The sequence below is a fragment of the Delphinapterus leucas genome, chromosome 11 (genome assembly GCF_059928025.1).
Source record: "Delphinapterus leucas isolate spDelLeu-1000000601 "Yukka" chromosome 11, BTC_Dleu_Yukka2, whole genome shotgun sequence".
Lineage (NCBI taxonomy): Eukaryota > Metazoa > Chordata > Mammalia > Artiodactyla > Monodontidae > Delphinapterus > Delphinapterus leucas.
The window spans coordinates 56,735,684-56,807,772 of record NC_143139.1 but is presented as its reverse complement, the minus strand read 5'-3'; the positions used below and the strand labels follow the sequence as shown (position 1 = coordinate 56,807,772).

The 72,089-nt window shown below is 38.7% G+C and overlaps 1 protein-coding gene across 1 annotated transcript; it reads left to right on the top strand.

Moving 5' to 3' along the window:
• Nucleotides 1–23,390: 23,390 nt before the first annotated feature.
• Nucleotides 23,391–47,368, top strand: TSPAN8 (tetraspanin 8). Its single transcript, XM_089921585.1, is given in 8 exon segments — nt 23,391–23,518; nt 26,832–26,970; nt 32,760–32,897; nt 34,346–34,420; nt 34,520–34,621; nt 38,528–38,662; nt 41,998–42,081; nt 46,635–47,368. Coding segments are annotated over 8 exon segments (855 nt in total). The 3' UTR covers nt 46,689–47,368.
• Nucleotides 47,369–72,089: the final 24,721 nt, after the last annotated feature.

The window sequence follows — 72,089 nt, the reverse complement described above, 5'->3', positions numbered from 1 at the left end:
CTTTTAATGTTAGAGTGTCCCAACATTCTTATCTTGTCTTTTGACTTTTCTGCCTACCTGGGGTCATTTAATTCCCTCTCATGGTTTCACCTACCTCCTTACGATGAGAGATTCATGAATCTCTATCACTGCTTAGACTTTTCCCCTGAGCTCTAGTCCTTGGTATACAACTTTCTTCTGGATGTTTTTAACCTCGACTTCAAACTATTCATAACTAAGTTCATCTTTCCTCCAAATCTGTCTTTTCTTACCTTCCTTCTACCTCAATGGATGATTTAATATCTCCCCAGTAATTTAAAATAGAAACTTTGTTATAAGTTGCCTTAAAATCATTGGCCTCTAATAGCCCTATATCTAAGTTACATCAACTCTATTTCCTTTACATTGTGTGTGTGTGTGTGTGTGTGTGTGTGTGTGTGTGTATGTGTATGCATTCCTCCTTTACTTCTCCAGTATTACTGCCTTAGTTTAGGTCTTTATCATCTTTTGTTTGCTCTATTCCCATAGTTTCTTAATGATTATCCCAGTCTCGAATCCATTTTCCATATTGCCATCAAAAGAATAAAGAGCATAGTTCTTTCTAAAAGGCATAACGGATCATGACTTTCCCCAGCTTTAAACTCTTTGTCAGTCCTCCATTCACCATAGATAAAGTTAAACAGGTTTAGTTTGGCCTAAGAGGCTCTTCATGATCTGATCTCTTCCTAGCAATACATATATCGGTATGTTGGTTCATGTGGCTCTCTTTCTTTCTGGAAAGAACCTGTCTATAATCTATAGATGCACCCCAGTCATCTTTCAAAATTCAGCCCAGCTCTCTCTCCAGTGTTCTACCTGTATCCCTTACCCAAGGTAGAATTAAGTGCTCTGATCTTTGTGGATTGTGTAGAATAGAGATTGGAGTATGGGCTCTGGAACCCTGCTTAGGTCTATATTCTGATTCTACCACTTGTGATCTGTCACATTTTGGATACATGTCTTTTATTCCTCTGTGCCTCAGTTTCTTCATCTGTAAAATGGGGATAGTAATTGTATCTATCACATGACACTATGAGGCTTGAAAGGAAACACTAATGTAAAAGCACTTAGAACAATTCCAGGCACTTACTGAAGTTTACTCATTATTTCTGTCCCCATAGTGTTCTGTATAAACCTTTATTATAACCCCTGTGGCACTTTTTTGCCCTCAATTGTTTACACATATGTCTCTCCCTGTGATATTTGAAGGTATTTGAGGACAAGGACTATGTATAATTCACCTCTGGGTCTGCAGAGATTAGCACTCTGTCTGGCATATAGGAATATTTCCATATACATTTGGGGTTGAATGAGTATAGGAATGACAGACAGTGGAAAGCATATGTACCATTTACACTGTAGGGAAAAATTTGTGCTTCAGTGGAAATCTCTGCTTTGTTTAGAACATTTCTTTCTGGGTTATCCAGTTCTGATTTTATGAAAGCACCGGGCCTTTTATTGCCTTTGAGTTATTTTACAATTCTGTAAATTATAGATAATTGATAGCAATGAATAATAGTTCTTGTTTTAGGCATGCAAATAAATTCAGCACAGTAGGGACTCAGTTGATTCCTGTCCCTCACTATGAAAGCAGCTAACTTTTCCTCCATTTGCACATTCATTTCAATACTCTTGACCTACATATTGTCTTTGGAGTCTTCTTTAAGCTGATTGTAACCTCTTATCAACTCCTTCATTAATGACTAATTAAATACAATCTTCAACACATGCTTATTTGATATCTACATGAGCACCATGACTTTATCTTTTTTTAAAAAAAATCCTTTAACAGTACCCAAAAGTTGTCTTGGATGATTGTCTTATCTAATGATTATCTTGGATATTTTAAAATATTTTATGAGATGGTTTGAATAAAACACACCCTAGAGATGATCTGAAACCATCCTTCCTATAGGACATCAAGATTATCATTCAACACATTAGTCATTTAGGGCCAAGTTTAAAACTTTTTGTCTAATGAGAGGCCTGACATCAGGATCTTGGTGCTAAAACTTGCAAAACTTTTCTAACAATTCATCTCCTCCCGTGAGGCTGAGAACAAAGACAATTTTTTAAAAAGTATGTAGAGTATCATATGGGGCCCTTATGAGGCTCTGGACATATGGAATTAGAGATGTGGGAATAGTCTTGAGGATTATAGAAAGGAATAGTTGGCAGAATAATAAAGGAAGGAAAATTACATCTTGAACACCCTTTCAAGCTTTATCAAATTATAATTATTATAAAAATCATTTAACCATAAAAGAGTACACCTTAATTGGATCCACTAACTTCTGGAAAATGGCAAAGTATGAATTGTAAAAATCTACTAAAGGAAAGCAAGTCAATTTAGGACTGGTCACACAGAGAACTCTAATTTGGACTAAGTGAAGAAAAGAATCTGTCTCAGTTAGTGGTATACCTTATTTATGGCAAACTTTGACAAGAAATATAAGTTTATGAAGGTCAAGTGTTACAGAGTAAGATCTTAACGTGTCTTGCTTTCATGAAAAAATCCATCATTTGTAATCAACACATTAATTGTATGCAAATGTATGTGGTTAAAAATGTTCAGAAACAACAGGTTTCCTTAATTAAATGAAACATTCTGCCTCCTTCCATTTTGATTACATTATTCATTTGCTTCACAGAACAAATGTAAAATCCCTAATTATCAGCATGTGAATTAGTGAGGTTTTGTCATAATACAGGAATCCAGAGAATGACTAATCAAGGAAAGAAGAGAGAAAGGATACTGAATTTCTCATGAGATTTTCTCTATTAAAATGTTCTATATATTTCCCTCTTATCTAAATGTGTAACTGCTGATGCTTATTATTTGAGTGTCCATTAGGGTTTAGAAGATTACTCAGTGTTCTGTAGGCTTTTATAGACTGGCTACCAAGAATATAAGGTCAACAGTCATAGCAATTACAAGAATGAACACTTGCTGAGAATTTACAAAAAGCAGTCTTGTGCCAAACACTGTATACGTAACCATCTTGTGAAAGAAGTAAAACACCTTTCCTCTTTCTGAATAATTTCCCCCCCGCACTCTTAGTATGACTGGCTCCTTATTTTTCACATCAACTAAAATATTACCTCCCAAGAGGTACCTTCAAAGTATCAATAGGTTCTTACTATCATTGACATTCTCCACACCTTGTCCTTTTCCTTCATGGCACTCATCATAATTTTTAAGTTAAAATTGATTTGTTTATTTGCATTGTAACTATGCCCTGCTAGATTGTAAACTCTACCAGGGCTGAGACTATATTTGCTCTAGTGACTATCATATACCCAGAATCTAGCACCTTATAGGCACTTAGAATATTTGTTGAATAGACAAAAGAACAAAGTTCTCTGAGTTGGTAAGAAGCAGATTCTCACTTTCCAAACTCAGGACTCCATGAAGGCAAAGCCCATGCTTTTGCCAACAGCAAGTGGTTTGCACCTCCTTCTCTTCGGATGGCTGTGGTCTCCCTTTTTTTGCCCCTTTACCTCACAGTCTCTCTGATGGAGCCTTCTTATCTTCCCTGCAAGCTGGGCTGCCTTGGACATTCCTGTTTCTGGGAAAAAAAGTTGTGAACTTTTCATTCTTGAAAACATTGTGTTATTCTGATGTCAATGGACACTGTTTTCAACCTGCTGTCTGTTAGCCTAGTTGGAACCTGCCTTCCTCTTGGGAGGGCTGGGCTGTGCAAGTTGACTTCATGATGAGTAGTGCTAGCATGAAAGCACTCAAGGTGTGTCAGGTAGCTAGGAAAGTTGGAGGGGATTTTAGTTAAGAGACTAAAAGGAATAAAAAGAGAAAGTCAAAGTGCAGTTTTTGACTTTGCTTTGTTACTCTCACATTAGGTTAAAGTATTGGGTTGGCCAGAAAACACGAACGAAATTTTTGGCCAACCCAAATATTACAGCAGATTGAATAAAGAGAAGCAGTGAGTTTTGTGACAAAACCACCAGGAAGTCTAAAAAGTATCTCTAATTATGGTGATGGTGAGAAAAAGTTGGTGACTTGGGAAACAGTTGTTTCATTGACAAAAGGTGGTAGTTTTTCAAAATCGTATCCTCTTACAGAAATTACTTAGGGAGAAACAGTAATCACAATATTTATTTATTCATTCATACATTCAATATTCACTAGATATCAGTCATAGAATGAGAGACACAAAGTTGAAGAATATAGACCCTGTTGCTTGCACTCTAGTAGAAAGAAAATACAAATAGATGACTAACTTTAATAGAGAATGCTTAAATTGAGTTATGGGGGAAATGCTGTAAGAGATGAGAAGGAAGAGATCTATTTAAAAAACATGTCGTGAGAGGTATCTTTTGAGTTAAGAGTTGAACAGATCTGATTGTATTGGTGATTGTTGTTATGGGGAGAACATTTGAGACAGGAAGAATGGAGGGAATAAAAGGGTAGATAGAGCTGGTAAAGGCAAAAAAGTCAATATTGGTTGGCATGGATGGTACACGTTGCCACGTTTTAGGAACTAATATTAAAAGGGGAGATTGGGAGAGTGGTGTTGAAGGGCCTTGAATGCTCTGCTAAGGAATTTATATTTTGTTTAGGAAATGGAGAACTATTAAAGGTATTTTTGTTACACATAAGGAGTTTTTAATTGAATCCTTATTCTGAGTGTCCACCGTGAACTGGAGAGATGGAAGACTATCGGGGGGCAAATTCTCCATGGGTCACTCACACTTCTGCATATCTTCTGAGCAGACATTGAAAGCTTTCATTTCAGATAACTTTTCAAGAATATCCTTGGAAGCTACTGTATTTCCCTTGTGGCAGAGGGAAGGTTTTAAAGGGGAAGGAGGCCCTTTAACAAATCGGAGCTTCCTAACCTCAGAGTTTCTCAGTGTGATACAAACTTACTGTGTGTTCAGCATCTACCTGGGTTGCTGGGCATCTCTCCTTTGGTACTTGGGGAACAAAAAGAACCAATACAAATGAGGTTCATAGAGCTTGCTGTGCTGTGGGTTATAAAGACGCTCATCTCTGACCCAGGAGTTTCATGTCTTCCGACAAGAGCCATTAAACTGCAGCAAGCTAACTTGTTAGTTTGGAAGTAGGGTATAATCTCAGAGCTTTCACAGCTCTTGACAGGCTGAAATCTTGAAGTCCTAGGAGACTGTTAATGTAGTAACGTAATAACATATGATAAGGTATTGGCAGTGGACATGAGGCTGGAAATTTTCAGAGATGCAATTAACAAAATGTGCCTGTAAACTGGAAAAAGAATTGGTCAAGAATAATGGATTTTGAGTCTCAGTTTCCTATGGAATGATGCTTGTCTCATTAGAAAACAAATGGGATTAAGAGAATGAAAAGACAAGCCACAGAATGGGAGAAAATATTTGCAAAACACATTATCTGATAAAAGACTGTTTCCAAAAACTTAGGAACAAGAAAACAAACAACCCAATTAAGAATTGGGCAAAAGATCTGAAAAACACCTCACAGAAGAAGATATACAGATGGTAAATAAGAGAATGAAAAAAGACTCAAATCATATGTTATTAAAGAATTGCACGTTAAAACACAGTGAGGTACCACTGCACACTTATTAGAATGGCCAAAATCCAGAATACTGACAACATCCAATGCTGTCAAGGATGTGGAGAATCAGCAACTCTCAGTCATTGTTGGTGAGAACATAAAATGGTAGAGCCACTTTGGAGGACAGTTGACAGTTTCTTTCAAAACTGAACATACTCTTACCATATGATCCAGCAATCGTGCTCCCTGGTATTTAACTAATTGAGTTGAAAACTTCTGTCGATATAAAAACTTGTACATGCACGTTTATAGCAGCTCTATTCATGCTGCCAAAATTTGGAAGCGATCAAAATGTCCTTCAGTAGGTGAGTGGGTAAAAATAAACTGGTACATCCATAAATGGAATATTATTTAGTATTAAAAAGAAATGAGTTATTGAGCCATGAAAAGTCGTGGAGGAAATTTAAATGCACATCCATAAGTGAAAGAGGCCATTCTGAAAAGGGTGCTTTGAACTGCTTTTACTCACAGCACTTCTGATCCCAAATACGTGTTTTTTCGCCCCCATATCAACCAGTTCTCCAACTTTCCAGACACCAACTAGATGTCCTACAATTCAGTTCAGCCCTGACCCTAACTACTCACAGTTAGCACACACCCCAGGGGTTAAGGGCTCAGTCCCACAATGTTTCCCCCTCCCCACTCCAAATGCTGGTCACTTCCGAGGGACTGGCTCTAAATTCAGGGGTTCCCACACTCCCCCTTCAGGCTCTGTAATTAGCTAGAGTGACTCACAGAACTTAGGAAGGCACTTAACTTAAAATTACTGCTTTGTTATAAAGGATACAACTCAAGAACAGCCAAATGGAAGCGATACATAGGAGAAGGTACGGGGGGTTGCTGTGCACAGAGCTTCCATGCCCGCTCTGGCTGTGCCACCCTCCCAGCACCTCGATGTGTTCGCCAACTCAGAAGCTCTCTGAATACCATCATTTAGGGGTTTTATGGAGGTTTCATAAGATAGGCATGACCGATTAAATCCTTAGCTATTGATGATTTATTCGACGCCCAGCCTCTCTTCCCTCCCAGAGGTAGAGGGGTGCGGCTGAAAGTTGCAATCATGCCTTGGTCTTCCTGGCAATCAGCTACCATCCTGAAGTTATTTAGGGCTCCCCAGCCGCCAGTCTTTTCATTAGCATACAAAAGACACTGTTATCCTCTGGAAGTTCTAACGGTTTTAGAAGTCTGCTAGGAACTGGGGACAAAGGCTAAATATATATTTCTTATTATGCCACAGATACAAACTGTATAGTTCCAACTCTGCAGCACTTTAAAAAAGGCAAAACTGTAGATACTTTAAAAAAGAAAAAAGACTCAGTGGTTGTCAGCAGTTGAAGGGGGTGAAGGAAAGGGATGGGTCAGTGGAGCACAGGAGATTTTAGGGCAATGAAACTATTTTGCATGATACTTTAATGGTGGATATATGTCACTATCCATTGGCCAATACCCATCAAATGTACAACACAAAGAGTGGACCTTAATGTGAACTATGGACTTTAGTTATTAATAATGTATTAATATTAACACATCAATTGTAATAAATGTACCAAACTAAAGCAAGGTGCTGTTAATAGGGGAAAGTGTCACGGGGTCAGGGGTTTTCTCCATTTTCTCCATCTTGGTGGCATCACTATCCACCACGTTGTTCACATTAAGATCTGAGTGGCATCCATAACCCTCTCTTTCTCTCCCTCTCAACATTGATTTCACCTCTAGAGCGTACCTTGAATCCAGTTGCTTCTCTTCCTCTATACTCTCATCCTAGACCAGCCACCATCACCTTCTGCCTGGATCACTGCATCCTGTCACTTTAACTGCTTAAAACCTGCTATATTAATTTGCTAGGGTTACCATACCGAAGTACCACAGACTGCGTGATTTAACAGAAATTAATCTTCTTACAATTCTGGAGGTTAGAAGTCCAAGCTCAAGGTGTCGGTGGGGTTGATTTCTTCTGAGCCCTCTCTTCTTGGCTGGTAGGTGGTATTCTCTTTGTCTTCACATGGTCTTTCCTCTGTGTGTCTGTATCCTAATTTTCTCTTCCTATTAGGACATTAATCATATTGGATTAGGGCCCACCTTAATGACCTCATTTTACCTTAACTACCTCTTTAAAGAGGTATGACCAAATATAGCCACATTCTTCTTTTTTTCCCTTCTTTCTTTCCCTTCCTTCCTCCCTCCCTCCCTCCCTCTCTCTCTCTCTCTCTCTCTCTCTCTTTCTTTCTGTTTTATTGTGGTAAGAACACTTAACCTGAGATCTATTCTCTTAATGAAATTTAAGTGTATAATACCTTATTATTGAATGAATGTACAATATTGTAAAGCAAATCTCTATAGCTTATTTATCTTTACTGAAACTTTATGCCTGTTGATATATAACTCCCCATCCCCTCCTCCCCCCTCCCCCGCCCCAGTTCCTGGTTTTGATTTTATGAATGTGACTGTTTTAGGTACCTCATGTAAGTGGAGTCATGCAGTACTTGTCTTCCTTTGTCTAGCTTACTTCACTTAGCAAAATGTCCTCAAAGTTCATCCATGTTGTCCCATATTGCACAATTTCTTTCTTTTTTTAAGACTAGTATTTCATTTTATGTTTATACCACATTTTCTTTATTTATTCATCTGGTGATCAAAATTTAGGTTGTTTGTACATCCTAGCTATTGTGAATTGTGCTCCAATGAGCATAGGCGTGAAGATATCTCAGTGAAATCTTGATTTCAGTCCACTTGGATATGCACCTAGAAGTGGGATTGCTGGTTATATGGTAGTTCTATCTTTAATTTTTTGAGGAACCCAATACCATTTTCCATAGTGGCCGTACCATTCTCCATACCTATTTACAGTGTGCAAGGGTTCCAATTTCTCCACATCCTCACCAACACCTGTTGTTTTTTTTGTTTGTTTGTTTTTGTTTTTTGCGGTACGCAGGCCTCTCACTATTGTGGCCTCTCCTGCTGCGGAGCACAGGCTCAGCAGCCATGGCTCACGGGCCCAGCTGCTCCGCAGCATGTGGGATCCTCCCAGACAGGGGCACGAGCCCGTGTCCCCTGCATCGGCAGGTGGACTCTCAACCACTGCGCCACCAGGGAAGCCCCTGGGTTTTTTTGATAATAGCCATCCGTACAAGTGTAAGGTGATAGCTCATTGTGGTTTTGATGTGCATTTCCCTATCTTAGTGACCATAAGCATTTTTTTGTATGCTTGTTGGCAATTTGTATGTCTTCTTCTATTCATACCTTAGCCCATTTTTAAATTAGGTTATTAGTTTTTTTGTTATTAAGTTGTATAATTCCAAGTCAGGCAGGGCAGAGGTCAGTCCCCAGGGGAGCCCCCTCAGAAAAGTAGGGGTGCTGTACACATGGCTGTACTCTTTCCCTCCCTGGCGGAAGCTGAAGGCGGGGCTTTTTTATCCACACACTCTGTGCTGAGCAGGAGGTAGGGCTATGATGTGTCTGTGATCCCACGCTGCTGTTTCCATTTTCCTTCAGGCTGTTAGGCTATGGTGGACCCATCTAGCCTCCAAGACTGACAGGACTGAGGTCAAACTTCTGGGGAGGAGCACAGGATAGGCAGACAAACCCCTCGCCTCCCCTGGTAGAAGGGGAGAAGTCAGGAGCCAGGAGGTCTCTTTCTGACCATATGACACTGCACCAGGGGAAGGGACTCCGGGAAGAGGATATCCTGAATTCCTTTACTGGTTTCAATAAATCTGTTTTCATGGTCACCCAGTGTTTAGGAGCCTTTCACTTAGTTTCTAGATGCCTCATAAAAGGAATTTGTGAATGTTGCTTATTTGGTGTGTTTGTGGGCAGAAGGATGGTCCAGGGCCCCCTACTCTGACATCTTGCTGATGTCACTAACATAGTCACATTCTGAGGCAATGAGGGTAGGGGTTTTACCACATGCATTTGGGGGGGGTATGATTCAGCCCATAAAACTTGCCTACACTTACAATAACACGCAAATACATTACATTCTTTTTCTCCTGGCTTACAGCTCTCTGCAGCGTCTGACCTGAAGAACTGCCTCTGATCTCATCTCAAACCCTGCTCCCCATAACTTTTGATGCTACCTACACACAAGACTTTTTTCTCCAACATGCCAAGTTTGTGCTCACCTTAGGGCCTTTGTACGCTCTGTTACCTTTGTCTGGCATTCTCTTACCCTAGCTCCTAGCATGACTTGTGTCTTCTTATCATGCAAGACTCAGCTTATTTGTTTGTTTACAGTATATTAATTTTTAATAGTAATAGATACTGCTTGAGAGCTTACTTTGCATGAGGCATTATGCTGATATACTCTATTTTATAGAAGCAACATGGTTGAAGACACCTAGTTGGGAGCTAGACTGCCTGGGTTCACATCCAGTCTTTATCACATATTATGGGACCTTGGGAAACTTATTTAACTTTTCTGTGCCTCAGTTTTTCCCCCCACAGAGGCTGTTTATTTTTATTCTAAAAAATTTCAAACCTGCAGAAAAGTTACAAGAACAATATCAAGAATCTCTATATATCCTTGCTCAGAGACCCCATTCACATTCACTAATTTGGTCAGTAGCATCTTTTATATAGCAAAGGATCCAATTCAGGGTCATACATTTCACCAAGTTGCCATGTCTCTTTAGCTTCTCTTTTTTTTCTTTCTTTTTTTTTTTTTTTTGCAGTACGCGGGCCTCTCACTGCCATGGCCTCTCCCGTTGCGGAGCACAGGCTCCGGACGCGTAGGCTCAGCGGCCATGGCTCATGGGCCTAGCCGCTCTGCAGCATGTGGGATCTTCCCGGACCGGGGCATGAACCCGCGTCCCCTGCATCAGCAGGTGGACTCTCAACCACTGCGCCACCAGGGAAGCCCTAGCCTCTCTTGAATAGGGGTTAATTCCTTAGTCTCTCCCTAACTTTCATGATCTTAACATTTTAATTGATTTAGGCCAGTTATTTTGTAGAATGCCCTTGATTTGGGCTTGTTCAGTGTTTCTTCACGATTTGACCCAGGTGCAGGACCCAGTTTAAATGTCACCTCCTTAAGCATTCCATCTCCTGTGAAATAAGTAGTTCCCTTGGTCACTCTGTAGCACAGGATCCTGCCATTTTTCTCTCGCTGGTGTTTTCTTGCATATTTATTTGTGTATTTGTTTGTTTGGTGGAATATAAGGTCCATACAAGCAGCCTCATTTTTCTTTTGCAGTGCTGTATCCCAGCACATATGGAGATTATAATTGGCCAGTCACTGTGCTAGGCAGTGAGAATGTAATGGTGAACACAACAGATGCTCTTTGTTATTATTAAAAAATAAATTAGTGTATTCAGATAACTTGCTGTTTAGTCATTCATTCAATAAATATTTACCGAACACCTACTACATTCTGAGCCCCAGGGATAAGTAATGAACAATACAGAAATTGTTCCTGATCTCCTGAAGTTTACACTCCAAAAGGAAACTGACAGTAAGACAAACAGACAAATGAACATGTAATACAGTGAGTGGAGAGGATGAGCTGTCTCCTCTGTGGATGAAGCCATCTGCAGATGAAGAGAATTCCACAGGGGAGAGAGGAGATGGAAAGACCCCTGAGCTGGGAGTACACTTGGCAAGTCCAAGGGCCAGCATGGAGTCCACTGTGGCTGGAGCAGCATGAGTGAGGGAGAAAGTAGTTGGAAATGAGGTCAGTGAGGCAGCCAAGGACCCATCTTGTGTGGCTTTGGATTTCATTTTAATTGTGATGGGAATCCATTAGAGGGTTCAAAGCCTGGGAAATCTCTGAAATATCTATTAAAGAGATATCTATTAAAGAGAGATTAAAGTGATATCTATTACTATTATTTAAATTTAAAGTAAATCTCTTACTGCATGGAGAATTGCTTTATGAACTATTTCCTTCTCAGAAAGCTCTTCAGGGGATTGGCTGAGACTCACTGATTCTCGAGAAACTCGATATTTCTGGCTGGTACTTCTTATACTTCAGGCCCTGTACTGGTAGCTAGAAATCCTGGAATGTGTTCCCAGATTTGCACATTCCTTTTTGGGGAACTTGGCTAGGCCATTATTTTTGGCTTAACAATACCTCTTCACACTCATGTATTCAAGAAAGCATGAAGAGTGAAGAGGAAAGAGAGCAGAGCACTTACAGGAATTCTCTGGCTCAATGAAGCTTCAATATGAACTTGTATAAATATATTAGCATGCAGAAAAGGTTTGGATTCTTTCCACAATTTAAAAAAAATCAGTATGTTTTCCCTTGAAATATTTCCTGAAGGTTTAATGATTAGTGTAGGCAAAATTAGAGGTCAATATGACTCCATGTAAAGAAAAACAATCCCTTGGTTTTGTTTTACCCATAGGCACTTGATGACCCCAAGAATAGCTTATTTAAAAATGTTCTGACCTCCTCACATGGTTGGTCTATGGCTGAAGCATTTTCTGAATCAATCACATTGTTAATAAATAAGAGAATTACTTGGAAGTTCAGGGAAGGATACATTAATGCCTGAGTATAAATGAAGAAAGGAGCTAGAGGAGATTTCTAGGAGAAATGGTGTATTCCATGCCCGGTTTCTAGAAAAATTCCATTTGGATATTGTATCTTTAAAGATTGCATTTGGAGAGTGTACTTTCATTTCATATGGATTGAAATTAGGGTGATGCATTCATATGGGTTGACAGTGAGGGAGATGCAGCCAGACCCTCTTGTTTCAGGAATGATGGTCCAAGTGTTAGACCACAGGCTTCCTGGGATATCTGCTTCTTTTGCCTTCTCGCATTAAGAGAGACCTTCCAAGTGCTCAGGGAAGATCTAAATAGGACTCTCTGTGCTTAAAAAAAATTCAAACCAGAGTCTGAGTTCTTTTCTACCTGAGCTTATTTGGGGTACATTTTGTCGCTTCTTATAAAGGTATAAAATGGAAGTTTGGGATTTCCTGATAAATGACCTTTTATAGTGACTTCCTGTTATTTTATTTTCTCCTGGGAACCAGAATAGCCATGCAATTCATTCCCACTCTGTGAGGTTGAATAAACCTTTATAATTTGGAATTAATCACCTGTGAGATCCTAATTAGCATTATGAGTAAAATGTCTATGTTTTTCCTGACCAGTCATGGGAGAAGCCTGTGTTAGATTCTGTGTCACATTTTCTTGGCTCCTTTAGTATGAGAATCTGGTGTCTGATACAAGCATTAAATATCCCCACCCTATTCTATTTTTTTTTTCTTTTTAAATTCTGTGTTGGTGGCCTCCACTTACTTCCCTACCTCTTAATCACTGTTACCCCAGAGCCTAATCATGCTGGCAGCCAATGTGTACCTTGTGAGCTGACCAAACAAAGTCTGATTCAGAAAGAACTCACGGGAAAACAGGTTGGCATTTAAACTTTACATTTAAAAGCAAACAACCAGGCCAATATTCAGCACAAAAATGGAGAATCCAGTGATTCTGGGCTGGTGATTACAAAGCTCTGTTTTGTATCCTTCATTCTCTTGTTGAATATCATTGTCTGTACAAGGGCACACATCCCAATTTGGAGAGAAGGACAATAAGATTGACCTCCAAGAAATCAACTAGTAAAATCTATAGGAATGGATCAAGACAGCAGTCATGTTTAAGTGAAGTATTTTGGAAATATTTAAAATGCAATGAAAAGGCAATCTTGGAAGCAGGACTGAACTGTAATTACAGTTTGGTAAATGAATACCTAGTGAATTTTGATGTCCTCTTATCTAGGGTTAGACTGTGATCACAAGAGGGGGCATGGACTGAAGAGAGTACAGGGAAAGCAACCTGGGGGAGAAAGAATAAGGTGGTGTGTCACAGCCATATTGAGGGAGAAGAGCATCTTTTGGAGGGTTTAGCTTTTGGATTCCTGGGATGGTTCTGTACTCACCAGCAGCCTATCAACTCTTGGCAATGTATCTACTACCTCCTTTACTGAATTTACCATCCACTCCCTCCACCAAGAAACCATCTCTGTATGCTCTGCTTCCGTGCTGTTTTCTTATTGGAAGAGGATTTTCTCTCTTTTTATTATTATTTTTTAAACTTTTTAAATTGAGGTATAGTTGATGTACAATATAATACGTTTCAGGTGATTCACAATTTTTAAAAGTCATATTCCATTTATAGCTATTATAAACTATTGGCTATATTCCCTGTGCTGTACAATATATCCTTGTAGCTTATTTATTTTATGTATAGTAGTTTGTACTTCTTAATCCCTTACCCCTCTACTGCCTCTCCCCCTTCCCCCTACCCACTGATAAGCACTAGTTTGTTCTCTATATCTATGAGTCTGTTTTCTTTATGGTAGAGGATTTTCTGATCTGCTTTTATATTACGCTGGGTGGCTTGATGTGTGCATTTCTCATGATAAACTAAGAAATTGACATTCTGGCTCCTGTGAGATACTTGAGGAAAGGCTGGCAAAGCTGAGCTTAGAGGGCTGGCAAGCCAAGGACCAGACCCTGGACCCCACCCAGAAGCTGGCCACTTTTTCATTTTGCTGTAATTGTTGCAAATATAAAAGGAGTATAAACATGGCAGTGAGGCTAATAAGAATTCATGAGCATCTCTAATCCATCATGGTCAGAATACACATTTTTAATTACTGCACCATTTTGCCTCAATCTTTACTTATAAACACTTAACAATAGATTTTGGTGATCCAGAGTCTATTTTCTTATACATACTTTCATGTTTTTCTTTGTATGACCTTTATTGGTTATTAACTTTATGTCCAGGTAAAAATCGTGTATATTTTAGAATAAAAGTATCTATAAAAAGAGGAAGAATATCGGTACCCATTCTTTATAAACACCGTATTGCTGTTTCACAATGACAATTCCAAGCACGTTCTTTTCTGAGCTGGAATTAATACTGCAAGTAGATATGGTGGTTTCAAAATGTCCTGCAAAGCAGGAGATGGATCATTCTCATACCAGATGCTTCCCATTCCCAGTGGGAATATGCAGAAGGTTTTTATGAGCCAGGCTCCATAAGCACACAGGATAGGAAGCACAGAGCATTGTGTTCAAATGAAAGCATAAGAGGAATGTTGGTCTCAGGAATGCTGGAATCGGACTGGAGGACAAACGCCAAGCTTCTGCTCCTGTAAAAGGGATCATAAAATCCACAAATGAGCAACCTCAATTTTCCTAAAATAAGAAAAAAGATTTTTGAAATTGAGAAATGCTAAAGAGTACCATAACTTTCTCTTCACTCTGCTTAGAATGCATGATGTCATGACCTCATGCACCCACACCCCCACACCTAAGCACAGTCATAGGGAAGAGAAACTTCAGCATCATTTTTCTTGCTCCTGCTACCAGCCTTTGAGAAAATGAATTGAATATTCACAATGCCATAAAAAAGCCCCTTTAGTATAGAGTGATGGTGATAATGGGAGAATATATAAGATGAAAGAGAATGTAATCTTTTCTCTAAAACACATGGTTTGGTTTTTCAGTACACACTCCACTGACAAATATATTGGGTAACTAGATTTTCGAAGCAAAAATACAAAGAGGAAGTTATCTTCCTTTCTGGAATGTAAAATTCAAGAGATCAGGAGTATTTCTGTGTTGCTGTTTACTGCCATATCCCCAGGGCCCAGAATATAGTAGGTAATCAATAAATATTTGCTGAAAGAATGACTAAATAACAAGTGATCTGAATATGCTAATTTATTTTTAAATAATAACAAAGGACATCTGTTTTTGTTCACATTATAATGAGAAGATAACTTCCTTTCTATACTTTTGTTTCCAAAATCTAGTTACCTAATATATGTGTGTGTGTATATATATATATATATATATATATATATATATATAAATCCTCCGTGAAGGCAGGGGTTTTTATCTTATTTTGTTAACTGCAGTATTACCAGTTCCTAGTATCATGCACGGGACATAGAAGGCATTCAAAACATTTGTTGAATGAATTATTGGGCATATCTTGTAGAGGGAAACATGATATAGTGATAAAAATATGAACCTCCTATCAATGCCTGTTTTCTGGTTCAGGCCCCAAATGTGGGCCTGATTTGCTTGATGACCTAGAGAAAATGCCATATTTTACATAGGGTATCTGACGGTTCTATTCATGCCCTTTCCTCTACTCTCTGTCTTTCTTCTGTGCCAGGGTCCCCCATACTGCTATCAAAACCCAGTTTAATATGACTGCCTCGTGGAGAGTTTTCGTGATTAATCAGATTTGAATCCTCATCCTGCTCTACCCTGTGCATTCACTGTGTGTGATAATAATTGACATGATGGCAGCGTTAGCAAAACTTTATCTAAAATTATTGAGACTTACCTTCTGCGCTTTCCTTCAGTTATTGTTTCTTGTGATATCCCACTCTTCATTGCCTCTCCTTCCAGACCTGGCCTTTTTTACTGGGCCTAAGAGTTATTGCTTACACTCTCTAGCCCTGCCCTACCCCCTTCCCTTCACCATTAACTATGTTATATGACAATTTCTCATGATCTAAGGTGGTCACTGACTCATCTTACAATCACACTACGTAACCCAAGAGATAGTTGATGCAAGTGGACAGAATACCGATCTGATCATCATGAGACCTCATTTTTAGAAAGAGCTCTGCCACTAACCAGCTTTGTGAGCTTGGGCTACTCAGTCTCTCTGGGATACCCTTTTCTCATGTATAAAATGTGTGGGCTTGTCTAGATCAGTGTTTCTATAAGTAAGTGCTATAGCACTGATCCATGTAGATGTCTTTCAGAAATATGTTCTCGGGTCACATGCATTTGGGAATTGCTATGTACTTTGTCACCTTCTTAAACATTTGCAAGTTAAGGTGCTGACAAGTCCCGAAATAAAGGAAATATTTTTCTTTACCCAATAACTGACTTTTATTGTGAGGAGAGGAAACACGTTGGTAGTTGCTTGGGAATCCATGAGGGAATCTCAGTTGAACTTTCTAGAAATCTTGGCTGTAATCACACGTCTCTTTACCTTCAATGCCAGCTGCTGTGGGTATAGAGATAAGTAAGTCAGGATCTTGGCCTTTCATGTATTAAAAAATCAGAGGGTGGACACAAAAATCAGTGTTGTAAAGGATGGCAATTTTAGACTAAAGCTTTGTTCAAATTGTAATGGGCATAAGGATTGAGAAGCAAGGAGGTCTGCCCAGAGTAGGGGCAGTGGATAAAGAAGGGGACGCTTCCACAGGTGAGATGCCATTTGAGCTGAGCACCAAGGGGTGGTTGCAATAATTCACTAAGTAGAGAACGTGGGAAAGGATAGTCCAGGAAGAAGGAACAACAGGCACAGAGGCATAAAAGCCCCAGGTATATTCTAGGCCTGTGAAATAATTTTGTGGTTATGGAATCTAAGAGTGGAAGAGTGGGAGAGAGGAACAGGAGAAAGTTCTGGGAGATGAGTAGAGGCCTGTTTGCCATGTGCTTTAAGTGCCATTCTATGGAGTCTGAATTTATCCTTTAGGTAATAGGAAACCATCCTTAGATTGGTTTTTAATCAGGGGAATTACATGATCAATAAGTATTTTATAAAGGGAATTACAGAAAGAAAAGAGAAAATTCTGGAGTGCTAAGACGGATAGGAGGAGGAAAATGTTGGCAAGAAAACTAATTATGATTCTATTGAAATGGCTCAAGTAAGAGATGATAAAAAGCTGAAAAGCAAAAGGATGAGATGGAAGAAACAGGTTTGAAGGAAATGTAGGAGCTCAGCACACTCCGGGAAGTGATTGGACATAAGGCAACAAAGAAAGAGGAATACAAAATGACCCTGCAGCATTTAGCTTGGGCGAATGTTGTGTGATTATAAAATTTACTGAGATAGGAACTTAGAGGAGTGAACTGTTTCATATAGATTTGAATTGGGCTGGGTGTTCTATTACACAGAGTAATTTTGCTGTAAAAGCACATCCATCGATTTTTACGTTTTAGGGTTCAATGACGATTTAGCTAAAGACTGTATTCTTCTTAAGGAGATTCAGCATCTACAAAAAATCTATTCCAAACTGGAATTTGCTAGGTACTCAATATATTCTTGTCAACAAAACAGCATTGTAATCTATATATTTCTTTTGACTTTATCTCTAAAGTATAAATAATCACTTCTAGGTCTATAAATCCATTTGTTTTTTCGTTTAAGCATTTCGTTTCTTTCAGCCATGGATAATCCTATGTACATGAATGTCTCAGAAGAAGTTCGTGAAATTATTTCCATTTTCTAGGAGGAAACAGCATAGAGCATCAATCTCTCTTTAGTGATTATTTAAATATTAAGCCATTATTTTGAACTAATCCTAAATTTGGTCTTAACACTAGATATTATTGTCACTATTACATTAAAAATATATTATGTTTAATAGTCAGGTAATGGGATTGTTTCAAAGACACCTTTGTCAGTGAAAATTAGAAAAATATTCTTTTAACTAATCAAATTTTTAAGAAGTCCATGCTTGCTTATTGTATAGAGCTTCACAAAGATTTTAAAGAATTATTTTCCCCAACAATTTTTGAAGTATACGTTTCTTTTATTTTAGAGGCAGGATGTGGAAAGTAGCATGACCCAAACTGTTTACAGAAAAGCAGTCTACACCTCCCTGATTAGGTCAGGGAATTTTGCCTTTACCTGTGCCAGCTGCCTTCTATTAGCACGAAAAACAAATTGTACAATCTATGGTCACTGAACTATGACCACCTTCTCATTCTGAATTTTTTGTCCAAGAGGACCAGGGAATCCAGAAACTGAGTTAGTGGAGAGGAGTGTTGTTAGATACAATTTGTCAGAGGAAGAGTAGAGGGCCCACCTTAAAAACAAACTGAGCTCTCAGAATGGCTACATGTTAGAAAATGAACACAATAGGGACAGTCAGAGAGTAACTCCTGAGAATTTTTTCCCTTTTACATCATAAAGAAATAAAGATAAAAACTAAATGGTCTTGTGATGGAGAGGGCAACCTTTCCCTCCCCGCTTCCCCCAGCTGCACTGCCTTGAAGGCAGCTCCATGGAACTGTTTTGAAATAAATTTAGAAGCTTTGAAAGGCAGGTCCATAGTTGTTCCCACCATTCTGGGGTTAAGGATGAAAGGTTGCTCTGTCTTAAGCCTTCAGACTTTGCAGATTTCTAAATGCATTTTGTTGTATGTAGAAGAAATTTTGCACTCTTGAGAAAAGACAGTGCAAAAATGAGTTGAGACACAATGTCCCTTTATCTCAGGGCAAAACAATCTTGTTTCCCTGTAGTTGAAATAGAGGCAGGGGAAGTCGGGTTGTGGTATCTGAAATCAACAGCCTGTATGGCTGTGCCATTCTCTCCCTGCTCTAGCACCACTCTCTTAACTTGGTATCTGTTTACTTTACAGAAGGCAGTTTTGGAGAAAGGATCATAAATATTCTGGCCCAGTACCCTAGGGGCCACGACAAGCAAAAGAACACACCTGCCTAGAGATAGACCTTGTGATATTTAACTGTGTGTGTTACTTTTTTAATCCACTTTAATAACTGGATTATCCACCCTCCACCCCCCAGCCCCAACTTCTTTGCTTTCTATTTCTGCTCTGAGGCCGTGAACACAGAAATCTCTGCAGGCAAATTACTCCAGAGCCATTGCAGAACAATCCTAGAAGGAACGGTTAAACTCACAGCATCTGGATTCCTGATCCTTTTCCGACATGGCAGGTGTGAGTGTCTGTATAAAATATTCTATGTTTATCTTCAACTTCGTGTCCTGGGTGAGTGTTTTTCTTGTAATGATCAATTTTATGCAAGAAAGGGGATCTTGATATCATAAATATCATAAATGAGAACAGACTCTGCACTAGAGAAACAGAAGAGGAGGAGAGTGTATTTTCCATTTACTTGTTTGGATGTGTTTGTTCTTTCTTTGGTTATTTCAGTAATTGAAAATGAGCCAATGACTCAAAAAAGTGCACTTCGGGTTCTGTGGGGGTAAACATTTCATAAATGTTTTGATATTGTTACAAAACAATCACAGAGGGAAAAAAATACCCCTTAACTAAAAGACAGTTCTTAGTTGTATATCATTCAGGCCTCCCTAGTTTAAGGACCCTGTGGGAAAAATCTGATTTGATTCCATTTGGAGCCTAACTCCTAAATTCTAACCTTTACATCTGGGTTTGAAACAGGTGAATGGTGGGGTGTGATGAGAAAGACGTGAGAAGAGGATCATTTTCAGAGACCCAAAGAAGAAACAATGGTCATGCTAAACTTTAAAGAGAAACAGTAAAATTACTTAATCATGGAAAGATTAAACTAAGGCACTAGTTTTGTATCAGAAATTTAAAGTTAGTATTTTGATGTGTCATTGCCCCATCTTTTAATCAACAGGGTTTGTGTTTTAGCCAGCTCTTATGTTTCTCTTGAAAGTCTGTAGACATAAGAAATAACAAATAAATTGATAAGCAAAATCTAACATTGGAAAGTTGAAAAATGAAATATGGAAAGGCAAAGTGGTTAAGGGATGTTGGGATGTTGGAAAATTGATGTTATCGTTTGTAATATAAATGATGCAATTAAAGATTGTTCAAAAGTAAGTCAATAGAAATAGCCCAAAATACTTACATGAAAAAATTATTTTGTGTACTGGATTAAAAAATGGCTTATGCAGTATAAGGAGGAGAAAGTTCTGGTTTTGTTTTTTACCTGGTTATCTTTAGTAAACAGGCAGCTGGTATCTACATGTTGGTAAATTTCTGTCCTGTTAAAATAATGATGTACCGAGCTAAACTTTAGTAGATGAATATAGTCTTATTGTCTAGAATGACTTTCCATTCAATGTCAGTAGCCCTAGTGAGTACAAGTGATACATATTGGTAAAGTAAGTAAGTAAGTGAGACTATAAATGAGTAAAATAAGAAAGGTTTGTTCTTCGTACTTCCTCTTTTCCTTAGAAAAATGGGCTGCTTTTGCAAATACTAAATGAAGCTCATGAATATATGCCAGATTTTAAAAGTTTGTTCTGATAAATTTCTTCCCTTGAAATATTTAAAATTGGTTAAACATTGAGATTAGAATATAAACAAAGAGATTCCTATGTACTTTGGTTGGTTTTGCTTTTAACTTTTTATTGTGGAGAACCTCAAACATTCACAAAATAGAAAAGGATAATCAACCCCGTCATGCAGCCCCAAAAGCCATGAAACCATGGCCAATCTTTCCCGGTCCATATTCTCATCTACTTTCCCCACCCCATATTATTTTGAAGCAAATCCTGGATATACTATTTCATCTGTAAATACTTTAGTGTATATTTCTAAAAGACAAATAATTCTTTTTTTGAAAAAATGTACCCACAATGTCATCACACTAAAAACTTAATAAGAATTTTAAAACTGATTATCAAGTGTCTATCCAGGGTTCAAATTTCCAATTGCCTCACAAATGTTCCTCTTTGAATCCGAATACAAACAAGGTCCACGACTGCGATTGATTGGTTGATATATCTTTTATGTCAACTTTCATCATTAGGTTCTCCATCCATCTTCATCTTTCCCCCACCCTGGAAGTTTCATGTACTTGTGTGCTTGGTTTGTCCTATTGCATTTTCTGTGATCTGGATTTTGCTATTTGCATACCCACGGTATAGTTTAACATGTTCCCTTGTCTTCTGTGTTATCTCTAACTTAGTAGTTGCACTTGGCAGTTTGATAAGATTCAGGATATTATTTCGGGGGATGGGGCACAACTAGCTTATAAGTGATATTTTGTTCTTTCATCAAGAGGTGTATACTGTCTGACCATCTCACTTTTTGTGATGTTAGTAGCTATTGATGCTTAAGAACCTCAACCCATCAGTTCACTGAGTTTCAAACTGGTGACATACTATTTCTATCATTTTCTTCCTTTACTAGCTGGAATACTTTCAATAAGGAGAGATTTAGCATTTACTAATTGGTTACCATTAGTGCCCAGTTTTTATTTTTTAAGAAAGGCAGCATAAATGTTTCTTACTCTTTTTTTTTTTTTTTTTTTTTTTTGTGGTACTCAGGCCTCTCACTCTTGGGGCCTCTCCCGTTGCGGAGCACAGGCTCCGGACGCGCAGGCTCAGCGGCCATGGCTCACGGGCCCAGCCGCTCCACGGCATGTGGGATCTTCCCGGACCGGGGCACGAACCCGTGTCCCCTGCATTGGCAGGCGGACTCTCAACCACTGCGCCACCAGGGAAGCCCTGTTTCTTACTCTTTACTCAACAGATTTCAAAATGATGAGTTTATTTTCTGGTATCATACAACGGTGATAAGCAAGTATTTCTTTAAATATCCTTATGAAATAATAGATTTAAATACCATCACAGTTCTTATCCTCGTTGATGTGCAATTTATTCCATTTTTGGCCAGTGGGAGAGTCTTCAAGTTGGCTCCTGAGTCCTTTTGACATGACCCTAATAACTTTGATAACTTCTTCACTATTTGGGATGATAAGATGTTCCAGGCTCACTTCCCTATTTCCTGCCCCAGACCTGGAATCAGCATTTCTCCAAGAAGTCTTGATATCTGTTTCTAAAAAGCTGCAGCCATTGTCTCTTTACGATGCAGAATATATATGGGCCATTTAAACAAACTGAAATATAAATATGCTAATAAATGCATGGCTTCTACTTTAATAACGTCTCAAAGTCTTCAAACTAGTAGCAATCCTCAAATTATGAAATAGTCAAAATATATCCATGTTGTATAAAAACAGCATACAAAGTGTTGATGGCTGTTTTAAATACATCAGAGGTCAGTATTTCATTAAAAGCTAATGAATAGCTATTCAGTAGCTAATAGGAATTTGAAACAGATCTGAATTTTAAACTGAAATGAAAAAGACAGTCTAGGAAAGGGGTATGTTATAGGTTCAGGATTATAGATTTGATATAAGAGTACAAGGTGAGTTGTAGACATCTGTACAATACTGTACCCAGTCATTGTTACTGCTTTCCTGGAGAGCTCTGATTATTTTACGGTTACCATTATCTCTGTTTTTCTGATAATGAAGTCTTTCTGATGCTACGGATTTCAGTTAGATATTTCCGACTTCCCTTAAAAGGCCTTGTTCTTCCCATCAGCATAGTGATGGGAAGGGACCTATAATCTTTATATGAGACATCTTGAGTAAGAACAACAGTTGTAAAGACCAATGATAACTTCTCAGCCAACAGGTGACATCCATATTTTCATTCAAAAGTTAGAGCAGGAGTCTGTGAGGTCAGGGAACCATTCCTATTTCTACTCTCCCCTCTGCTCCCAGTCCAGAGTTCTCAGCTGGAATTTTATAATCCTTCATAGGAAATTAGCAATTTGTCACATTTCTAATGTTTACTTAAGCAAATATTTTACGGTCCCACTGATGTGGTTTTCTTGTAGACATCCATGGCCTTATGTTTTCAAATGAATTCTTTCTGGTGTAACTTTAGAGAAACTAAGCCTTTGTAAAGTAGGGCCAGATGTTGGAATATCTCTAAAGTATGCATACGGTTATTTAAGCTAAACATACCAGTTTCTTTTGTGAGAGAACTTGAGATATGCCACATAAATACACAGTGATTTCTATTTGTTAGAATTAGTAATTGAAGAAAAACGTGAGAAAGCAAAAATCATTCCTAATCACTCATGCTAGAGTTTGATGCAAATTAGAGTGAATTAGAGGTGCAAATAGAGTGAATTAGGTAAATCATAGGTGCAAAACCTATTTCTCTGAGTCTTGTGTCAAAACAGATAAACTGTCCACATTTTCTTATGCTCCTCTTAGATAAGTCAGGCATGGGAGTGTTGTGGGTGCTTGGAGCATCTTAGGGGTCTGGGTAAGCATGGAACACAGGGCCTTTAGCCCACAGATTCAGTGGAACCATTGCCAGAGGCAGAGAGCTGTGGAAAGGCTGGCTCTTTATGAAGGAAAGCAGAGTGACGTAACATTACCAAACCCAAATGGGGGAAGGTGAGAAGGAGACAAGCTGTAAAGCCAAAGGTGTTAGCAACTGAAGGAAGCCAACCATGAAGAGTTTTGAAGAGAGCAGAAGGAAGTCAGGCATTGAGAGAGTTCAAGAACCAGCATTTCAATGTCATCGTTGTATTTTATATGGTACCTGGGACGCTAGATTGGCTGTGCCGAGCGCAATGAAGAGAGTTGAAGCAGAGCAGACATAACTATGAGACGGGATAACTGAAAAATAAGGTGCAGTTATATTTCATTCTGATTGATGAAATCCCCCAAGATAGACTTGACTATGGATGAAATGTGTGAATTTTGTAAATACAATGGTTGCCTGCCACTATGCAGTCAGCTTGGAACTTAAACAGTGACAAAGACACTGGAGCCCAGAGGCTAAGAGCTGAACCTCAGCTCCTTCACCACCAGCTGTGTGGCCCTGGGGAAATTGGTTAACCTCTCTGTGCTTTATAGTTCCTTATCTGTAAAATTGGGATAGTAGTAATATCTACTTCATGGGTTGTTGTGAAGTTCAGATGGTTTAATACATATAAAGAACTCAGAATAATGCTAAATAAATGTTTAAGAAACAGACATTTCAGCCATCATTGTACAGGCTTTTTTATGAGTCAGGAGTATGAAACCACTCTGCAGTGATGAATAAATTCCAATTTGGATTTTGAAACAGAGGAAGAAATAAAATGGCAAGAATTATGATAAGACAGAAATTCTTCTGTCATAAATTAGAAGAATGGAAAGTTGATTTTGAAGAAACAGGCAGACTGAGATTCAAATCCTGAATCTACATTTCTTTGTGGCCTGGAACATGTTCCTTGATTTTTCTTTGCCTCAGTCTCTGCACTTGTTAAACGAGGATGGTAATTTTACGCAACAGGGTCAATGGTGAAGATTAACTAAGATACTTTATGAAAGCCTGTGACCAAGGACTGACACACAATAATAGTTCAATTAATGCTGTTTTCCCAATTCCAACAATCATATTGATTTTTAATTTAAAAATATTGGAATCTGGTGTGATAGTATTTTAGTCCTACTCTTATCTTCCTCTGGCCTCGTGGGGCAAGGAATCTGTGGGGCTGGAGGGAGATGCTCACCCTGAGTCTGGCCTCCACTTTGGGTACTTATCTCAAAATACAGCCACATTGGGGATTAGGGTTTCATCATATGAATTTAGGGGCACATAATTCAGTCCATAGTATATTCATAAGCAAACATCAATTACGTAATTTCTTAGAATGCTGGCTCAGACCAACTGCATCCTAATTTCATAAAAAGAAGGATGTCCCATGAGAGCTGAGTGGCAACAACAGTGACTTTCTTCAAAGAGAAACCAGAAAGGGCTAGTGGGGAGTAGGCCTAGTAAGTTCTGCAGTGTCCACTGATGGCTAACCTGGGGGCCTAACTTATCAGCTAATTTCCTTTTACAACCTTATCAACAGAAAGAAGGACATACCTAGATGCTTATTTCTTAATTCATACTCCAAATTATTTAAAACATTATAAAAAAATCAGGGGCAAACCCTTAAAGCCAAACTGGAGAAAGGACTCAAAGAACAATTATGATGATCAATCTTATAACAATTGGGATAAAACAGGTTAGTATCAATCATGGCTCTAGACTGTTCTTGATAGAAAACCAATTACTTTTAATTAATTTAATTAGAAAATTATGATACATTTCTTAAAATATTCTCATCGATAGTTTTATAAAAACATCAGATTAAGATGATAATCATAATAGCTATTCAGATAATGTTATTTTCATTTAAAGCTGAAAGCCAGAGTGACTATTAAGACAAACAATGTAAATCTACCTGTGAAAGGAGAAAAATACCAGTGAACAAGGAAAAACAAAAAATCCAACTGTTATAAAATTACTGAAAATCACAGAGGGTCTCGTTATTATTTGATATAAATTCTTGCAGGTTTATTTATTAACAAAGAACCACTAAAATGAGCATTTATCTCCATCTGCAAATGAAATTAGGATTTAGTGGAAAAGAGGAAAAGAAATAAGGAGAGTTTTCAGGCTCTAAAGTTGTTTATTCAAAGATTTGCAGTTTATATTGTATGCGTGTGCACACCTATAAGATAATTAAGTTGTATAGGTGATTTGGTGATTTGGCAAAGAACTCTTTGGTAAAAAGCTTTGGTTTTCCATTGCATTTGTTGTTTTGCAGGAGTTGAAGCATGTAGTAAGGGTGGGGCTAGATTAGGGGTGCTGCTGGATTTTCACCATGTGACCGTTGTTATCATTTGGGATTCCAGTTTCTTTAATCTGAAATAAAGGGCTTGAACCTAGATGAATTTTGAGGTCTTTTAGGGAGCATAGGTTCAGCTGCTGTTTGCACTCCCTATTCCTTTCACAAAAGCCCCGACTCTACTCCCAAAGCAAACGTAATGAGAAGCCGTTAAGTGAAACTGCTGTTTGGGGGTTTTGGGCATATGGCCGAACCATACATGAAAGCAGTGATACTACAAAGTCATGGGGTTTGGAGGACTCAGGCATTTCTCTGTCAGAGAACCCTAAGGCCAGAATAGTCTAGAAACTCCTCCAAAGTCTACTGCTGTGTCTGGTATGTTACCAAGCTTGTTCTCAACATCTCTATCTAATAATAGATCTTTGATTTTTTTTTTTTGAGGCCACAACATCTATACCTTAAAAAACAAAACAAAACAAAAACAAAGCTGAAAGACAAGGTTTTTTTCTTACATTAAAGTAAAATGTGCTTCACATTTTATGTGTTGGTCTTGGTCCAAATTAAATAATCTGGTAAAGTCATTAAAGGAATTTAAGACTTTAAATACTGTTCCTCATTGTTCCTCTTCTCTAGGTAAGCTTTACTACCTAAAAGAGCTTATTTTTAAAAGAGCTTATTTGGGTACAAAAAGTGTCGTAAACCCTTGTTGCTTAACTGCAAATGTTGTCAAATGTTCTGCTGTTGCCTCCACATCCTGACTTCTTGAATCTTGAAGGAACGTTTGGTGATTGATCAGTTATTCCCTTCCTTTATGGTCTAAGACAGCTTCTCAAAGACAAGCCCAGAGGCCCAATAAGGATATTTTGTCTTTAAACTGTTATTACTTATCTTTTATATGTTAAAATCTAGCAGAAACGCAGTTAAGAGTTGAAACATGGAAAACCATTTTTCCCCTCCCCTGTAGTGGATGGAAAACAGATTATTCTTATCAAACTTTCCAATTACAACAGAACATCTTAGCAATTATCTACACATAAATATGCCTCATTTATGTCTTTTAGGTTGTAATGGTAGAATTAATGATAAACCATTGTTACCAGATGGCTAGAGGTGTGTGGAATTAGAGGTGTAGTTTATCTTGGGCGTACTCTTAACATTTTTTTCTTTTTTCTGCAGCTATGTGGTGCCTCAATCCTGGCAGTAGCAGTTTGGCTACGAGCAGGCAAAGATGGTCCAGAGGTAAATAAATACAAGTTTCTCCGCTGCCAAAGTAGTTTATTTCTCTTATAATGATGAAAGTAATGACAGTAATAATAATAATAAAATATTTCTATAGCATTTCCTTAACTGCCTCATGTAATCATTTGTGCTGATCTGTGATTTTATAATTTAATTAAATTTAATTAATCAAAATTACCCACTATGTGCCTGGCACTGTGCTAGGCATTGATCAATCCTTCTAGAGAATGGAGAAGATGTTATTCCCCTAATAGGAAGATGGGAATGAAAGAGGAGGCGGGAAGGGGCCAAAGCAGAAATTAGCCTCCTTCGTTATTTGCTGAAGTGCAGCCTGAAGTTATCTAGAGGATATAGACCACCTTGCCTCCCCACCAAGAGCAATTTTTGTACAAGGTATTGACAATAATTTGGCTGATTCCCAAGGTGGGGTAGTGATCCAAAAGAAAAGAAGGTGAGAGGTTCTCTTGGAGAAGAAGAATTTGAATCTGTGTTTTAAAGGCAGCAAAGTACAAAGATAGTTGGTAATTACTTGGGGCTCTTGGTATTGAGGGTAACCCCTTGTAACAGCAAGAGGCTGGTCACCGGTGTAACTCAGGAGTTGACCGGCAGTGTCCAGCCTCCTGACATCAAGATAAGATTAGCATGATCCCCTGTGCCCCACCACACACCGTTCCATGGGTGGCAAAGGTCTTACCAAGATTTCTGTGGATCTGGAGGAAGTTTAGTTCCTACAATTAATTCTAGCTCTGGTCTTTGGATTCCACGCACACTGTCTCTGTTCTGTACCACAGTGTCACAGGTGTGGAAAGATTGTGTGTGTGGTGGGTGGGAGCAGGGTGAGCATGTGGGAGGGTTGGTCTGTCAGTTTCACTTAACACAGTGCCTGGCACCATTTCCTGGCTCCCCGGCTTCCATTCTCCCAGCTCGCTTCTTCCCAGGGGTGTTCCGCCCCGCAAGTTACGATTCTTATCTCACACAGGGCAGTTACCTTGTTCTTTGTTATCTGGGCTCTTGCCACTATTCAGGCTCACATGTACTCCTAGGGCCCTTTCGAAGTATTTGCCTAAATAAAGTTTCCCTCTCTAAGAGGAATGTTGATTCCTATTTAATAATTATTAAGATATTATTAAAACAGAAATAAGGTAATGCATTTTCTATTAAAACTTATACCACGGTGCAGTTACATGCCATTGGGCATGGCCTAGTTGAAAGAAATATTAAAAGCAAAAGCAAATTGACATCTGTTCTGATTCCCTTTTTAAAAGAATTGGTTTTTTTGGACTTTTTTTTCTTGCTCTCTCACTGTTTCTCTCCTTCTTTTCCTTCTTTCTTTCCTTCCTTCCTGCCTTTTTTCCCTTCCTTCTCTCCTTCCGTCTCTTTCTTTCTTTTCCCTTCCTTTCCTTTTTCCCTTTCCCTTTCTTTTATTTTCTCTTCTCTCTTTCCTTTTCTTTTCTTTTTCCTTAAAATTTGCTTTCTACCATTAGAGAACCCAGAGAATCACAGTGGCAATTCGCTGCCTCTTCATTCTGTGCCTCACCATGGTGAAGAAATTGAATGGGGGATAGGTGTGGCAATAGTTGGTAACATTCTAGTCCATCAGGATTTCATTTGTTGTTTTATAGTGATATAAATATATCTGTGACTTCTTGATGCCCTTGGACTCTGGGATTTGAGTCCTAGAAGAGTATTTGAAGATTCTTAGAGTCATTTAGAAGCTGATGTTTGACTTTGGGACTCATAATTAAGCACAGAGATTAAAAGCTATTGATTTAGAGGGTGCTTTGGCCTTTTTAAGATGTGTGTGCAGCCTGTATTTTATTTTTAAATTTTATTTTATTTCTGTTTGATATGGGAACATTTTATTTCCCCCCAGTGCTTCTGGTAAACAAACTTGGTGTTTAGTCTAAGAAATCACACACATTGAATGTATTAAAGAACTGTTGTCCTTGAGAGGGTGTTACTATGAATCTGGGGATAAGAATGATTTAATAGAGCTAGGCAGCATCTTTAGTTACATTTTGACTCTTGTGCTCTGTCAGCCTCTAACCCTAAACAAAAGTCAGTATCTTCCAGGACGATTTTAACCAGCTTGACTTACGTGAAATTGGCTTGATTTATTTTTATTCAAAGTCAGTGACAAAGAATCAAGACTGTGCAGAAATCTGAATTTTACTAGTGGAAAAACAGAGGAAGAAGTTTTAGAAGGAGAAACCTGAGTGCAAACACAGAAAACAAGGATGTCAGGATGTCTTTATGAACATCTTTTAGCAAAGCTTTTGGTGCTAAAGTGTCTCTTAGGGATGCCTTGTTCTCCATCAGGATGAACTCAGCCCTGCATGAGGCAAAACGTATGCACAACCATCCTTGTCCCAGGAGATCCTTTATAATCCAAAGAAGACCCTAAGCCCTCTTCTTCAAAGTTCAGCCATGTCCCTTCCTGTAGAAATTCTCCCCTTGTTCTAAGACACACACAGACAGTGTTCGTCCAAGACAGCTTTTAAAACTCTGCTGTCTCTCCCCTGGAACAAATACCTGAACTCAGATTTCTATTTCTTTTCTGAATAAGAATAGCCACTTGTTGGGCTGGACTTGAAGCAGTGATCCTCAGGTAGCCAACACATGGCTTTCTGGCCACTCTGGCAGTGGGTCACTCTGCCCAGATCAGTCTCAGAGGAGTGCCTCATTACCTGCCAAATAAGTGCTGGCCGCACTATCCAGGTCTCACTGGTAGGTGTTTGACCTACTGTTTCTATATGTGGACTGACTAACCAAGTCTTCATAACTCAGCCATTGAGGCTTAAACTGTCTTAGATACCTTAGGGTTTTCCTGCATTGGCCACAATGTGCTAGTGAAGCAGTCTTTGATGGTGAGTAGATAGAACAGGGTTTCTAATGCTGCTTTTTTGGTTTTTTTTTTTTTTGTCATTACCCATTTTGACTCAGTTACCATGCCTGTTTATTAACAAAACTGATTTCTTAGCTCCAATCTTAACAAGCAAACCAACAACAACAACAACAAAAAAAAAAACCCAGAAAACCTGAAAAAGAGACAAAAAGAAAATCTTTACCCAGCTTTCTAAATATGTAAATCGAAACATCATGTGTAAGCATAGACTCTTAGAGACAAAGGAAGCCTTAGGTATCACAGAGGCTGATACCTTTGTAAGTGAGAAACTGGAGCCCAGTAGGGTTAGTTGACTGTTCTATGGTTAGAAACTTAGTTATTTATAAAGACTCTGACTGGAATATAGATTTTAGTTTTTAGTGCTCTTACAACTTTAGCATATTCCTTCCTCCTGATTATCAAATAAAGGTTTTGTCTAGGCTATGAGTTGATTTTAAAAGTCTTTAAAAATGTAAAGATCATGAATAGTAATATGTGTTTGTTTGCTTGTTTTGTTTTTTATTTTGGTATTTCTTGTTAAAGGAGCTAGTCTACATGCTGTGCAGCAGATTCCAAGAGGCAGTCTCTGAGCTAGTGTAAGACCTAGTGTTCTACCTAGAAATAGCCCAGTAGATAGAGATCATAAGAGGTAGATGGGCTACACATAGCACTCGAATATAACAGAGGAACAAGGTTTCACTTTTTAATTGTGATTTACTTCTGGACATACCTGTAGAGCAAGAGATAGATTGAGGCTAGGTGTTATGAAAGTGATGAAGAGTATACATGTGGGGGAGAGAAGAACCAAATTATGCAGAATGGGTAGCCCAACCCATCGTAATGGGCCCTAGGATATTTTCCTTAATATCCCATTACTAAATATAGTCAGTCAAAATAAAGAGTCTCTGGAAGACTCTACAGACTATACTTCCTGGGAACAAGGAGATAGACTTGATAAGGAATATTAGAAACTAGACTTATTTTATTTTCTTAGTTTAAATTTTTCTTTGTTTTGGCAAATGTATAGACCTATGTAATCACTATTACAATCAAAATGCAAAGCAAAGCATCTGTATTAACTCATAAAAGTTCCTTCATATCCCGTTGCAGTCAGTTCCTTCTTTCCTTTATACTCTGCTCAAAGACCACACTGCTCTGATTTCTAACATCATAGCTTAGATTTACCTATTCTTTTTTATTTATTGCCCAAATGGATACTTTTTAAAATTGAAATATAGTTGATTTACAATGTTGTGTTAATTTCTCCTGTACAGCAGAGTGACTCAGTCATGCATATATATTCTTTTTCATATTCTTTTCCATTCTGGTTTATCACAGAATATTGAATGTAGCTACCTGTGCTATACAGTAGGACCTAGTTGTTTATCCATTCTATAGATAATAGTTTACATCTGCTGATACCACATTCCCAGTCCTTCCCTTCTCCACCCCCCTCCCCCTTGGCAACCACAAGTCTGTTCTCTATGAGTCTGTTTCTGTTTCATAAAAGTTCATTTGTGTCATATTTTAGAATCCACATATGATACGTCACATGGTATTTGTCTTTCTCTTTCTGACTTACTTCACTTAATATGATAATCTCTAGGTCCATGCATGTTGCTGCACATAGCATTATTTCATTCTTTTTGATGGCTGAGTAATATTCCATTATATATATATATACACACACACACACACACACACACACTACATCATCTTTATCCATTCATCTGTCTATGGACATTTAGGTTGTTTCCATGTTTTGGCTATTGTAAATAGTGCTGTTATGAACGTAGGGGTGCATATATCTTTTTGAATTGTAGTTTTGGCTGGATATATGCCCAGGAGTGGGATTGCTGGATCATATGACAACTCTATTTTTAGTTTTTTGAGGAACCTCCACACTGTTTACCATAGTAACTGCACCAACTTACATTCCCAGCAACAGTGTAGAAGGGTTCCCTTTTCTCCATACCCTCTCCGGCATTTGTTTTTTTGTAAACTTTCTCATGATGACCATTCTGACCTGTGTGAGACGGTACCTCATTGTAGTTTTGATTCACATTTCTCTAATAATTAACAATGTTGAACATCCTTTCGTGTGCCTGTTAGGCATCTGTATGTCTTCTTTGAAGAAATGTCTATTTAGCTCTTCTGCCCATTTTTTGATTGGGTTGTTTGTTTTTTTTGTTGTTGAGTTGCATGAGCTGTTTGTATATTTTGGAAATTCATCCCTTGTGAGTCGCATTGTCTGCAATGTTTTCTTCCATTCCATAGGTTGTCTTTTCATTTTGTTTATGGTTTCCTTCGTTATGCAAAAGCTTGTAAGTTTGATTAGGACCAATGTGTTTATTTTTGCATAGATTTACCTATTCTTGAATGCCATATGAATGGAATCATACAGCAATCACTCTTTTGAATATGGTTTATTTAGCTCAATGAAATGTTTTTGAGATTCACTCATATTGTTGAGTCTATCTGTTTGAGGAACTTAGGCTTTATAATTTACATAAATAAACTGCCATAAAACACGCTTTATGATGCTACTGTCAGGTATAAAACACAAAATATGCAAATCAAAGGTCACATCATGGGTGAAACTACCGGTCCTTCTAAGCTTTTTAGAATAATTGATGTTTTAAAAGCCTATTTCATTTCTTCCGTCCAACGTCCAATATATCATCTTCAAAAAATATAAAATTGGAAACATTATCTGGACAAGTAATACCTCGATAGAATAGAATGTAAGTGCCTTGAAGGCAGGAATTTTTGCTTGTTTACATCCTTGAGGTATCTCAAGGTCCTAGAACAGGGCCTGGCACAACAGTAGTTACCCAGTGGATATTTGTTGAATAAAAAACATCAAGAAAAGGGATTTTCTGTCATTGATCTTTTTCATTTTCAGATTCTCAGTCCTGGGGCTGCTACCATTAACCCCTATATTGCTGTGAATATCTTGATTGTTGTGGGTGTTACCATCATGATTCTGGGTTTCCTGGGATGCTTTGGTGCCATGAAAGAAAACCAGTTTGTGCTTGTTTTGGTGAGTTTTCCCGAAAAATCCCAATACCCAACCTTCAGACTTTAAGGATTATCTCCCACCCCCATTGTCCGTCCAAAGGACTTGCCAAGATTGATGAAACTCTCTCACTTTTGTTTAGAGGGTTTGGTTGTGGAAGCTAATATATTTATCTTAGATTAGAGGATACTGTGAGAGAAGACAAATTTTAGTTATTCATTCAGTCATTCATTCAATTACTAAGTACCTGCTTTGTGCCAGATACTGTGCTAAAAGATACATAGATATGAAAACAATTAGAACCCATTAGGGAAGACTGACAAGTAAACAATTAGCAACAGTGAATGTGGCCCAAGAAGAGAAGGGCAAGGATAGAGAAGGGAACTTTCAAGCCAGAAGCAGAAGTGAATAAGGTGTTTGTATGGGTGAGTGTGTGAAGAGCTTTCCAGGGAGAGGACCTGGCAGTACAATGCTAGCATGTTTGGGGAACTGCAAAGCCTTGGGTATGGCTAGAGAGTGCAAGGGCTACTTTCAGTAAATAATGGAAGACGGGTCTGGGTGTGGGCTACAGTCAAATCATAGTCCATGCTAAGAAAATTGTAAGGGTGTGGGATAATCAAATTTGTCCCTTAGAAAGCTTCAAGGATAGATTGGGTTGGGATAACCCACAGATATTCACTTTTAACACATATACAGTAGAAAATCATAAATGGGTATAGAAAAAAATATTAGAAAAATTCATCAAGTATTTACTAGATAGAAATCTGACATGAGTTTATCAGAGCTCATCTAAACTTGTTTCTCTGATAAAAGTAGTATTGTGTTAGTCCCTGAACAAATAATTTTTAACTGATGGTTGATTATGAGGGAAGGTAAAGATAGAGTTTTAATAGGACTCTAATAGCATCCCTGGTGGTTGCTTTTTGATTAATAAGGCCTCATTTGCAATTTGGGGAATTTAATTACTTGAGGAACTTGTTTTAACAAAAAAACTAATTTGTGGGATCCTCCACAAGTAGGATTCAGTAGAGCTGAGGCAGATTTCAGGACTCTATATTTATAACAAGACCCCAGGTGATTCTAATAGTGGTAGAGATGTTGTTTTGTATTCAGTTCTGAAGTTTGTCTTGAAGTTTGAGTTTGTGTTTGATGAAGGACGAGAAAGATCATATTCAAATAACTTCATCTAAGTTTTCAAACTTCCCTCCATTCAACATCATACCGATGCATACAGTCCTATCAATCGATTTTAGTTTTAACCATTTTCCTTAGTCAGTCTTTGGAGAAAATGTTTCTGAGTAGTAATGACCCCAATTTTGATTCAGGAGGCAAAGGATGGAGTAAATGAAGAGCATGGTTAATACTCCAACTGTAATATGATCCCAACTGCAGAAAGAAGCATGGTGGCAACATGTCCCTAGATGTTACTGAATGTACTGGGTGTGGTATATATTCCTTTTCTTTTCTTTCAGTTTTTCATAGGATTGATTCTGATCCGACTTCTGCAAGTGGTGGCAGGTATCGTAGGAGCTACTAACAAATCTAAGGTGTGTACACGTATGATACTTAATAATCTTGGAAAAGTCTGAAAAATTGACATGCTACCTTCTGGCATGAATAATTTAACAATACTTTTCAATTTTCAGACTGAACGTGCTCTTAAAGAGACTCTCCAGACTAATGTACATCTTTTGAGTGCAACAAATGGAAAACTATTCCAGAAAGCCTTTTCTGAAATTCAGGAAAAGGTAATTAGAGTTTGTAGGTTATCTGGAGAGTTGGACATAGTTGTCTGTTTACTTAATTTTTAACAGGTGTATTCTTTAAAGATTGAAACATGTCTCTCCCTTCTGCAGATTTTGACTGATTATTCTGTCATTATGCCATAAGAAAAATCCAGGAATATTTCTAATTTTTTTCCCACCTTCTTACGAAGTTCTGAGGCAGCATAGGACAGAGATTAAGAAGAGTTGTTTATGAAAGATTGAGCCTCGATTGAGCCAGATCAATAAGGATTTTAATATTTACCATTTAGAAGGATAGTGTGTTTGGGATGCTTGGAGTTTCTCTCTCTCTCCTTCTCTGCCTCCATGCCCACCCTTCTCTCATAAAATTAATTATAGCTATCATTTATTGCTACTTAGCATGTACCAGATTTACATTCAGTAGCTCACTTAATTCTCACAACAACTCTATGAGATGGATAATATCGTTATCCTCATCTTCATTAGACAGATGAGGGGATTACGACTTCGAGAGGTCTGACAGCTAACAAGTGATGGGGTTGGAATTTGAATACAGATCTGTCTGACTCACTAATTCTTTTTAAGCAGTACAGTAGCCCTTCCAGTATATATGTATGTATGTATTTACTTTGGCCACTTCACTGTCTTCAGGGTAAAGTCAAAGTTTGGGCAGGTATTGAAGGTATTCTACTATCTGGATCCTACCTAATATTTTAACTTTACTAAATACTACTCCATGAAGAAAGCACTCTAGTCCAACCAGGTTTGTCTTCTCAGGATCTCTTAAACAAATCTGCCTTCCTGCCTCTGCATCATTCCTCATCCTTGGAATGTACTTACTACTGTTCTTTCTTTACAAATACTACATGTGCTTTGAGGTTTGACTAAAGTATTGCTCTGTGAAACTCCTCCCAACCACACCTTCTTTACTCAGAATTTCCATCATATTAACCACGTGTAGCATTTATTTCACGTATGTCATAGAAATCCTCCTAATCTTAGAGGGGAGCTAGATTTTACAGGACATTTAACCTGACTTCTCATTAATTGAAGTATTTTATGTTTATGTTCATACACCGTCTAATTAAATATTGAAGAGCTGAAAGTTTGCCCATGTTTGCCCATTCCATCCCTTCCCTTTACATCTAAGTCTGATGATTAATGTGTTCTTTCTTAATTTGAAACAAAATCTTCCTCCCTGGAATTTATATCATTTAGTCTTAGTTCTTCCTTCTGGAATTGCAGAGGAAAAAAAAATCTACTTCTACATATTGCAATTTTTTCTTTGAAAATGGCTTCTCGTATGACTTCTAAAAGCTTTGATTTTGAACTTGTTTCTTGAACTATTTATCAGATGACATTTTTTCCCAGAGCATTCCCCAGTTCCTATTTGGATAGACCCCAGCTTGTAAAAATTCTGCTTAAAGCATCATTTCCAGGAGCTGAAACCTGATATGAGTTAGTCTCTGTTTAACTTCCTCTGTGTTGTGTTTTTCCTAGCTCCCCCAGAGCTGTACTCCTTGATCCTCTCTCCTCCAGGATTATTCCCACTTTAGAGTCCAGATTAATCCAAGTTTAAAAGCAGGAAGAATTTAGGCAACTCAGTTTCTCCACTGGGTGGGACCAAGCATCCTTGATCTTCCCTGCTTGCTGATCTAGGGCAAAATGTACTACAGGTAACCACTGGGTCTCTGGGTTGGGTCCTGCATCACACTTGTTGCACGTTGTCCCTGGTATCCCAGGGCTTAGTGCCAACCATAGGGTTTTAAATGTTCTGTTTGATGTAGCACAATTCTGAATTACTTCTGCTCTTGTACACAAATTCTGTGCCTGAAGCTCCTTGGGTTCCCAGGACTATGGTTCTCTTTTATTGTCTATTCTGTTTTTGTTTGTTTGTTTGTTTTAAATGTATATCCACAAGGATTTTCTTTTCTTTTTCTTTTGGAAAAAGAATCCTACCCCAGACTCTGGCTAGGTGACCTGGGGCCCCATCACACATAGACAATTTGTAGATACTAAGTGGCTTTCTTTCTGGTTTTCAGGGAATTCCCACAGAAATTCTCTGCTAACGTACTAGTGGAATGTGCCTCTCTTGAATTCTTAGTGATGACTACTTGTCTAGAGATGGTTGTATCATTCACTGAACAGTGCCTTGTTCATCCAACTGCTATCACACTTTCAATGCATCCTGACCAACCTCTTCCCCAACTGCTCCCACATCTGATCTGGTGACTAGATATTATACCAAGTTTAGCCTTTCTACCTCCTGCTCTGTCTTTTGTAAGTGTGTCTCTATACCTCCCTAAGGAATACTGTATTCCAAAAATGGATTGATCTGTGAGTGTATATAGTGGGACATATTCTTTTTGATCTGGAGCGTCTGTATCAATATCATTCAAGATTATTTAATCAGAAAGAGTGAGCAATTAATTATGTCTACCATGGAAACAAGAAAGGAAGTTGTTTCAAGATTACTCTCTTTGCTAATACTGATTGACCTTGAGACCATCAGAAATCTCCAGCTCTTTGTCACGTGAATGCCTAATGAGTCATACATTTGTGCAAGTAAATCTTTGAGCTAAAGCACAAGACTTTATATCTGCCACAGTTGAACCTGTTAGTTTAAGTCCATTGTTTGAACTATTTTTGGAACTCCATTTTGTTCTCCAATGTATTAATCACCACTCCCAGCTCTATATCAACTACAGAGTTGAAAAGACACTCTCTATAATGTTATCTAAAGTACTGATATCAGTGTTGAACAGATCATGTTCATGTTAGAGCACAAAGGAAACAACAACAATAAACACAAAACAAAAACAATGATGACAGTTAACACGTGGTGAGTACTTTCTACAAGCCAGGCATTGGGCTAAACAGTTCATATCTTCACATGGGTATTCTATTTTTATCTTTCCAACAACTCTATGAATTAGATACTATCATTAGCGACTATTATTATCTGTATTTTACAGATGAAGAAACTGTGGCACAGAGAGGTTTAAGTAACATGGGTAACGTGGTCACCAGCCAGTAAGTGTAAGTCCTTTCAATAGCCTACCGTTGCAATGCACTTGAGCCTTAGAAAAACACCCAGTCTTGGTTCTATTTTCAATTTTTTTCTACCTTTCTGCATGAGAAGTTTTCTCTCTAATTAAAGCAAATAGGGCAAGATGAGATAATGACCTCTCTCTTTCATCTAATAATATTATGTGCCATTACTCTGAGTCATTGGGCTTATCCCTTTCTTGTTTTACTTCCCCAAACATGATCACAACTTTCCTTAGTGTTTCCCCATGTTTTGGTTTATTTTGAGCCTTAACCTTCCCGACATTATTCTAAGAGTTTCATTCATCATTTTCACCCCTTAGCTGTTTTACAGATGTCCGTGTAAAATTCAGTCTCATGGAAGGTCCACTAAGCATCTTCTTTGGCCTTTGAGATGCCTCTCATTCTTTTCCCCCTCTCCTCCAAAAGTGATCAAAGGTCATGAGATAGAAACTTCACTTTTCAAACCTCTCATCTTTTTTGAGTAAAAGTTCTTTAAAGAGACCTTAACTCTCTCATGAACTCTCTGGAAGCTTCTTTTCTAAGACCTAAGAAGCGTAAATCTGATTCTGCCCCTCTCTTTTTTCATTAAGAACTAGAAGGTGAGTTTTTTATATTCTCTCCAAGTTCTTCAGACTTTTTCATCTGAAACTCTATTTTTTCCTTCATTAACATGAAGACCAAAATGGAAGATTCCTTCATTTTTGTTTCTTCATTCAGGGAGTTAGGTGAGGTGACTTATACGATATGCTAGTATAAGAAACATCTTAATAGTGGTTTCAGAAGAATGTGAGTCAATGTATTGACAAAGTTTTTGTCTTCTCTCGTGACTGTTTTTCATATCTACTTTTCATCAAACAGTTAAAATGTTGTGGTTTGATCAATGGAGCTTCTGATTGGGGAAATAATTTTCAATACTATTACAAGTCATGTGAATGTCGAGGTGCATCAGATTCTTCTTGTACAAAGTATGATGGAAAAACTATTTACAAACAGGTGAGAACAAATCAAATTTGGCACAGTAAGTGCTTCTGTTGTTTTTTTTTTTCCACAATGAAAGTCTCCACAAAATATTAAATTGCAGCAATTACAATGGGAATCATGAGATAAAAGTCCCAGGAATTTCCCAAATAAAAAAAAAATCCTTATTTAAAGATAAAAGTAGATATAAAAATGAAAGTATTTTATTTCTTCTGTGAGTCTGGCATCATTTAAATTCAACTTTAGTAGATCAAAGAAACATTCTACTGCAAGGGGAGGCAAAGTACAAGCTAACAGATAAAAGTTTATTTTGTCCTCTCTTTGGTGACTTTAATCATTATCGTCCTCTATTTTTCTATTTTAACATAGGTCTTAGAAATCTATATTTTCACTTTAATTTTCAAAGTAAAGCTTTCTTTTTCTAATCAAAGTTTCTCTTAAGTAATTGTATTGGGTGTAAAGAAATAACTTGGGCTTTAGAGGTTTCCGCTCTGGTTGTTAAGTGTACGTACCAATTTGCCTAATTACTGCTCCAATTGAGAAGTTGCCTCATGCCTTTAAAGTCAATTGAAAAACTTGGGGGACTTCCCTGGTGGTCCAGTGGTTACGACTCTGTGCTTCCACTGCAGGGGGCACATCCCTAGTCTGGAAACTAAGATCCCACTTGCCACTTGGTGCAGCCAAAAAAAAAGAGAAAAACTTAGGTTTGTCTTTCACGTGTTGTAAAGATGACGTATTTATGTCACTTGCGAATGTTAATATGTGGATGTTATATTTCTTATTATTCCTTAATTCATCAAATATTTATTGACCACTTCCTATGTACTGGCCTTTCACCAGCTGCTGGAGATCCATTCCTAAATAGGGCGCAATGTCTGCACTCACAGAGTGAATGCTTTAATAGGGAAGAGAGAAAGATAAGTAGGCAACTTCAATCCAATGAACTATTGGTATTTCTTGGATAGGACCAGGCACAAGATATGATGGGACCCCATTTAACTCAGTCTTTGGGGTTCAAGATACAGCTTCCTGCAGGACATGATATGTCTCTTACCATAGGGCTTTACATAATTTGTTCCTTCTGCCTGGAAGGGAAGTGTACAGAAATGACCGTTGATATTAATGTTTCATTTATTTGCTGTTATTCTTCGCTGCTTACTAGGTGTTAGACAGACCCTTGCTGGAATCAGACATGCTTGTGGACCCTCTAGGAGATTATAGGCTAGATGAGGGAGAGATACATGAAAGCTATTATAGTTCAGTGAGTTAATTTCTGTAATCCCTAAAGAATATTTTCAATCTAGCATTGGTTTAGTAATGGCTACTGAGGTTAATTATATATTAGGAAATGGAAAGTATCTCAGGGGAAACGTCTCACCTGTTGACTATCACATCCCTTTTACTAATTTTATCAAAATAAAGGAGACTGTTCTGAAGGGAAATTGCTGTTACTAGTATTTAAAGTAACACATGGGGGAGAAGTTATCTACCAGATTACAGAGCTACCATGTCTTTTCATCATCAAAGTAATATCACTAAAAGTTTTCATTATTAATTTTTATATTCCTCCCTGCTCTCCTCCTCTCTATGTAATTTTAGGGACACAATATCCACAAGGAGGAGGGGAAATAACTATCGTGTAAACAAATGTAGTTTCCACTTAGGATAATGAGGAAATTAGTAAATTAAATTGTAGATTGCTATCTGTGTCCTGTTAAAGATTCAACTCAAAGATGTGTTTCCTCAGGATAGATTTTGAAATGCCCTAGCATTATCCTGAAAAATAATAGATATTCCCCCAAATTCACACATAATTCAGCTGAAGATAGACTTATAGCTGCACCAGTTTCCCAAAAGGAAGATCATAAATTCATGAAAGACTTCCATCTGCCTTGTGTCACTTGCAAGAAGTCTGGAAAAATAAGAAATCTGGAATGGCCATAATTCACATTTCTCTTTTCCCCTCCCTTTTGCCAAGATAACCTGGTTATCTAGAGGGGGAGGGGGAGAAAACCCCTAAAATATAATGAATGTGACTCAGTAGATACCATTAATCTCATAGTTAATCTTAGATGATGTAATAATTTCCTCTAATGTTTACCACTTTGGATCAGATGAGAATGGAGAAACCCATTACATTCAGGAATGAAGGGGAAGAGACTGTATTAACCTCACGGAGAACTTTTATTTTATTTAACAAATAGCAATATTTTGTTAGCCCTTTGCACATATAAGACCATCGTAGGGATGATATACTTTCTGGCAATACAGACAATAACACTATTATATTGTATATTATTTTTCCATTTTTAAAATTATTCATATAATTTACAATTGTTGAAATTTTTAGGTCTGGTCTAAAATATGTTAAGCTTGAAATTTCATGCTGGTTTGAATAAATGTTTAAAAATGTGGCAGAGAGACAAATTTCTAAATTCTCTTTTTTGTCTAAAGTAAGAGCATAACAGTGGACATAATGATTTTTTTTCCTCTTTGAGGTAAAAATAACCCTGACACATATTAAGGGATTTTTGAAAAAAACCTTGTTTTAAAAATGAAAATGTAGGGACTTCCCTGGTGGCTCAGTGGTTAAGAATCCACCTGCCAATGCAGGGAACATGGGTTCAATCCCTGGTCCAGGAAGATGCCACATGCCACGGAGCAACTAAGCCTGTGCACCACAACTACTGAGCCTGCACTCTAGAGTCCGTGAGCCACAACTACTGAGCCCGTGTGCCACAACTACTGAGCCCGTGTGCCGCAACTACTGAAGCCCGCGTGCCTAGAGCCTGTGCTCTGCAACAAGAGAAGCCATTGCAATGAGAAGCCTGCGCACCACAACGAACAGTAGCCCCTGCTCGCTGCAACTAGAGAAAGCCCACGAACAGCAACGAAGACCCAACATGCCAAAAAATAAATAAAATTTTTTTAAAAAATCATTAAAAAAATGAAAATCTACACTATAATTAGCTGAAACCTCAACGAGGGAACTCTCTGCTGCAGGTTACAAACCTAAAAAATACACAGTCAAGGTGATAACAGCTCTAAAATGAACAATCAGAAGTTAGGATAAAATGAGTATTTATAACTAAATAGCCCTAGATTCAGTAGTTAGGTAGTTGAAGCAAAACTTTGTTCCTCAAATGCTTCCTAATGTATGAACAAACCACAACAGTTATAACCTTTCGGAGGGGGGAAGGAGCTTGGAGTGGCGGGAATAATCCAGTTCCTTTCTGTTGAGTATGTTCCTTGATAGCAATGTAAAAAGTTAGCCCAATAAATAAAAATTTGTACTGTACTAAAATAAGGTCAAAATTTGACTAAAGGTAATTTTTTAATGTTTTTAACAGTAATGCTTTTCTTTGATAAGATGCTTATTTTCAAGAAGTCTTTCCATAGTTATTGGACTAGCGTTTGGACTGGCAGCTGTTGAGGTATAGTATTATCTTGCATTATTAATTCTTTGTTTATTCCCTTGTTTGCTCATTAATTTTTCTAACAAATATTTATGAAGAGCCAAATAAAAACCAGGTGCTTCAGAAAAGCACTGGGTACCAAGTGCCCAAGGCCCAGCATCTGCCTCTACTGGCCTTGGGTCTGGGGAGGGGATTATAGTCTTAGGAAATTGGCAGGGCAGAAGCTATTATTTCTGAATGATCTCTCTCCTGGGGGAAGAAGCTGAATTAACTTCCACGCGGTTCTTAGTCCCAGATATCCTTTTCCCATTGAAAACTAGCACAAGGGTTAATGTTTCCTGAAGTTAGAAGAAGCACCAAACAAAATAAAAACACAAGCTTTACAAGTTTTTATCCCTCTTTCTGATTTTGAAATAGAAAATAAAAACTGAGCTCAAGAGTGTGGAGAACTGTTTTCCTGCTATTCTAGTCTAGAGAAATCTAACAGGTTCTAAAAACTAGACAGTTGACTTTGATTTTCTCACTGTAAGGACTATGGACTCACTTGGAGAACTGTTTAAGGACGCTCTGCTTGAGGTTTCTGCATTTACTCTCATCAATTTGATTATTGACTTTGAAAAAAAAATGCTGTATAGGATTTTTATCTTGCTAGACTCTTCTGGCATGGTGTTTTCGGAACCTGAAGGATTTTTTTTTTTTTAACGTGGCCTGAAATTCTTTGCAAAAAGTTGAAATAAAGCTATTTCAGGGAAGTGTTTTTGTAATCATCCCAGATCTTGCTAATTTAGATATCAAGTGAGTCAAATTCACTCACCAGTCCACGTCAGGGCATTGGCAAGAATCCTAACGATGTGAGGTGTCTCCCTAGTTAACGCCTCTGCGGGCTGGTTTGCTCAGCTAAATGAGTTTTACTTCACTCTCATGAAATATTGTACAACGTTCTCCTTGGGTTTTCTGGTAGCTTTTACCTCTTACTTGTGCCACATCACTGCCAGAGAGTAACTTTAGCTGAGATTGAAGCAATTTAGTGTCCTAAGTGGTCATTTAGGTTACCGGTGGAATTTCTCAGCCAACCATAAGAGAAAGGGCTGGAACTATGAGAAGCAAATTGGGCTATTAAGCATGACCTCCTTGTAGCCCAAACATGAAGCATTTTCTGTTTGTAGATGCGACTGTCTTCCTTTATGTCCGATATATGACCAAAGTCAAATGGTGCTGTGTGTTAGGTCTGTTTCTCTCAATTCTACCCACTGTAAAATGTCCTTTGTTTCTCTGCTTTGTATTTTGGGTTTATGCTAATTTAGAAATATGAGTTAATGGCTGTGGATGTAAGTGAGCAATCACACATATGTACTCACACATCCGTAAACTAAAACACACACGTGTTGGTAAAGTAGACTTCAAATGAGCCAGCTTTAAATGAGGTATTCAGGGCTTCCCTGGTGGCACAGTGCTTAAGAATTTGCCTGCCAATGCAGGGGACACAGGTTCGAGCCCTGGTCTGGGAAGATCCCACATGCCACGGAGCAACTAAGCCTGTGTGCCACAACTACTGAGCCTGCACTCTAGAGCCTTTGAGCCACAATTACTGAGCCCATGTGCCACAACTAATGAAACCCTTGCGTCTAGAGTCCATGCTCCGCAACAAGAGAAGCCACTGCAATGAGAAGCCCACGCACCGCAACCAAGAGTAGCCCCTGCTCACCGCAACTAGATAAAGCCCACATGCAGCAACGATGACCCCAACACAGCCAAAAATAAAATAAATTTATTAAAAAAAAAATTGAGGTATTCAATGTAAGTGTCAATATAAGTGTCACATTCCATCTTAGACTCAAATTCAGACAATTGACTTTGGCCACAACCCACAGATGCTTTTAAGAAGCTTCTCAAAAGCAAAGCCGGGGAAAAAAGGACATAATCAGCTGGGAAGGTTGATGTCTCTCATATCATAGCCAAAGACATTGCCAAGAATCTAAAGACATCTGATGGAAAATAAGATTACAAGAAGAATAGCATTTCAGTATTTTATGAAATTGGTATACTCCATATATATATTTGTTATATATTTAGATATTCTATTGGTTGTTCTAAAGATATATATATATATATATATATATATATATATGAAAATACCTTACTGAAAACCTTTCATAGAGGAATTTTTAGGTATAGAATTTACATGGTAATATCACAAACTCTAACCATTTCAAGTTATGCCAGTTAAGTGTGATTTGTAGACTTTATGTAGATACGATAGTTGGTTCAAAGAACTGTTTGAAATTTTTCATTCACTCTCTCAATAGAAAATCTGCCCTCCCTCTGGGATTTGAAGAGAAAGAAAAATCATTTTGTATTCCCTCTCATTTTTACTTTAAAAAATAGCTTTGAAAATAGTCTATAGCTGAGATAGCTATTCTATAAAAACATATTCAAAAAATGTCCATCAGTCTGTCTTACAGTCTTAATACTAGTTGCCTAACACTTAGGCCCGTCTACATTCTCTTTTCCCCAACTTCAAATTCAAGAAAACATAAAGATATATAGACAGAAAAATACTTCTAATAAATATTTTTAAGAAGCAAACAAAGCAAATATCTCCCTGCAGAAAATACACTTAAAACTATCTCCATAGAAAAATATCATATGAAAAAACCCACCCTCTGACGTTTACATCATTGGCGTTAGTCTGTTTAGGCATAGGCTCTGATGGAATGGCCAATAGCTTTTGTCAAGGCTCTGTTAAGAACATATACCTGAGGGATTCTTCTCAGGTAGGATGCTAGAAATCTATGCAAAATGCTTTATTTTGTAAGAAAATGTTATCTATAGACACTGGAATTCTCATTATTCTGCATTAACCAGACTATCATATCTCTCCTTATTTGACTACAGCAACTTACAAGCACAAAAAATGATCAGCACTTTCTCTCCTCACTTTAATTAAGGAAAAAAAAAAGCCATTGACACTGATAGTCACCACTTTGTAGGATAAAACTTATCCTGACAGGAGGTCCCAGGAATGGACCCAGGAATGGTCCCAGGAATGGAGCAGTTAAAAGAGAGAAAAAATAATTTTACATTTTTTAGATGGCTTCAGAATATGGGGAGCACGTGTACATTACTTAGCAAGTTTATCCTGAGTCTTAGCTTCCATTACTATAGGATGAATCTCTTTTAATTATTACCTATTTTTACGAACAATGATACATTTTCTTTTCAGAGGCAGTGAAATGCAAGAAAGTATGGTATTAACTGTCTAGTCTGCTGATGCAAGCTGGGCTTCTATTTCACGGATGTGACAGTAAAAGATGATAGCTGCCTTATCCCACTGTTTTGCCCATTTTCGTGATTCTTTCCTGATACTCATCTCCCAGACTTAAGGCTTGGGACCAAAGCAAAAGACTAAATTGTAACATTTTCTCCGGTCATTCAAAAAGAATGACTTTTAGAACATTCTGAATGAAAGTCATTACTTTTGCAAAGAATTGGTGTCAATATTTTTTTTAAAGAGTTTTTGACTTGCACTATTTTTAAAGTCTTTATTGAATTTGTTACAATATTGCTTCTGTTTTCTTTTTGGTTTTTTGGCCACGAGGCATGTGGGATCTTAGCCCCTGACCAGGGATCGAGCCCGCATCCCCTGCATTGGAAGGCAAAGTCTTAACCACTGGATGGCCAAGGAAGTCCCTCAGTATTTTTTATTTTTTTGAAGGAAAAAATATTGGGCAGCAGTTCTCATTTGAAAGGCATTTCCTGGAAAGAATTAGTAAGCAGGACATCTCCGTACAGTAGGAGCGCTGGAGATGACTCAGCATAAATGGCATGTCATCCTCTCCCTGACTCCCCTCAGAGGAGGCTGGTGGAGAGGAAACTTTCTGTCTGCAATACACAGAGGTTCTGTCATTTCTACATCAAAGCCACAGCATGCCACTCACCAACTTTAGAGCCAATTAGGGCAAGTGCTGGGGTCCCTCATTCTTGGGAGAGCCACTTAATGAGATGGAAATTATGCCCCAGATTTTCAGCTGTACATTTTCACTTCAAAGGAAATTCCTGAATGATGCCATTCCCCTTCAATTTAGAAGCTTTTTAAGAAAAGGGTTACTTTTTCTTTCATTCCTCTTGGCGATGCCTAAAAATATGGCAAGAGAAATTCTAGACTCCTTGATTTTTACGTGGATGATCTAAACCAGATGATTATAAGCTTTTCATAGAAGCAGTAGGCATCTTTAGACCCAGAGGCCTGAGTTCCCCAGAGTTCCATGGCCATGCCCTACAGAAGGGTGTGTGTATTCTAAAAGGGTGGGTTGCTTCAGTGACAGCTGCTACTGCACAATCAAATAGGGCCAGTTAGAGGCAGACTGCTAGCTGAAAACCCTGATTGAAACACAAAAATACTGAGCGTTTTCTCAATGTTAGAGTCTCTAATTTCCCAGGAAGAGAGATGACTTAGATAAATAACATTCGAATTGTCAGTAGCCAGAATCTTTTCATATACAATGTTCTTTTTATTTATAATATCTCCAGTGTTTTACTTTAAATTCCATGTTAATCCTCTTATTTTCTAGGTACTTGGTCTGATATTTTCTATTGTCCTGTACTGCCAGATCAGGAAGAAATAAGTCTGTAGATGTGTCAAGTCATCATTGGTCAAACCCCTTTAAAATTTTGTTTTGGATTTGTAACTTTAAACATATGAGTGCTGTGTTAAGAGCAGCTGTCCTATTAAAATGTGTCATTTAGCTAGATCACAGAGATCTTCCAGTCATATTGAACATATTTAAGATTTCAGGGACACAAAGAAATTAGATGAATGTGCATTTTTCCTCAAAATAAAAGTAGCATTGTTTACATTGATGCTTTTTCCTGTCTGATCATTGTGTTCAGGTGGTACTGTGCTTAAAGCATTCATCTGGAGCCACCCAGTGGAATAATAATCTCTAAGTAACAGGACCATAGTTAGTTAAGGCAGTGCATCTAGGCTTTTCAGAAGCAACACTCTGTCTTGTGTGATGTATCAACCATTGGTGGTAAGATCGAATTAAGCCTCATGTTGGAAGGTTGAGAGTGGCCCAGCTAAAAGAGTCACCATCTCTTGTCTGTTTATGCCAGTGTCTACTAATAGTGTTTCTTTTTCTCTCTGTTGTGAGGACAAGAAGATCTGAATGCTGCCTTTCCAGCCATTGAATCTCTGGTACGTCTCTGAATCTTCCTCTGGGAAATAGTTATAAGTGCTTTTCCCTTTGTAGCTCTCACAGGCATTTTTACATTTTACTTTATATCAAGGTATAGTATACACACAATAAAGTGAACAAATCTTAAGTATTCACTACCTGGATAGCAAGCACTGTCCAGATCAAGATATAGAGCATTTCCAGCACACCAGAACACCCCTTCATGTTACCCCCCGGGGCGGCTGGAGTTGGAGCTCACCGACTTGCCAGAGCAGACTATATACATATCCATCTCTTCCCAACTTCGTGCTCAGTGACATCAAGTTGGTAACTTGAAATCCACCACACTGGGGGTATTTAAGGATTTACATCATAGAAATAGGCAAATTCTATAAAATCAGGGCTTTTTTTGGAGTGCTGGTTGTGAAACATTTACCAGTACGCCACTGCCCTTCAGCAAATACCTCCCCAAAGGTAACCATTCTTCTGATTTCTATGACCATAGATTTATTTTACTCCTTCTTGAACTTTCTTTAAATAGAAAGTAAAGTCTGAACTCCAGCTTCCTTTGCTCAACATGTTGTCTGTGAGATTCATCTGTATTGTTTTGCGTCACTTTAGTTTATTCTCATTGCTATGTAGCATCCCACACTATATGAATATATCACAGTGTATTTATCCATCCTCTTGTTGATGGGCATTGGGTTTGCTTCCAATTTGGTGCTATTGTGAGCAAAGCTGCTATAAACATTCTTTTACATCTTTTGGTACACATATGTACTCATTTCTAGGTAGACGTGCAGGAGTGGAACTGCTTTGTATACATATACTGTAATTAGATTTCATAGAGTCTGTAGAGAAATTTTATAAGTGGCTATATTAATCTATACTCATAGTAGAAAAGTATGATAGACTCAGCCGCCTCTTCTGAGGAGGAAGAGGAAGTAGATGAAATAGATCAGAGGAACCAGTGGGGAGCAAGAACTTGGGGGAGCCCTGGGCTAGGTTAGGCAACCCAATTCTCTGCTCCCTATTCATGACAAATATAACTATCCTTTTCTGAGCATGCCATCTTCCAGGAACTATACCAGAAACTACTTGTATTATCTGTTTCTTCTCACCACATCCATATGCCGTAGATACTACTACTAGCCTCATTTTGTAGGTGAGAAAATAGAGGCTTAGAGGAGTTAGGTAATTTGCCCAGGGCCAAACCATAAGTAATTGGCAGAACTGGGATTCAGACATTGACAGTTGCCTCTCAAACCCTGTCTGTGGATCGTGCTCTATTTGGCTTTCCCAGAATATGTCTGTTAATAAAGGTGCCATATTTTATTATGATTACCTGTTTATGTGTTTGCCTCTGTGATTATACTGCAACTCCTTGAAGACATCGATTGTTTCTTATTTGTCTTTATGTCCCTAGTACCCGTCCCAGGGCTTGGCACATAATAGGCACTCAATAAATTGTAGCTAAAAATAATATTTAGATTTATTGAGAGCTTACTATATGCCTAAAAATATTGTAAGTACATTGCATAGGGTAACTCATTTAATCCAGAACAACCCTCTTAGGTTAGTACTATTATTAGACCCATTTAATAGAGGAGGCTACCAGGGTCTAATGAGATTAACTACCTTTTCTTGGGTCATGCAGCTGGTAAGTAGAGGAGTTGTGACTGAGTCAAGTGACTCAAAACTTGTGCTCCTTATGTTGTATCATTTTGCCCTACCTTACAGAGTTTTTGGAAGAAATAGATTAGGAAATGAATATGAACATGCCTTTTGCATAGTCAGGCACATACTAAGATAGTTCGTGGTAAATATTTTATGGTATCAATGATGTAAAGAACTGTGTCAGTCAGGGTAGGCAGAGAAACAAAACCTCTCTAGCCATTACAAATAATGGAAATATAACACAGGGAACTGCTGTTTCAGTTAGCTCAGGCTGCTGTAACAAAATATGACAGACTGGTGGCTTAAACAACAGAAATGAATCTTCTCACAGTTCTGGAGGCTGGGAGTCCAAGATCAGGGTCCTGGCAGATTCAGTTCCTGGTGAGAGCTCTCTTCCTAGCTCGCAGACAGCCACCTGCTTGCTTCGTTCTCACATGACAGGGAGAGAGAGTGAGCTCTCTAGTGTCTTATCTTAAAAGTACAGCCATCCTGTCAGATCTGGGCTTCACCCTTTGACTTCATTGAACCTTAATTACTTCCTTATTCCAAATACAGCCACACTGAGGGTTAGGGCCCAAACGTATGAATTTGGGGTGCAGGGGGGACACAGTTTAGTTTGTAGCAACTGCTTGCACAGGTAGGTGATGGAAGAAGTAAGAAGTCAAATGCGATGGCAAGGTAAACCAGAGATTAGCAACAGTAGGAAGTTGCTACCACTTGTAGGCCTGGAGGGACAGAGAAAATGTTACCAGATCCCAGGATCTAAGGCCACCTGGTGGAAGATGGAACCATGGCAGGGACACAGAAGAAGGACTGTCTAGCAGGAACAGAAGCCATGAAGGTGACTCAGTGGCTACTGTCAGAACAGAGAAAGGGAGACATGCCGTGGTTTCTTCCTTGTTCCGCTCTCCAGTCTTCTGACAGTGCCTTCCATTGGCTGACCTCACCTGGACACCAGAAAGCAAGGGAGCCTGGGAAAGGCAGTTTTCTGATGCAGAGCAAAGCTGAGATAGGCAAGGATTGGACTAAGCAGACCGGGAAGACTGCCATAGCAATTGGAGATTTAGAGAGCAAGCACACAGGTGTTGAACTTTTAGATTAAAGGGTATGAAAATTGTGGGAAGTATAACTAAGATTTAAAATGTTCATGTGAAATTCTATGAAGTTTCCTGGATTCTTTCTGCTTTGATGAATATTCAAAGCAATTTAGAGATAGAGAGGACTTTAGAGCAGTAGTTCTTACCTGGGGCCATTTGCCCCTCAGGGGATATTTGACAATGTCTGAAGGGTGGTCACAGCTGGGGTAGAGGGGAAGTGGTACTGGTATCTAGTGGGCAGAAGCCAGGGATGCTGCTAAACATCCTGCAGTACATCTCTTTATCTACCATGTCTAGTTTGTCACTCTGCCTTGTTGATACTTCTATTGTATCTTCTTTCTTCCTCTTCCCTTAGCCATGGCCCTGGTTCAGGTCATCATCACTTCTCTCTAAGATCATTGCAACAATCTCTTGATGAGTTTTTCTACTTTATACTGTCTTCAAATCCATTGCCCATTGTGCCAGAGGAATGATATTTCTAAAATGCAGATGTTATCATGTTATATTACTTGCTCACAAGTTTGGAATTGACTACAAGGCTCTTAGTAAGAACTAATCCCCTTCTTCCCGGCTCATCTCCAGACACTGCTCCAGTAGCACCTCATGAGCCTTCAACTTTCTTTTCTTCTGTTATCTCTTCATATCTTTTCCATGCTGCTCCCTATGCCAGGAATGACCTTGGTAATCATTTAGTTGGATTCCTTCAAGGTCTGGCTCAAATGTCAGTGAAGCTTTTCTGGATCCATCAGGACTGAATTAATTTTTTCCATTCATCTGCATCTTCCCATAGCACTTTATATTTAAATATCACTTATTCTAATGTATTTTGCCTAGTTTTTTTGTTGCCTCCATTTTATTATAAGCTTCTGGAGTATTCCTGAGCCCCTAAATTGAATTTGTTCCCCACACCCTGGCAAGGTACCTAGAATATATTAGAGGCTCATTAATAATACCTGGTCCATTTGAAGAAAGTTATCCATTCTTAGTTTATAAAGATTTTTCATAGATTATCAATATTTTTATTTATAGTAAAAATATTTAATACATACAGTATTATATGTATTATATGTCAGGTAATGCTCTAAGGAATTCACATGTATTAACTTATTCAATTCTCACAACAATTCCATTATTAAAATTGTTATCCTCATTTTATAGATAAGGAAACTGAGCCACAGGGAGGTTTAGTAAGTTGCCCAAAGTTCATGGAGCCAGGATTCAAATTCAACTACCCTGACTCCACAGCTTACATTCTTAAAACACAACACTGTAGTATATCTCTTGGAAAAAAGCTGATTTGTTACAGAAACAGTTTTAGATTCTTTCCAGAGGAGCTAAATTGCTGAGGGTAATACCCGAACATCACAGTTGACATAATGCCATAAACCCAAATTGAGTGGTCTCCTTTCCTTTAGCCTTATGCTTTGTGTACACCCCCATCATAACATGTATCACTCTGTATTTCAAGCCTCTGTTTTCATGCCTGCTGCTTTAGTCTTTTGGGGAACAATTGAGGCAAGAAATGTGTCTTTTTTAACTTTATGTACTACCCACACATAGTATGGTACCTTCTGACAGATGCTTATCCAACCAATGTTTATTAAATGAAAGAATAAGAAATAGTGCTTGTGTTTTTAAAGACATTAAAATTGCCATATCCATAAATGAAAGTTGACAGGTCCTATGCCTTACAACCAATTAACTTGACTCCAAAAGATACCTGAAGATGAAAATATCCTGTCCTTTTTCCTGAGAAGAGTTTGTTTAGTACCACTTTGATCTCCTCTTTCTATTACACTAGGTGGTGGTTAAGAGCTATAGAATCTGGAATCAGATTTGTTCAAGTTCCAATCATGGCTTCACTGTCTAGTCATTGAGTGATCTTGGACATATTACTTACTTTCTCTGTACCTCATCTGAAAACCAAGGATGAAAAGAAATCTCTATAGGGCTGTTGTGAGATTAAATGAAGCAATCAATGCATGCAAAATATTTAGAACATATACTACAGTTAGTACCTAATAAATGTTAGTAGCTGTAATATCACCATCATTATAAGAATAAGTAGACCTAGCATTAGCACTTCAATACTCACTTATCGAGTTTTGGTTTTGATTATGGAGCTTCTTTACACTTCAAAGAAAGTTTGGGGCCATCAAGGAATTCATCTTCAAAGATCTGAATTTTTGAAATGGATTTTGACACCAGCTCCTCCACAGAATGATAAATCTGCTCAGACTCTCTTTCCAAGACTGCTATCCAGCGATCATGTTAAGTTATGGAACAAAAAGACAGAGAAGGAATAATGAGCCAGGAAGTGAGCTGCATGGAATGACAGACAGTAAATGAAAAGGGATGTAATCCAGGAATCATCGTGATGTTAAACAGCACACATCAAGTGGAGAGAAAGCTCAGTCAGCTTTGCCGGTAAGGTGAGACCCGAATAAGTCATGTCTATTTAATACAATCTGAGCATCAGTTGCGGCAAGGCCAAGAGCAATAACTAAACGAGGCGAACATGACATTGCACCTGGCTCACGATATCTCCAAGAGTAATTTGTGACATTATTTCAAGTGATTCCAACAAAACATGTTGTTCTCTGCAGAAATTGTGATTTTGGAAAACAGGTTAAGGGTCATGGCAAAATTTGAAATGGAAATGGTCAGGAATGTTATAAACATGCAAGAAATCGTTAATAAGTTCATAACTGGAAGCCGTCATAACTGGCAATCGGACCTCTTTTTTCTAATAACCAAAAAAAAAAAAATCTTAACCTAGAGACAGTCAAGTAAAGAAAACTAAGCCCAATAAGTACTCAGAAACAAAATGAATATCAAATGTGTATAATGAGCATTAGGATGCGGTGAATCCTTGTTGACCTGGGAAAAGCAAAGTCTCATGGGTCTGGCAGCTGGAGCTGTCAGGCTGTGGGCCTGGCTTTGTGTGGTGCTGGCTAAACCCCCAATACCTTTTTTATCCTCATTAATTATCCCTCAGTGGTTTAAAATTCTGGACTTTGGAAAGTACTTTCCAAAGATCTGAAAATCCTTAGATAGAAAGAGCAAATTTCTGATGGAAGAACCAACTTTCCTGGGAAGAATCCAGCCATAAAATGTCTAGAAATATCTTGGAAACAGCATATATTTGAAACATACAAAGCAGAAATTCTATTTCCCTACTGCTCAGATTACTCTTATATGTAATTATCCTATATCTTTATGGTTGGTAGTGATGTGTGTCCTGGTTAAAGAACTGAGAAACTTGTATTTTTTAGTTCAGGGAAGGGGAAGAAGAAGGAACAATGTTGGGATTATGAGACTACTAAGTCTTCAAAGAAAAATAACTGTTCAAATAAGCTTTTCTGAGATGGCTGGATTTAAACTGCAGTGTTGGATTACCTGTTGTGAAAAAGTGTTGGTAAGACCATTTAAATTCTTTGGGTAATTTACCCAGTCATCCTAGGAAAAGGAAAGACCACATTGTGTAGGGGAGGAAATTGGGACAGGCACCAATATCTATCTAGAAGATGCCAGCTATTTGCCAGGTTCAAGGCTAGGCACTTTACATACTTTATTCCAAGTTGATATCTCAATACCAATGCCTGGCTCCTATCCCTAGAGATTTTGAATTAATTGATGATTATATGTGCTGTGCAGTTGCGAACCATGTGCTTAGAGGAGTCCAGTGAGAACCAGTTTCTGCTCCACAGTACCTATTTTTGTTGTGTTGAACTTCATAAATTTTCTCAAACGTGTTCCCTCAGAGCACCTGCATGCCACCTACAATAATGGGATCATCTTGAAACACACCCAGTAATTCTTAAATATTTTCTATTCTTGAGCCTGTGGACAAACTTCATAAATTCAATATTAGGCCTTGCATAGATTCCATCTCATCCTTATTTCAGAGTGAATTTGGGGCAGCTGATCAAGTTCTGCCTTCGTAAAGACTGGCTCTGATAATTCATAGCTATTATCTCCCCAGTGTTCTGGAGCATGGAAAGGACTCAAGAGTCTTGCGTTGAATGCAGCAAACATTATTCTTTCTTCTACTGTCTAATGTGGAATGACTGTCTTTTAGACTTGAGTCTCTGCCTCAGGTGTGCGTGTGGAGTAAAATGCAACAGCCTGTGTTATAAAGCCTCCAGCATTTGGCTTAGGGTGGGCTAATGGCACACATTTTCCCTGAGATTAGAACTGCACCTCTTCAACCCACCCCAGGTCTCCCACCCCCATGCCTTTGCTGAGGCCTACATGGTCCAAAGACTTGCATGAATCCACCCATGTGCACAGTTCTGCCTGTATGAAACAGCCACTAGCCTGTGGACAAAATTGCCAAAAGTAGGAATCACCTGCCAAGGTCAAGTTGCAGCAGTAAAATTCCAATCACACCATGGTAAACCCCCTCCTGGCACAGTGTAAGTCAGGCTTTATGATCTGCCAAAGGGTCATTCCCTCCCCACACATTCAAGTCCATTGTCCATGAATCCAAGCCCTGCAAGAATACTCTTAATGTGTTATTTGGGTCTATAAATTCTACTCTTAATTTTATTTCTGTGTCAAAGCACATACACCAAAAGTTGGGCTTGAGATAACACTTCACAGACTATAAAATTCGGCCATGAAGTGAGCTGAGACACTTGCTGGCTTCCAAAGGGGAAAAGGAGGAATTAAGCCCAGTTTATTCATCTCCAATTTACCATCAGATGAATCCCTCTACCTCCCCTCGGGAGGGGAGGCCCCTAGGATAGTTTGGTGTTGAAGAGGGGCTGAGAAGGGCATGAAGAGAGCCTTCCAGAGTTAAACTAACAGAGCTCCCTGAATATGGAAGAAATATCAGATATGGGGAAGAATAGCTCCCTAACAATGCCCATTTGAAAGAATATTATTAATTTTTATTAGGCTTAGATTCTTTATTTCCAGTTTTATTAAAGGTATAATTGACATACAGCACTGTATAAGTTGAAAGAATATTTGTTTTAAAATTGCATTATTTGATAGGGGGACCTTCAAGATGGCGGAAGAGTAAGACATGGAGATCACCTTCCTCGGCACAAAGACATCACAAATACGTCTACACGTGGAACAACTCCTACAGAACACCTACTGAACGCTGGCAGAAGACCTCAGACTTCCCAAAAGGTAAGACACTCCCCACGTACCTGGCTAAGGCAAAAGAAAAAAGAAAAAACGGAGACAAAGAATAGGGACGGGACCCGCACCAGTGGGAGGGAGCTGTGAAGGAGGAAAGGTTTCCACCCACTAGAAGCCCCTTTGCGGGCGGAGACTGCGGGGGGTGGAGGGGGGAAGCTTCGGAGCCACGGAGGAGAGCGCAGCCACAGGGGTGCGGAGGGCAAAGCGGAGAGATTCCCGCACAGAGAATCGGTGCCGACCAGCACTCACCAGCTCGAGAGGCTTGTCTGCTCACCCGGGGGCTGGGAGCTGAGGCTCGGGCTTCGGAGGTCGGATCCCAGGGAGAGGACTGGGGTTGGCTGCGTGAACACAGCCTGAAGAGGTTAGTGTGCCACAGCTAGCCGGGAGGGAGTCCGGGAAAAACTCTGGAGCTGCCAAAGATACAAGAGACTTTTTCTTGCCTCTTTGTTTCCTGGTGTGCGAGGAGAGGGGATTAAAAGTGCCACTTAAAGGAGCTCCAGAGATGGGTGCGAGCTGTGGCTATCAGCGTGGACCCCAGAGACGGGCATGAGATGCTAAGGCTGCTGCTGCCGCCACCAAGAAGCCTGTGTGCGAGCACAGGTCACTCTCCACACCTCCTCTCCTGGGCGCCTGTGCAGCCAGCTACTGCCAGGGTCCCGGGATCCGGGGACAACTTCCCCGGGAGAACACACAGCGCCTCAGGCTGTTGCAATGTCACGTGGGCCCCTGCCTCCGCAGGCTCGCCCCGCGTTCCAGTTATGACTATCATACCCTCCCCCCACACCCCCACGCCTGAACGAGCAAGAGCACCCTAATCAGCCACGGCTTTAACCCCATCCTGTCTGGGTGGGAACAGATGCCTGAGGGCGACCTACACTCAGAGGTGAGGCCAGAACCAAAGCTGAACCCCAGGAGTTGTGCGAACAAAGAAGAGAAAGGGAAATTTCTCTGTGCAGCCACAGGAGCAGCGGATTAAATCCCCACAATCAACTTGATGTACCTGCATCTGTGGAATACGTGAATAGACAATGAATCATCCCAAATTGAGGAGGTGGACTTTGGGAGAAACTGTAGACTTGGGGTTTGCTGTCTGTGACTGATTAGTTTCTGAATTTTTTTGTTTTAAGTCTTTACTGAATTTGTTACAGTATTGCTTCTGTTTTATGTTTTGTTCTTTTGGCCGTGAGGCATGTGGGATCTTAGCTCCCCTACCAGGGATCGAACCCGCACCCCCTGCATTGGAAGGTGAACTCTCAACCACTGGACCGCCAGGGAAGTCCCTCTGATTTTTATGTTTATCTTAGTTTAGGTTTTAGTGCTTGTTATCATTGGTGGATTTGTTCATTGGTTTGGTTACTCTCTTTTATAATTATTATTTAAAACTTTTAAAACTTTTATTTATTTATTAAAAATTTTTTTTTTGTCTTTCTTTCTTTCTCCCTTTTCTTCTGCGCCATGTGGCTGACAGGGTCTTGGTGCTCCGGCCTGGTGTTAGGCCTGAGCCTCTGATGCGGGAGAGCTGAGTTCAAGACATTGGACCACCAGAGACCTCCCAGCCCCTCATAATATCAGTCAGCAAGAGCTCTCCCAGAGGTCTCCATCTCAGCACTAAGACCCATCTCCACCCAATGGCCACCAAGCTCCAGTGCTGGATGCCCCATGCCAAACAACTACCAAGACAGAAACACAATCCCACCCATAGCAGTGAGGCTGCCTAAAATCATAATAAGTTCACAGACACCCCAAAACACACCACCGGACATGGCCCTGCCCACCAGAAAGACAAGATCCAGCCCCACCCACCAGAACACAAGCACCAGTCCCCTCCACCAGGAAGCCTACACAAGCCACTGAACCAACCTCACCCACTGGGGCCAGACACCAAAAACAACGGGAACTACAAATGTGCAGCCTGCGAAAAGGAAACCCCAAATACAGTAAGTTAAACAAAATGAGAAGACAGAGAAATAGGCAGCAGATGAAGGAGCAAGGTAAAAACCCACCAGACCAAACAAATGAAGAGGAAATAAGCAGTCTACCTGAAAAAGAATTCAGAGTAATGATAGTAAAGATGATCCAAAATCTTGGAAATAGAATGGAGAAAATACAAGAAACATTTAACAAAGACCTAGAAGAACTAAAGAGCAAACATACAATGATGAACAACACAATCAATAAAATTAAAAATTCTCTAGAAGGAATCAATAGCAGAATAACTGAGGCAGAAGAGCAGATAAGTGACCTGGAAGATAAAATAGTGGAAATAACTACTGCAGAGCAGAATAAAGAATGAAAAGAATTGAGGACAGTCTCAGAGACCTCTGGGGTAACATTAAACACACCAACATTCGAATTATAGGGGTCCCAGAAGAAGAAGAGAAAAAGAAAGGGTCTGAGGAAATATTTGAAGAGATTATAGTTGAAAACTTCCCTAATATGGGAAAGGAAAAAGTCAGTCAAGTCCAGGAAGCACCGAGAGTCCCAAACAGGGTAAATCCAAGGAGAAACATGCCAAGACACATATTAATCAAACTATCAAAAATTAAATACAAAGAAAAAATATTAAAAGCAGCAAAGGAAAAACAACAAATAGTATACAAGGGAATCCCCATAAGGTTAACATCTGATCTTTCAGCAGAAACTCTGCAAGCCAGAAGAGAGTGGCAGGACATATTTAAAGTGATGAAAGGGAAAAACCTATGACCAAGATTACTCTACCCAGCAAGGATCTCATTCAGATTTGACAGAGAAATTAAAACCTTTACAGACAAGCAAAAGCTAAGAGAATTCAGCACCACCAAACCAGCTTTACAACAAATGTTAAAGGAACCTCTCTAGGCAGGACACACAAGAGAAAGAAAAGACCTACAATAATAAGCCCAAAACCATTAAGAAAATGGGAATAGGAACATCCATATCGATAATTACCTTAAATGTAAATGGATTAAATGCTCCCACCAAAAGACATAGACTGGATGAATGGATACAAAAACAAGACCCGTATATATGCTGTCTACAAGAGACCCACTTCAGACCTAGGGACACATACAGACTGAAAGTGAGGGGATGGAAAAAGATATTCTGTGCAAATGGAATTCAAAAGAAAGCTGGAGTAGCAATTCTCATATGAGACAAAATAGACTTAAAGACTATTACAAGAGACAAAGAAGGACACTACATAATGATCAAGGGATCAATCCAAGAAGAAGATATAACAATTGTAAATATTTATGCACCCAACATAGGAGCACCTTAATACATAAGGCAAATGCTAACAGCCATAAAAGGGGAAATTGAGGGACTTCCTTGGTGATGCAGCGGTTAAGAATCCGCCTGCCAATGCAGGGGACATGGGTTCGATCCCTGGTCTGGGAAGATCCCACATGCCACGGAGCAGCTAAGCCGGTGTGCCACAACTACTGAGCCTGTGCTCTAGAGCCCTCATGCCACAGCTACTGAAGCCCGCATACCTAGAGCCCACGCTTTGCAACAAGAGAAGCCACTGCAATGAGAATCCCGTGCACTGCAACGAAGAGTAGCCCCCGCTCGCTGCAACTAGAGAAAGTCTGCATGCTCCAATGAAGACCCAATGCGGCCAAAAATTTAAAAACTAATTATTTTTAAAAAGGGGAAATCGACAGTAACACAATAATAGTAGGGGACTTTAACACCTCACTTTCACAAATGAACAGATCATGCAAAATGAAAATAAATAAGGAAACACAAGCTTTAAATGACACATTAAACAAGATGGACTTAATTGATATTTACAGGACATTCCATCCAAAACCAACAGAATAAACTTTCTTCTCAAGTGCTCATAGAACATTCTCCAGGATAGACCATATCTTGGGTCACAAATCAAGCCTTGGTAAATTTAAGAAAATTGAAATAGTATCAAGTATCATTTCCGACCACAACACTATAAGACTACATATCAATTACAGAAAAAAATCTGTAAAAATACAAACACGTGGAGGCTAAACAATACACTACTAAATAACCAAGAGATCACTGAAGAAATCAAAGAGGAAATCAAAAACTACCTAGAAACAAACGACAGTGAAAACACGATTATCCAAAGTCTATGGGATGGGGCTTCCCTGGTGGCGCATTGTTTGAGAGTCTGCCTGCTGATGCAGGGGACATGGGTTTGTGCCCCGGTCCAGGAGGATCCCACCGTGGAGTGGCTGGGCCCGTGAGCCATGGCTGCTGAGCCTGCGCCTCCGGAGCCTGTGGTCTGCAACGGGAGAGGCCACAATGGTGAGAGGCCTGCGTACCGCAAAAAAACAAACAAAAAAATCCTGGAACAGTATTTTTTCCTCTTCCTTTAAAATATGTAAAATGTATACTTTCTAAAAATAAAGTTATAGAATTAGCAAAGTATACAAAAATAATAGCTAGAAAACATAATTTTAAATGAGAGCCTTTTTTTGGATATTCTTTTTTAAAAAATTAAATAATTTTTGTCTGCGTTGGGTCTTTGTTGCTGCACACAGGCTTTCTCTAGTTGCGGCGAGCGGGGGCTACTGTTCGCTGCGGTGAGCGAGCTTCTCACTGCGGTGGCTTCTCTTGTTGCAGAGCACGGGCTCTAGGCACGCGGGCTTCAGTAGTTGTGGCGCACGGGCTCAGTAGTTGTGGCTTGTGGGCTTTAGAGCGCAGGCTTAGTAGTTGTGGCGCACGGGCTTAGTTGCTCCGCAGCATGTGGGATCTTCCTGCACCAGGGCTTGAACCCGTGTCCCCTGCCTTGGCAGGCGGATTCTTAACCACTGCACCACCAGGGAAGTCCTGGATATTATATTCTTGCTGAATTGCATGGAGCGAGTTTTTCTGTTACCTCAACGAGCAATTATCTTTCAAGCATAGTCATTTTATGGCTGTTTAGAATTATTTATAAAGCTAAGTTACAGGTCAAGTAAAAATTTCCACAAACTGCTCTATCATGGTTCATTTATAACCATCCTCTAGGAACTTGACCCTTTGAGAGGGGATAAAGAGCTCAGGAAATAAGAATAATTCCATTTATTCCCTTAGTAATCTTATCAATGGGTGGCATCAGATGAAAAGAAAAGCTAATATTTTTAAGAATTGAAACATTATGCTTTGACTCACAATGGAAGTCTAGGACTATAGGGATCATCTTGGACATAACTGTGAAGTCAGAAATATCATTCTTTTGTACTGTTCTACATTCTCTTTCAGAAAGCTTTCTCCAATGCCCTTTTTTCCATTGCTCCTCCTACCCTGTAGCCATACACTTAGAGCCTATGACTGATGTTTCAGCCTCATGTGCATTTTTTGCTTTTAATTGACTGCTATTCTTTATCACTTAAGGTGTTAGAAGATAAAGCTGAGGGCTCTACAAAATGAAATGAATACTTGACTGAGACCCAAGCAAATTAATGTCTCGTATTTTTGGCACCATGCTTAAAAGGAGGTATTTGGGGGCTGGAGGACATGCCCACATTGCTTAAGTAACATACTGGCTTTCTACTTACTTATTCATAAGTTAATGACTAATAAACGTAGTAGATAAATGTAAGTAAATGTATCCTCACTGGGCAGCCAACTAAAATTAGTTTGCCTAGATATCTTGTTTAATTATCATTCTAAAGTGTAATTAGGATAAAAATAGAATCAAGCTAGGCTGGAGGCTTACTCTTCTTATAATCACAATAATACATATCTTAAACATTTTTTTTAAAACAGTTAAAGTTTAAAGTGCTTTTAAGGATATAATGGAGTAAATATTTAATTCCATTTTGCAAAGATTAGAAAGATGATGCTGTCCGTGACATCATTTAATGAACGTATAATTCGAACAATATTTGGCAAAGAGAAGATGTTAGGCTATGAGCATATAAAGCCTCAGCTGGGAAGAGTCGTCACTTAGATTCTTTTTATCCTCCTATTACTGAGAGAATGCCTCGGCTGGGAAGCAGTCAGTCATGCACAATCAAGATGAGAAATGTGTGCTGTGCTCGGAAGGTGAGTTCTATCTAGTAGCTGAGGATGTCATATGCAGTCTCCTCTGAACACTGGAAGCTCACTAAGTGCACTGGTGCTGGAGTAATTTATCCAAACGTGGCCCAGAGGAATGATGACTATAAAACAGCTGGCATACCACTCAGTTGGTCTAAGACAAAACCAGTAATAAAAGCAAGTGTCCAATAGTTTCTATTGTTTTGTTCCCCAAACTGATGGTTTGTTCTGTCCTTGGACTTGATTTCATTTTAATGATATTCTCCAAGGAGACAGTCAAAATAATCTTTTAAAAATATAAGTCAGATCATGTCACTCCTTTGCTTAACCCTCTCCCTTCCCACCCCATGGCTTTTCATTGCACCTAGAATAAAATCCAAAGTCCTTCAAGGTTCTGCAAGACCCAGCTCCTGCACCCTGTCCAACATCAGTTGTGACCTTTGATGACCATCCTCCAGCCATTCTGGACATTTTTTTCTGAATCTCCAGTGTTTAGAGTAGTCCCAGGGCATAATTGGTAGTCAATACATACTTGTTGAATAATTGAATGAATGAATGAATATCAGAGTAACTGTTATCAAAATCAGCTACGCATTGGAATTACCAAGAAAACCGTAAAATCTAAAGACACTGAAACCCACCTCTAGAGTTTGTGGTTTAATTTCTGCTATGGAGTGAAACATTAGTATTTTTTAAAGAGTTTCTCGGGTGATACTGATATACAGGTAGAGACAAGAAACAGTGATCTGGAGGAAAGGATAATTGTTAGTAAATTACTAACATGGCTTGTTCAGAACCTAAAACTCTTGCCACCTGTCACTGTCATATAACTCTATGTATTCTCAAAAAAGAAATACTTCCCTATTTATTGTTACGAGAGTCTGCTAGATTTCAAGTTACCAGTAGACACTGGCTGTTATGATACAATAAACCTTGGTTTAATTTTGTTTGCTCTGTGCTAGAATCACTAGGTTATGTTCCCAGAAATTTCTGACATGGAAAAGGAAGGGCCATTTGAATCTGTTTCATACACTACAGCTTTGCTGATTAAAAAATATCTGGGTCTCAGCCAAAGGTGTCGTCATGTTGGCTACATGAATATTGCAAACAAACCCCAGCACCCAGGCAGATCTGAAGTTCAAAGCTTTTTAGACTGGGAACACTTATTAAAGAAAATGTCATTTGCATTCAGAATAATGGCTTGTAAGTCTTGCAGCATTATTTTTCACCTAATCGGATTTGTCTTCTACAGAGCAAACTCAAAGGAGGAAATGTGGAAATTTTGGCCTGGTGTATACACAGAGACCAGATGGCCGACAGGTACCGAGCTGGTTTTTGTAGTGGGGTCCACTGAATGAAAAAGACAAGTCTCTTTAAGACGACAATAAATTTCCCAAATGGCCTGTGTGAAATCTTTAAAAGTTGAAGGTAAAGGTTTGGGGTTACATTGTCCTTAATATGAAAGGGGGATAAATGGAGCCAGGTGGGCTGCTATTTCAGGCCTGAGCAGAACTGTCTTCTGAAACTGTGAACATCATAAAAGAAACTGGGTGGAGTTTGGAAGCAGTAAATTACTGTAGAGTATATGTTGGAAGCACATACACATGCTATCTACTTGCAAGGATCCTTTTGAAGGTAAGATGCTGAGGTCTCAATTAGAGAGGATCAACCCTCAAAAGATTCTTTTAACTATTGCAAGTGGAGAAATAGTTTCTTTTCTAGACAGGAAGACACTAAAATAATATGAATTTTTTTTCCCTTGTTCCCTTCTCACACTCAAATCCTGGTTCCACTACAGGTCCACAATTCATGAGCCTCAATTTCCAAATCCAAAAAATTCTTGAAAGTGAGTTTTTGTTTTCATAATTCATTTGAGGACAAAACTTGTCCTGAATTGACTTGAGGCTATTAATAATCTTTACTTATTCTACTGAGTGTGAATATTCATGTTTCACTGGAGTCATGATCCTATGACTGATTGGGTGTTTCCTCAGACTTCCCTGGGGGTGCTGCATGGTACCTGGTATATGATCCTTATTACCTTTCCAAAATCTGAAAAATATGAATACCAAAGTATATCTGGCTTACGTTAGGAATATGCCCAAACTTGTGAATTTACAAGAATGAAAATGCTCTCTAGGGTTGATGGATTGGAGATGCCACACCTGGTACTTTTATTTTTCCCAGGCCAAAATGTGGCAGTAGCTATGGGTGTTTACAGGGAGACACACCTCTGAGGTAGTCTGAACAGAGTAGGAAGACCTTTTCACATGTTAAATGGTTCTTAATTCAGAAAATAGAAGGCAACATCTAGTAATGTATCCTGAAGGTTCTTTTTAGCACTCCAGAGCTGGTAAAAGTGGAGGCTAATATGAAGTTTTTACCGTTAAAAAAAATTATTATTCTTTGGGCAGCCTTCAAGCCAAACCCTGAGTGATGATTGTGATAAGATTTATGTAAACATCACAGAGATAAAAGGATTGGTCAATTGAACTGGGATTGAGCTGGGCTTGGTAATTATTCTGGCCTGATATGTAACAGATTTATTTGGACTAGATTTATAAGTTCCTTTCCTATGACGTGGTCAAAGTTGAAAATAAAATGAGTTGATTGCTTTGATTTTGCCTATTTGGAGTCAGTTGGGCAATTTTATATGCCTGAAAACAATTAATAAGAATTTCACTTAATTCAGAGGCCTTAATATGAAGAAAACACACACACACACACACACACACATACACTCAATTACATAAATGGAATTTTTGAACGTACTGAGTTCAGTTGTAACATCTGAGACAAGAACAAACACAGTGACATTTTTTACTCTGGCTCATTTGTTGGTTAGATTATTGACAGTTGGTGGTTGAACATTGTGGATGATAGATCCCCAAAAAATCTCAGCAGGAAACTGCAATTTATAATAAGAAGATTATTTTGCCCAGGATCTCCTCAGGGTGTGTTCGTTGTTAAGACGTTCACCACAAAGACTGTTGTTTTTTTTTTTTAATGTAATGTGTTGAAAACTACAGTGCACTTACAGAGGTTATAGATTTCTTTTCCTATGCCTCAACTGTAATCTGGCAAAGCCTTGTCTTGAATTATCACTCCTTTGGAAGAATATAGACATCCTAAAAACTTTTGAACTGGGAAGATTTTTGGAGATCACCTACCAATCTCTACGTTTTACAGGTGAGGAAATGAAGAGTGTTTATCATTTTCCCTGTTATATACTGAGATGATGAAACCCTAGGAAATGAAGCAAATTTTATTGTAACTATATGTTCTTCTAGTCTACTTGAAACCCAGTTTAGAAAACTCTGTTTTTGAGCATCATGAAGGAGGAAGACTTTATAGTTAACTAAATATCTTTATTACAGGAAAGTTTCCCATATCCCACAGTATGCCTAGAATCTGTTAATCATTAAAAGTACACAGTTTATAATTTCATCTTTTTAGAGAATGCAGAAGGCCCTGTAGGACTACATTTGGTGAATTTTGCCAAGTCCTCTGACTTACATAATCTCTTTTAAGTTTCCTCAAAACTTTAGAAGTGGATAAGATAGATATTATTATTTTTATTATTATTACCTATGTTTTGCAGATAAGGAAACTGTGTTTCAGTAAAGGGATTGACTTAACTAAATAGTTTGCTGAGAGTTAAGATTTGAACCCAATTTTTGTGTTTCTAAATCATGTGACCTTTTCACTTTACCATTCTTTCGAGTGACAAATGAGCTAGGTAATTGAACACTCTAGTTTTATCAATAGATCAGTTGGATGTTGACTTCTTCTCTCAACCTTATATGCATATAATAAAGATTTAGTAAGCTTATCACCCACTCCCTAGCCTGTCCCAGCCTTTGTTCATGACGGTGATCAACTATTTGGCAACAAGAAGCCGAAAACCTGAGAATCTTTCTGAGATTTCTCAACCTCAATTTGCCAGTGTTAGGGCTGAGTCTAAATTTATTTTTTCAACATGAATGATTTTTATTTTTTATCCTGTTTCCTGGCATTTATTTTTTATTCTTTTTTTGTATTATATACACACATTTAATTTTGGAATAATTTTAGAATTACATAAAAGTTGTAGACAGTAGAGAGAATCCCCCTATACCCTTTACCCAGCTTCCTCTAATGTTAACATCTTATGTAACCACGGTACATTCATCAAAACGAAAAAACTAACATTGGTATTAAACTATTAACTGAACTATAGATTTTATTCAGATTTCACCAGTTTTTCCACTAATGTCCTTTTTTCTGTTCTAGGATCTAATCCTGTATATCAAATTGCATTTACTACTCATATCTCCTTAGTGTCTTCTAATCTGTGTCAGTTTCTCAGTCTTTCCTTGCTTTTTATGACCTTGATGCATTTAAAGAATATTCTGTAAAATGCCCCTCAATTTGGGGCTGATCGAGGTTTTTCTCATGATTAGACTGGGGTAGTGTATTTTAGGGAAGAATATCAGAGGTGAAGTGCCCTTCTCACATCAAGGGTACATGATGGCAACATGACTCATCACTTGTGATGTTGACCTTGATCACCTTGTGAAAATGGTGTCTGCCAGGCTTCTCCACTGTGAAGTTTCTATTTTTTTTTCCTGTCCATACTCTATTCTTTGAAAACAAGTCACTAAGTTCAGCCAACACTCAAGGGGAGAGAAATTAAGCTCCACATCTGGAAAGAGGAGTATCAAAGAATTTGTGGACATATGTTAAAACCACCACAGTAATTAATATATATTTTGGGGGAGTTACATTGAGGCTATACAAACATCCTGTTTCTCCTAAAAGTTTCACCCACTAATTTTAGCATTCATCCATGGATCTTGCCTGCAGCAGTTATACCGTGGTGTTCTAATGTTGGTTTCCTATTTCCCTCGTTCCTTTTACATTTAGTATTTTGAATTCTTCTATGATACATATTTGTTGTCTTTTATTTATTTAATCAATCATGTATTTATATCAGTATGGACTTATGGATGTCTATTCTATTCTTTGGCAAGTTATCCAATCCCACCATCATTTATTTATTGCTCAAATTGCTCTAGCTTTGGCCATTAGGAGCTACTAGAATGCAGTGTTTACAGCTCTTTTTCTCTTTACCGTTACAGTTTCCTGACAATATTTTGAAGTTGAGTTTTCTCCTTGTCTCATCCTTCCTGGGTCCACTGACTCATTGTTAAGCATGTTTTCTTTCCTGGGAACTTCGTTCTAGGTCTCTCTGGCCTGAATGTGCTTAACTGTGGTATTCACTTCCTGTGCTGATGCTCAGCTCTGGAGCCAGACTTCTGTTCATCTCGAATCAAGAGGCATCATCTCTGGTGTGACTGAGGCAGAGAATGGGTTCTGTGGTTCTGCATTGCCACTGCTCCATTGTCCGCGGTTGAGATACTTACAGAAGACAGAAGATAACATAAACCTAGCCTCACTATCTTTACATTTTAGATACTTTTGATGAAAATAGTTCTAAAATATATCATGGATTTTCCAAAGCAAAATGAACATGATAGATCTTTTTTATATCTCAAGATAGTATCAAGGACATTTTTTAAAATTCCATTTCTAGGAAAGAAGGTCCTCAAGAACATTTGATATGCATAATGCTGTTTTTACTTATAACGTGAATGTCCCCTGGATCCCACAAGGTAGTAGATCTTTTTTTTTTTTTTTTTTGCAGTACGCGGGCTTCTCACTGTTGCGGCCTCTCCCGTTGCGGACCACAGGCTCCGGACGTGCAGGCTCAGCGGCCATGGCTCACGGTCCCAGCTGCTCCGCGGCATGTGGGATCTTCCCGGACCGGGGCACGAACCCGTGTCCCCTGCATCGGCAGGCGGACTCTCAACCACTGCATCACCAGGGAAGCCCAAGGTAGTAGATCTTAAATAAGGTCATTCTAACCATTGTGTCCAAGTCCGCTGAATCAGTAGTGCCCACTTGTCAGGTGACAGGGTCTCAGCTCTTTCCCTCAAGGGAGGGTTGCCTTTCCTAGCATTCACACCCCTCCCAGCTTCTTCATCCTCTGCTCCAGCTGCTCTCACTTTCTCTTGTGATTATTGCTGTGGATCTACTCATTGCCTGTACTTCCTACACAGGTCTGTTAATTCAATCAGGCATCAAAATCATCATTTATTAAATCATTTATTCAGCACCTACTATTCGCCGGGCACTTTTCTATAGACTTGGGCTACACTAAACAAAACAGACAAAAATCCCTGCTCTCCTGGAGTATTCAAGTCAGGGGAGGCAGAAAATAGGTGATATAAATCTCCTTGGGATGCTCTGTCTGCTACTACTGCTCTAAGTACCTTGCAGGTCCATCTCTGGATGTCAGGCTCTTAACTTTCTGTCTTTGGCTAGCATCCACCTTTTAGTGTTCCTAAAGCAGAGTTGCTAGGACTCCTGAATATATATTTATAACCTTTCAGGGATGGAATGAGAGGAATTAGATGCCGCCCTCATGGTCTATCCCAGAAAAATTTCTTCCTATCAGCACATCATGTTCTGTTCTAAACCAACTTTTAAAATAATGGCGATTTTTCCATGCAAGGGCCCCATGCAACTTGAATTCTGTGACCATCTCTCTCTCATTCTGTCTCACATGGAGACATATGTCCAGTCTCCAATTATGTTATAGAGCCCTTGTTCTTCCCATGACATAGTTTTGCACAATTAAAATCTTGGAAATCTGTTAGATACCAGTGATGGCATCACCTGAATTCATGCAAAGCATAACTGAGCCTCAGCTTTGCCCCAGCTGTCAAAGTTATGCATCAAAGAGTGAATGTCTTCTTGATACTATACATAGAGAATCCTAAAGATGCTACCAGAAAACTACTAGAGCTAATCAATGAATTTGGTAAAGTAGCAGGATACAAAAGTAATGCACAGAAATCTCTTGCATTCCTACACAGTAATGATGAAAAATCTGAATGAGAAATTAAGGAAACACTCCCACTTACCACTGCAACAAAAAGAATAAAATACCTAGGAATAAACCTACCTAAGTAGACAAAAGACTTGTATGCAGAAAACTATGACACTGATGAAAGAAATTAAAGATGATACAAACAGATGGAGAGATTTACCATGTTCTTGGATTGGAAGAATCAACATTGGGAAAATGACTATAGTACCCAAAGCAATCTACAGATTCAACGCAATCCCTATCAAACTACCACTGGCATTTTTCACAGAACTAGAACACAAAATTTCACAATTTGTATGGAAACACAAAAGACCCCAAATAGCCAAAGCAATCTTGAGAAAGAAAAACGGAGCTGGAGGAATCAAACTTCCGGACTTCAGACTATATTACAGAGCTACAGTAATCAAGACAGTATGGTAACTGGCACAAAAACAGAAATATAGATCAATGGAACAGGATAGAAAGCCCAGAGATAAACCCACGCACATATGGTCACCTTATCTTTGATAAAGGAGGCAAGAATATACAGTGGAGAAAAGACAGCCTCTTCAATAAGTCATGCTGGGAAAACTGGACAGCTATATGTAAAAGAATGAAATTAGAACACTCCCTAACACCATACACAAAAATTAACTCAAAATGGATTAAAGACCTAAATGTAATGCCAGACACTATAAAACTCTTAGAGGAAAACATGGGCAGAATACTCTATGACATAAATCACAGCAAGATCCTTTTTGACCCACCTCCTCGAGAAATGGAAATAAAAACAAAAATAAACAAATGGGACCTAATGAAACTTCAAAGCTTTTGCACAGCAAAGGAAACCATAAACAAGATGAAAAGACAACCCTCAGAATGGGAGAAAATATTTGCAAATGAAGGAAATGACAAAGGATTAATCTCCAAAATATACAAGCATCTCATGCAGCTCAATATCAAAAAAACAAACAACCCAATCCAAAAATGGGTAGAAGACCTAAATAGACATTACTCTAAAGGAGATATACAGGTTGCCAACAAACACATGAAAGGATGCTCAACATCACTAATCATTAGAGAAATGCAAATCAAAACTACAATGAGGTATCACCTCACACTGGTCAGAATGACCAGCATCGAAAAGTCTACAACCAATAAATGCTGGAGAGGGTGTGGAGAAAAGGGAACCCTCTTGCACTGTTGGTGGGAATGTAAACTGATATAGCCACTATGGAGAGCAGTATGGATCTTCCTTACAAAACTAAAACTAGGACTACCATATGACTCAGTAATCCCACTACTGGGCATATACACTGAGAAAACCGTAATTCAAAAAGAGTCATGTACCACTATATTCATTGCAGCACTATTTACAATAGCCAGGACATGGAATCAACCTAAATGATCATCGACAGATGAATGGATAAAGAAGATGTGGCACACATATACAATGGGATATTACTCAGCCATAAAAAGAAATGAAATTGAGTTATTTGTAGTGAGGTGGATGGACCTGGAGTCTGTCATACAGAGTGAAGTAAGTCAGAAAGAGAAAAATAAATACCATATGCTAACACATATATATGGAATCTAAAAACAAAAACAAAAAACGGTTCTAAAGAACCTAGGGGCAGGACAGGAGTAAAGACGCAGATGTAGAGAATGGACATGAGGACACAGGAAAGGGGAAGGGTAAGCTGGGACGAAGTGAGAGAGTGGCATGGACATATATATACTACCAAATGTAAAATAGATAGCTAGTGGGAAGCAGCCGCATAGCACAGGGAGATCAGCTCGGTGCTTTGTGTCCACCTAGAGGGGTGGGATAGGGAGTGTGGGAGGGAGAAGGAAGAGTGAGGGGATATGAGGATATATGTATATGTATAGCTGATTCACTTTGTTATACAGCAGAAACCAGCACACCATTGTAAAGCAATTATACTCCAATAAAGATGTTAAAAAAAAAAAAGTGAATGTCTTCTATAAATTGCCTGTGTCTAGGAGTTCCTTTTTTCTTTTCTAATTTATTTTGGGTTGGCAAACTATTATTAATGTTGTTAGGCTTCTATATAAAGTAAGAGTAAATAGTTGTAGAGAAAGCTTAAGTGGTTCTCTTTTAAGAAATGTGCATGGAATTAGAATCTTGGTTTTGTATTGTTCAGAGACTTGATTTTTGGTTTCCCTTACCCTTTCTTCCTTCTGGTTCTGATTCTGTTGATAGGTATAGTTTCTGGTAAGTGAAGTATACTCAGTAAGTAATTCATGTGGCATATTTCAAAACATTGGCATCTGGTATCGTGTGAGGGCCAGGATTAGAACTTCAAAAGTTTGGGGGCTTTTGTCTAGGATTTCTGGGGAGTCTTGATTCTAGGGCAAATCCTTGAGTCTCTCTGTCTTTATATTTAAACACGGCACTACAACTGTCTTCAGATCTTTCAGGTGTGACCGTTTCTACTTTCTTACTTTAACTTCAAAGGCATCTTCCAAATTTACTGAAGGGAACACTTTACTGTAAAGAAACCAAGTGGCAAATCTGGACTCTCAGGGAGGCCAACTGATTCCAAATCTCTGTCCTTTACATTACTCTTAACTGGGACATAAATATGTATTCTTATATATATTACTGTAGTATTAGAAAAATAAGCAAATTAAACTCAAAAATTTGAAAGGAAGGTATTATTTTATCCAAGATAATGACTTATATCTCCTTGTTACCCACAAAGTATCCTTGGCAGACAGTTGGGATTTTGGGGTCATGTTGGCTCTCCATCCTGTGAGGCATGAGGAAAACGGGTTTAATATGATGGTGTAGAAAAAGTGGCTGAATGAAAATTGAATCCCACTTTAGCAAACAGAACCATATTTATAAACTTTGTAATGTTTGTTTTCATATTTGTGTAGTCCTTGACTTTTACATTCCAGATTAAATACAGAGAAGCAAAGAGAAGCAAGAAAAGAAGAAAGAGAGAGACAGAGAGAGAGAGAATGTTGTGAGGAAAAACTGCTCAAGAAAAAAAATTTTTAAGCTCAATTATGTAGGCTCACGAGGTTTATATCATTTCGACATGCTTTGAGTAAGTATCTAAATTGAAACAGAGCTAGAAATTGTTTGATGTTCATCCATCACTAAATTTAACCTGTTTTTTGCATTATGCATGTTGCCATATTGCTTTACCAGTACTTTGCGTCCCTGGGGACAGCTCCTCATCTTTAGGGTGTCTTCTCCTGTGGTTAGGAAAACAAATGTCACTCTGTTGTATGAAGAGTTCTGTGGGACTTAAGGCCTGTGAACGTGTCAGGTCAGGGCATGAGTGCATTTGAAAGAGCATCTTACTCTTCTTGTCTGCACTACAAAAACATTTCATTTCATTCCATCACTTCAAATGAGGTGATTTCAAAACTCTGTTTCTCAAAGTATGACTAATTAGTATTGTGTTCAGTATGGTGGTGGATAGAGGATAAACACAGAAATGTATACTTATGTGAAAAACTATAGTCATCAACTGACTCCTATTATTTTGGTTAAGTTTACTAACAAGTAAACTCTTTACATCTTCAGCAGAGACTGAGTTGCTCTGACTATCCTCCAAACACTTCTCCTTCAGGAGGGATCTGAACATGGATTTGAAGACAGCATCCAGGGGGATGTGCTTCCGGTAACCTCCCCAGATCTGACCTCAGGCAGATGTTCCATCCTGTCCTCTGGAATTCTTTGCCCTCTGTAGTTTGTCCTAGGACGTTGACCTTCAGGCAAAGCTTTGAGATCTTTTCCATCTGACTTTTTCTCTCTGTGCAGGTGTAATAGTGGAGGGGGGTGGGCATTGTTTTAAATAATTTGATGTTGTTTCATGTGATTAATTATTATTGTCCTGTTTCTTCTAATGCATTTTCATTAACATTTTATTGTAGCCTGAGGCTAGTTAAAGTCCAGGAGAAACTTTTATAAACCCACACCCCTTCTCTTCCAGTTCTCCATCTGCACTCACTAACTGGTTCACTATGGGTCAGTTGCAGAACCTGCAA